Consider the following 71688-nt stretch of genomic DNA (forward strand, 5'->3'; position numbering starts at 1 on the left):
GCCTCTGTAAGTCAAGGAATGCTAAGGATTGGTAGACACCCCCCAAAACTAGGAGAGGGGCATGGAAAAGATTTTTCTGCAGAGCTTCCGGAAGGAATCAACTCTGCTGACACCCTGATTTTGGATTTCAGGTCTCCAGAACTGTGAGAGAACACATTTTTCTTTTAAGCTGCCCAGGTTGTAGTAATTTGTTACAGCAGCTCTAGGATAAGCTCCTCCCACGTACAACTTTCCTGCTCTTTCCCTGTCAGGCTGGCTGGCGTGAAGACAATTGCTCGGGTCATCTTGCTGAGGCCAAAGGAGCCTCAAGATGGAATGAGCCTAGATTCCTGAATCACTGCTAAGAAGGGGCAGGAACACCTGTGGGGCAGAGGTCACGTTAACTGTGGTAAACCTCTGTTTTCTGGATTTAACTGTTACAGCGGCTGGCCAAAGCGATCTTCAATACCCTCCGTCCATTGCCACCATCACCACCACGCATAAAGCAATAAATTGACATGCTAGTTTGCACGGTGGTCCTGCGGAATTTATCATTCTAGTCACTCACTGAACACGCTGATGAGTTCTGTTGTCAGAACTGGGAAGCTGAGAATCAGACCCTTTCCCTCCAGATAAACAAAACAAAACTGGGGGCCAGGGGCCCAGCCTGCACTCTGCCAGCACCTTGCGGGTACCCCCATCAGCGCTGTCTCTCCTGGTTGCACCAGTAGAGGCCTGAAGCAGGAAGGATACGTAAACCCAGGGCGAGTTCCCCATTTCTGCCCCTCCTGGGTGGAAGCACACAACATGTGGCTGAGAGGCGTCCTCCACTCCAAGAGGAAACCCCTTGCCCGCTGTGGGGCTGGGCAGGGAAAGTGGCAGCAGCCTGGTCCAGAGGACAGGAGAGGAAGCATGAAGCCAGGGAGGATGGGCCCGGAGCTGGAGTATCCGAGAGGCAGGCTGGGCTCCACTGCCCAGGACTCCAGCTGCCTCAGCTCTTGTCACCATGCACAGTATAAGTGGCCCTCTCCAGGGAGCCTGGCCAGGTAGACTTGATCTGTGGTGGTGTGACAAGGCCCCTGCCCATCCCAGCACTGAGCTCCTTGGAGGCAGGAATGCATTCTGTGGACACTCTGCCCCTGGCCTCTGTAGATCGTGGGAGCTGTGGTGATGGATGATTCTGGAACAGGAGGCTAAGGTCAGATTGTGAAATGCCCTGGATGCCGTGAGACGTTTGGGCCCCGCCCTGTGGACAGTGGGGTGACTCTCAGTAGTGGGTTTCAAGATCTGCGTTTTAGAATATCCCTGGGGACGGTGCCTGCACAGAGTAAGACCACAATAAACACTTGTGTGTAGCCAAAGGAAAGCAAAATTCAATATTAATGCTCATCACGTAACATGTTTCAGTCTCTCTCTCTTACACACACACGTGTCCCCGCCCCTGTCCGACCCTAAAAGCCAGGACATTATATGGATGTCTGGTTTCCAATGGGCTCCCTAGACAGCGGGCTGGATGCAGCGTTCTGCTGCCATAGAATTCGCCAGTGAAGACAGAGCTCACAGGTAAGGATTGAAGTGCCCCCTCTGCTGTCAGAAAAAGGTTACTGCAACCACAAGGCCACGTCATCCTCAGTTTGTGCTCCATGAATGTAGGCACCCACCTGCGGGCAGGGGTGCCAGCCAGGGGCACTGCCTACCAGCTAATGTGGAGGAGGTTTCAGCCCAGTGACGTTTCCCTGGAATCCAGGTGTGGGGCTCCCCCCACCCCAAGCCCACTATCCATTTTACTTCCTTTCCTTCCTTCTTTTTTCTGGCTCTGAGAATGTTCTTGGGAGCCTGTGGTCCAGAGAAGTCTTGGAGGGTCATTTGTGCCAGCAATAAATCCCTCCATTCCTGCAGGGAAGTCGAGGGAGAGTCCTGGGTAGTTCACTGGGTTGAGTCCATTCCTATTGGCCCAGCCCAAAGATCTGCCCAGGGAGTGAGACAAAAATAGCAGCAGATACTGTCCCTGCCCAGAGAGGTGACAGTTCCCAGAGAAGGTGACAATGGGTTATGGGTCAACGTGACAACAGGTCAGGACAGGATTTAGCTAGGGCCTGAGAAACTTAGGACAGTGGACCATGAGGAAATAGAGAGACTGGCCGGGAGGGCAGAGAAGCCTGAGAAAATGTAACGGAAAGGATGGGGCTCCAGGTAAGCATCTTAAGAACGGGTGGTGGGGCTTCCCTGGTGGGGCAGTGGTTGAGAATCTGCCTGCTAATGCAGGGGACACCGGTTCGAGCCCTGGGCTGGGAGGATCCCACATGCCGCGGAGCAACTAGGCCCGTGAGCCACAACTACTGAGCCTGCGCGTCTGGAGCCTGTGCTCCGCAACAAGAGAGGCTGCGATAGTGAGAGGCCCGCGCACCGCGATGAAGAGCGGCCCCCGCTTGCCACAACTAGAGAAAGCCCTCACACAGAAACGAAGACCCAACACAGCAAAAATAAATATATAAAGTAATAAACTCCTACCCCCAACATCTTAAAAAAAAAAAAGAACGGGTGACATCCAAGCTGCCCATGGTCCAACTAGAGGAGGGGTCAGAATGAACCAAATGGGGACAAAAATCCACCCAACAGAAACCCAGAATTCCTCAAATTCCAACTCCTTCCCCTTGCTGAGACTCAGACTCTGGCCCCATCAACCCTTCCCGACCTTCTGCCGCCCTCTCTGCAGGCCTTACAGGCCTCATTCCTACCTCTGCTCTGCCTCGGTTGCTCCGCTGGCTCCCCTCCATCCTCTGACACCCTCTGGGAGGAACCCTCTCCCACCGCCTGGCTGGGCCTTCAGACAGTGTGTGCCAGCAGCGTCCACACCTCAACTTCTGCTCCTAAGGCAGTCCATCCCCAGGGGAGCAGGTCTTCAGGGCCTTTTCTCCATGCAGATCAAAAGCAGAAGGGGACTTTGATGAGCCCGGTTCCTGGAAATAAACAAGGAGGACAGGGGTTCAAACGGCCCCCAGGGACTACCCTGGGAGTGGACACGGGGCTGGAGTCAGGAGCATGGGACAGGAAACCCAGTAACAGATCTCACTGGTAACTGCCACAAACCACTCCAGGATACTAAGCATGCCAGGAGGTCTTTTTTTTTTTTTTTTAAAGACTTTTTGATGTGCACCATTTTTAAAGTTTTTATTGAATTTGTTGCAATATTGCTTCTGTTTTATGTTTTGGTTTTTTGGCCACGAGGCATGTGGGATCTTAGCTCCCTGACCAGGGATCGAACTCACTCCCCCTGTACTGGAAGGCGAAGTCTTAACCACTGGACCACCAGGGAAGTCCCAGGAGGTCACGTTTTATCAATCAAATCCAATCTATCCAGCTTCTTACTGAGGTGGGGAAAAGCCTGAAGTCAATGCTTCTGGAGGCTCCCTTCACTCATTCTGTGCAAGAAACCTTGGCACGCACTTAGTTCAGACGAAAACAGATGAGCTGTCTATGTGATGCCTATGCTGAGTGCTGGTCAGTGAACTCGGCAGTTGCTCCTGGAGGGTCCCAGTTCCTCCAAGGGGACATCCCCCCAACACCCTAGAAACTTTGGCCCATTGGCCTCAAGCATCAAAACTCCAGTTTGGGGGCCTGTCTTTCCCAGCAATCCCACAACCTCGACCATCCCAAGACAAAATAGCACATCATCACTTAATGCGCTTAGAAGTTCCAAACTGGCAACCAGCCAACATAAAGGGTTTATGGTCCTGTGAATTAGATGCCAAAAGTTAAAAATCAGGACATTGGATACAGAAATCTAGATTTCCATGGAGAGTGATGATATTATATCACATTGTGAGTGTACTTAATGCCACTGAATTGTATACTTAAAATGGTTAAATGGTAAAATTTTATGTATATTTTACCACAATAAAAAAATGTATAAAAGGTCTAGATTTCCTGCTTCTTTGAAAAATTAGAATACTGGGCAAAGTACATGAGGAATCTCTTTGTATTATTTCCTATAATTGTATGTGAATCTATAATTATCTCAAGAAACATTTCAATTAAAAAATGTAAAAAAAAAAACCCAAAAACTATTCCACAAAATTGTCTTCCCACACAGCAACATTAGCACCTTGGCCATCTCTGCTCATTTCCTATACATGAGACTTGTTTCCTTTATAGGATCTGCCCAACTCTTCGTGTAGACATTTGGGTTTGAGACCCTGGACTCACTCTTCCAAAAGAATCTTAAGGTTAAAGAAAGTATGGTTTCCAGGGTGGCCGGCACACCCTCCCTATATGTTACCTCCTCCCCGGGGAAGAGAGCCTGGATGTCAGGAATGCAGGGATCCAGCAGCCTTCCTTGGATCCCTGACCTCTCCATGGGCTCAGGTCTTTCCTTATGTGGGCATCCATCTGCTGCTCACTAGTCAATTGCATGGAAAGCCTGTCCTTTGAGTCTGTCTCAGGAAACAGCAAAGACCAGGAGTCCCAGGCAGTGGTCAGACCAAAACGAGCAGGGAGAGAGGGGTGCGGGACGTGCAGGAGAGGAAAGAAGGTGGGGTCCCCAGCGCCCAGAGGCTGGCATGGGAATCCTGGGGAGGAAACCCAGGTTTAGTAATTGGACCCTGTTCTGGGTTGAATTGTAACCCTCTCCCACACAAACCCAGTTCACATGTCCTAACCCCTAGGACTTGTGAACGTGACCTTATTGGAAATAGGGTTGTCGGGGAGCTAATAGTTAAGATAGGTCATTCCGGTAGGCCCTATTCCACTATGACTGATGTACTTATAAAAGGGGGAAATTTGGACACAGAGACACACACACAGGGAGAATGCCATGTGATGATGAAGGCAGAAATGGGGAGATGCTTCTGTAACCCAAGGAATGGCAAAGATGGCCAGCAAACCACCAGAAGCGAGGGGAGAGGCCTGGAACGGATTCTCCTTCACAGCCTTCGTTAGGAACCAATCCTGCCAACACCTTGACCTCAGACATCTGGTCTCCAGAACTGTGAGACAATACATTTCTGTTGTTTCAGCCACCCAGTCTATGGTACTTTGTTACAGCAGCCCTGGCAAACAAATACAGACTAATCCCAAGTAGTTCTGGGATGGGCCCTTCCCCTTTCCTGCCCTGAAATGACCTTTAAAAGTGAACAAGATGGTCTATGTTCAGTGGAGAGGAAAGAGATATTTCTAGACAAGAGAAGTAATGAGAGCAGAAACAGGCATTGACAGGAGGCTATTGCGATGGGGAGGGAGGTGGGAGTTAAGATAATAATGCTAACTAACTTTTCTCCAGCACCTCCTGTGTCAAACATCCTTAAAACAAGTTGGTTTGAGGTAAGTATTAGTATCATGTTCATTTTACACGTGAGAAAATTGTGGCTCAGAGAAGTTAAACAGTATGCCCAAGATCTGGTAAGGGGGGAAAGCCATGATTTGAACCTAGAATCAGAATAGCTTGTTTGTAACTTTTCCAAGCAGAGGCAAAAGGAATTGATACCTTAAGGCTCACCCTGATCTTCTAGTTGGCCTGGGATCCCTCTGGTAGTTTAGCCGGGGTGGGGAGGGGCGGCGCTGGGCTGAGCCTCCTAGGACCAGTCTGACCTGAAGCAGTTCCTGCCTGTTAAACCTATCCCACACATGGCCACTGGGCAGATTCAGTGTTAAACCAGCCAAACCGGAAGAGAGGATCCAGGGCCAGGGCCAAGTTCTTACACCATGTCTCTCCTGCAGTGACTGGTGTTTGCTGCAGAGGCCACCCAGAGTGCCTACAACACTGGCCAAGAAAGGCAGGGTGGTTTGAGCATGGCCACACTGACACCCGTTGAAAAGGATTTACTTCACAGTTGCCAAAGAAAGCCTGAAAACAAACCCAAACAATCCAAAACATTCATGTTCAGAAAAAATGGTCAAAGACCTCTTTACCCAACCCACAGGCCTAGCGAGAAGAAGTCGGCTAGGTTTAGCTCATCGTATGCGATAGTCAGGGACTCAGCTGTCTTGTCAAACCTTGAAGTCTTTATGATCAAACAGCACAGGTGTCACTCCAAAAACTGCCTATGACATCCTTCATTAGAACCCCCTTTTTGGTCCCTTAAGGCAGAATTCCCAAATAGGTTAATCTTATACCCAGACAGGATCCTTGTGGCTGGGGCATTTGAAATGCAGATATCATCACTCTCATAAACACTTAAATGTCATGTTCACGATGTGCCAGGCATTCCTAGTGCTTCATATATGCCAGTTCATTTCATCCCCATACTTAATCCTAACTTTCTTTAAACCACATAGCCAGTAAATGGTGGAATTAGGATCTGAAAACTAACAGTCCAGAGCTTATGCTTTTAACCACCATACCACACTGCCTTCTGAAAATATTTAGGGAAGGAGATCAACATTTTACTCTTTGAGCATTTGTGATATCCTCACCATCAAAACCAGGCATAAGGCAGCTGTTGCCAGCCCCATGCTCTTTCTTTCCTAGTCCTTAGAGCCGTTAAGGACAAAATGCTGGGAGATACCTGCCCACCCTTCTCTGATTGCTTCAGCATCTCGCAGAGGATTCTAGCCTCAGCCTTCCTTCCTACACACATGATGCTTCAGGTGAAAGGAGTAGTTTACCCCCATTAAACACTTGTGAATCTCAAGATTAAGGAATTACTTCCAGAAGGTCTAGTGAGTTATCTAAAACAGCATCATCACAGTGGCTCATCACCTTTGCCTGTTTTCCACCAGTGCAACCAGGATGATGGTGGTATGTGAAGGGAGAGGGCTGAGGGGCTTGCTACTCTGTCCAGGTAGACAACGTAGACACCACCAAGCACCATGCAGCAATGCCTCCTTGTTCAGGATCCAGGACCTGGGACTTGGCTGCTCTTAGTTCTGCAAATATAAGACACTCATTGTTATGGGGGAAGAAGTGTCTCAGGTCTTTTGGTCCTTTAAGGTCATCCCCCTTAACATGATATATAGAAGTGGCCCCTGGAGGGAGGTGAATCAATTCACTTGGAGCAAAGCAGTCTCAGGAAACAAAAGTGATAGTATCAGCCAGTATACCTTTATAAGTCAAGGTTATGCCGCAGCAACAAACAATCCCCCAATTCACAATGTCTTAAAACTACAGAGGTTTAGTTCTTACTCATGCTCCTTGTCATACTCTTTCCAGAGCTAAGGTTGACTAGCTGAAATATTGCTGGTCCCCACAGTAGAGGGAAAGAGAGCTCTAGAGGGCTGAACACTGTCAGTTAAATACTCTGGACCAGAAGTGACACATGTCATTTCCATTCCAAGCCATTGAGCAGGCTGGACCCCACCCTGCCACAAGGGAGAAGTCCAATGCTACCGTGTGTCTGAAAAGCAGAGAGCCTGAACTATTGGATGAACTACAGGGATGGGGACCAGGTTCCCTTTCTGTTTGAAAACCATTGTGATTTGAACCACACTGACAACGAACAGAATGGAGGTGATGAATAGCATAGGAGGCCTCATGGCTAGGTTATATCCACAACCAGCAAGGCTGACTACAGCCTTGACTAAATTTTCCTGGTTGAACTAAATTTAAATTGGAGATGAGAATATATAATCCCTTAGAAAAAATCAAATTGAACAAATCTAAACATGGATAACAAAAGACCATCATGATGACTATTCTGTTCACATTATTGTTGGGATCAGAGAGAGGATTCTGAATCTGATCTATGTCCATTGTCACAAATAATGCTTACAGGTATGTAATGAAGGAAAACTTTCTTTAGGATAAAGGGTATTCCATGACTAAGAAATACCTGAGTGCACAATTGAAAAATATGTCTCCTGAATGGCCAGGAATCACACACTGCACTGGGCATGATGTCACTGCACTGTGTGACATGCGGTAGGCCTTAAAAGTATTTAGCTCTCATAGGAAATTTTCCAGATACTGGAAATAGAAACTTAAGACTAGTTTAGAAAATACTGCTATAAGTGTATTAAGATGGACCAATATAGACTGACATATGTTGACCAATATTATGGGCAATACTATTTGTATATATATGTAATACATAGGCAATATTATTGTGTCGCTTCAAAATTCATACATTGAAGTCCTAATTCCCAGTACCTCCTCAAAATGTGACTGTACTTGAAAACAGAAACTTTAAAGAGTTAATTAAGGTTAAATGAGGTCATTGGAGTGGGCCCTAATCTGACTGGTGTCTTTAAAAGGAGAGGAGATTAGGACACAGACAGACATAGAGGGAAGACCATGTGAAGACACAAGGAGAAGGGGGCCATCTACCAGCCAAGGAGCGGGACCTCAGAAGAAATCAACCCTGCCAACACGTTGATCTCGGACCTCTAGCCTCCAGAACTGTAAACAATTTTGTGAACGTTTGCAATTTGACCTTCGTCCCTAACAGGAAACACATTATGACCATTTCTAACTGACATCAGATTGCTAGCCCCACCTCTAGGGGCCTTTTCTGTCAATGACTGATCTGAGCGTGATAGTGCAATCCCCATCACTGGTATTGCAGTGGTCCACCTAGCATTTGTTTGCTTGTTTTTCTCAGTTTTCAGATCTAATTCTACCTTGGGAAGCAAGTCAGATAAGCATTATAATCCCCAATTTATAGATAATAAAACTGAACCATGAAATAGTCAAATTGTTTAGCTCATAATTAGTCAGTTCAGTGCACAAGCTCCTTGACCCCAGAAGTTTCCTTTCCCAAGGCCACACTGTTTTACTTTGTCCCTGGGTAATAAACACTCAATACTTTATTTTGTGTGTGTGTGGCCGCACTGCCAGGCATGCGGGATCTTAGTTGCCCGACCAGGGGTTGAACCCGGGCCCCCTGCAGTGGAAGCTCAGAATCCTAACCACTGAATCACCAGGGAATTCCCCAGTAAACAATACTGGGACTTTCCTGGTGGTCCAGTGGGTAAGACTCCACTCTCCCAATGCAGGGGGCCCGGGTTTGATCCCTGGTCGGGGAACTAGATCCCGCATGCACGCCACACCTAGGAGTCCACATGCAGCAACTAAGACCTGGCGCAGCATGCATGCATAAATAAATAAATAAATAAAATGTATATATATATATATATATATATACTTAAAACAGAACAAAACAAAAAACACTCAATACTTATCTGTTCAAACTAAAAGGATGCCTTTTGGAAACTGATATTCAAGGTCCAGATAATCTAATCATAGAAATAGAAAACTGCTTCTACCCCAGCCTACCCTACACTTCATGTTATTTCTTAGCTTTTCATTTTCTTCCTTGAATCTCATTCAGATTTTTCCCAACCCAAGCAGTGCCTCCACTGACTAGTGGCTAAACTTAGAATTAAAAATTAAATTATTTCAAGGAAATCAAAGAAAGATAAGGTGTCACTTTCTTATATTTGGGGGTACTCCCCCCCTTTAGCATCCCACTGCCAAGCTGGTCAATCAAGTTCAAACTGGGATAGCTGGCATCCATTGAGTAGAGCATCATGAATTTCTAAATCTCTGTCAAGATTAGGATGCCAACTGGCAAGGGAAGCTTAAAACAACCTCATTTATCTGGCCCTATTTAGTTTTATTCCTTCCACTGGGGGGGAAAAAGTCAGTTGGACATCTCCAGAAGATACAGCAGCGAGCAAGATCCACAGGGTGCTTATCCTTGGGGAGTTTTACAGACATTAAGCAATTTCAGTAAAGGGTAATGATTATTATGATAGCAGAAATGTCAAGGTAAAAGGGCAGGGAAACATTTCCAGCAGACAAAACAGCATATGTGACAGCTCAGAGCTTGGACAGGATGTAGAGAATAAGGTGGGGGTGGGTTGGGAGATTGGGAGCAGCTGAATGGTGCAGGGTCTTCTAGGTCTGCTTGGGACACTTCAGCAGCCACTGGCCACACCTGAAATGTGGTGAGTCCCAATTGAGAGGTGCTATAAGCATAGGATATATACTGGATTTCAAAGATTAGTACAAAAAAAAGATGTGATGTATCTCATTAACAGTTTTATATTGATTATATGCTGAAATGATAATATTATGGGTTAAATAAAAACATTTAAATTGCTTTTTTCTGTTTTTATTTTCTGACGTAGCTCCTAGAAAATTTCAAATTCCCCATGTGACTCACATTCTATTTCTCTCCGACAGCCTTGAGAGCATTGGGAAGGGTCTGAAGCATTTTAAACAGGGAAGTGACATTGTCAGATGTGCATTTTCAAAAGACTCTGTGGTAAGGAGAGAGGATGGTGGGGAGACAAGACCCGAGGCAGAGAGACTAGTTTAGGGGCTGCTGCAGTTGTCCAAGCAGGAGAGGGTGGATTAGACAGGGTAGTAGCAATGCAGGTAGAGACAACGTTTTAAAAGTCTGCTTACTAATACCAAACAGCTCTCATTCCAGGGAGAAATGATAGGTTGAACTGTATGAAATTTCCATCTTTGTCAATCAAAAATGGTTGAATATTGAAGGAGTTAATAAGGGCTAAAGTTGGAATAGTTGAGTCACGAAATAAGAATAGTATTGTATTATAACCCAAATAATGACATAAATGTCCATGAGTCCATACTGACATAAAAAACGGAATAAATAAATAAATGGGAGAGAAGTAACAACTCTTTCTTACAGAAAATTCCAATGAATAAATAATGGAGGAAATAGGAAATCACCATTAGTATATCACAGTAGTAACTGTCTCAGGCAAGATCCACTTAAGGATACTAAAATGAGTGGGAAAAAGTTGACATAGGTTATTTGTGTAGTCTTAAAGTACCTCCATCCAAATATTTAATAAAGCAAGAAAGAGTCAATTTACAGTGGAAAATTCCAGCAGATATCACCACCTTAGCCATGTGATGCAAGCTAACATCTCCCATAATACAGAATGACATCCCCTATTCCTTGATATCATGCACTGAGGACATTACCGCTCTGTGGTATCTTCCCAATTAATGCATAACCTCAATCTAATCATGAAAAAACATCAGACAAACCCAAACTGAGGGGCAGAAATAACTGACAAGTACTCTTCCAAAGAGATGAGAGAAGACTGACGCATAACCACAGATTGGAGGAGACTGCGGAGATTGACAACTAAATGCAATTTGAGACCCTGGATTAGGTCCCGTAATAGCAAGAAGACATGAGTAGAAAAACCAGTGAAACCCAAATAAGGTCTGTACTTCAGCTAGTAATATTGTACTGAAGTTAATTTCTTCATTTTCTTAAATGTTCTATGGCTATGGAAGATGTTATCTAAAGGGGAAGCTAGATGAAGGGTATATGGTAACTACTTTTGCAACTTTCTCTAAGTCTACAATTATCTAAGAAGAATTAACTGTTAAGAGAGCTGAATATCAGCAATTTCATATAGTTCAACTTAATATATAAATCAGACAAGAAACAACCAAAACTGACATGCTAAAGCTACACTAAAACCACATTATCATAACATGCTACAAATGTACTTGTTTGGGGGACAACTTGTGCATCAAGATCAGAGTCTGTATCAACATTCAACTCTTATATAATACTCTATTCAAATGATTTACAATATTTCTAAGGAAAAGCGTCAGGCGTCAACTAGGACTGGGAAGAACACAGCAATGGGTGGCACAGTTCCACTGGCTTTGTCATTACAAGGGACTGGGCTTTGGAACAGGCAGAGATTACTTCAGCCACCTTCCTTCATTCCCACTTCTGAAGACCTGCCACCATGAGGAACTCTAGCGGTTAGGATGGTCCAGGTCCCAACACAGAAACTACAGAACGGCAAGGTCCCCTCCAGCATCTGTGCTGTGCTTAGGTGGTGTAAGTTTCCAAGAAAAGGATCAGCAGGTACATGGATGGCTCAGGATGCCTGTCCTACAGCTGGTGCCAAGCAAGCACACTGTCCCTTACCATGGCACTCAACAGCTGGGCACCGTTGAAGATGTTCTCTCATGACAAGGTAATCTCAGAGCAAATTAAAATACTAATCTCCAAAATTATATGCCATACACTAAGTAGCATTTACAGCTCCTAGTTCCACTGGCAAGTGACTGGCAAGTATTTCTCTTCAGAGGTGGATTGGCTTTCAGGCAGCTGAAGTACTAGCATGTTTATTGCATTTAACGTATCACTGAATGGTCTGAGTTAATCTAACTTCTAGAAGTAATTTACTCTTTAATAGGTCAGGCTTCTTTTCATTTCACAGCAGTCATTACTGTAATTACTCATGTGGTGTTCCCTTTAACTCAGTGCTACTTAAGGTTTTGCTGAGAGACAGAATATATTTCAACCCCACATCATCAAAACATACAAAAATGTTTTAAAATGGTAGATATCTGGCCTTGCTTTGTGTGTGTATTTTAATTAGATTTTATTATTATTTTTTTTGGCTGTGCCACATGGCTTGCAGGATATTAGTTCCTGGACCAGGGATCAAACCTGGGCCCCTGGCAATGAGAGTGCCAAGTCCTAACCACTGGACCATCAAGGAATTCCCTGGCCTTGCTTTGCATACTGTCTAAATTGATTACTCATGTTAAATATATACTCCTACAGTTCTAAATTTGAATGAGGCCCTTAGAGAAATTCAGACCATAAGTCTTTGGAGAGCACCACAGTGATCAATGTCAAGGTCAGAGTGAGAATGGTTTTCAACAAATACAATCAACCAATTATATATATACCAAAGGAAATTCTTTATTGTAAACAAGATATAAAGTACAACAAAAGAAATATTGTGCAAATTGTAAATCACAAGGATTTTTTTTATTAAAAGAAAATTCTTTTTTTGTTTTCCAAGAGTCCAAAGTTTTGATGGCAGAAATCTACACCCAATATAGAGAAAAATGTTAAATGGAAAGACATAATGACATTTTTCACTATATATTTTAAACAATTGACTTTTGTTTTACCACTGTATATATCATCCACTATACAAAACAGAATATAACAGAAATACTGTTAACAAAAGTGAATGTCCTAATTATTTTTCTACCTATCTACTTCCACATTCCCCCCCCCAAAAAAACTTCTATAAATTAACAGGACATTTGTCCACTTGTGAATAATGTTCACTCACTTTCTAATTCAATAAAGCACATGTTATATCCTCATAACATAAGGGTACTTTACTGATGTCCTAAGCCATCTTTTTGAAGGAGTTATCTAAAATTCTTAATATCCCTTCTTTACAATATGTGTTTTCATCTTCAATTTTTTTTCGAAACAAAGTGCAGTGTATTTTAGAGTCTACGGAAAACACATTGGTATACAATTTTCAAATCTACACAGGGAACTGCAGCCAACTAAGGTTCAAAGCATAATAAAATGCCTAGTTATAGTCATTTGTTAAACTTTTAAAACAAAAACGCAAAAAAAACCCTGAAGCAACACTTCAAAGCAATTAAATTAATGAGGATTCCAATTCTTTGGGACCTCTTCAGCAATATACAGTTGCTCAATTCCAAACGTCAGCAACTAGTGTAAAAATGCTAGTTCTAGATATATTTAACAACTATGTCCACGAAGTTGAATGGAAAGACTAAGAATAGTAAACAAGATAACTCTAGGAAAGGATAATAATATTCGCGATAATACAGATCAATTTTACATCTCCATCTCTGTACCGTAATGTTTACTTCCAGTCTCTACACTCTTGAAACCAGTGCTTTTGAAGAATCACATTGAAAAGTTGGTCTCAAGTATAAATGGTGAAAGTAAAGTAACAAATTGTGCACACAAATTCAAAATCTGTGCTACCTGTGGTTGGGCTGACCTCACCTGAAACCTTCAAAAAATATTGAAAGGAATAAACTTTCTCATCTCTCTTACGTGGTAAGAAATGAGTCCTGCCACTCTTTGAGCTGCCTGTGGCCGTAGCACTTCTTACCATCTAACCCAGGCTGGGCCTTCTCCCCAGGCCGTGGGGCTTCTGCTTGCAGCCCGCACTGGAGGGCCACAGACTTGCAGTGGAAGCATTTTTATATCACCACTGGCTTCTGGCTGTGACCAAAGTTAGTCTGATTCTTTACCATCCGTCTGTCACTGTGTGGGAGCAGGGGTTGGAGGTAGGGTAATGTCATTTAACTTGCTCACTTCCATCTGCCAGTTTGGTAGCTTCTTGGCTGACAGATGGCGCCGGGCATGTTTGGTCAAATGGTCGCTCCTCATGAACCGCCGGTCACACATGGGACAGGCGAATTTCTTCTCACCTGTGTGGGTTCGTCGGTGTCTGGACAGTTCATCTGAACGAGCAAACCTCCTTTCACAACCTTTCCAGCTACAGCTAAAAGGTTTTTCTCCTGAAACAAAATAAGTCATATTATTATTATTATGCATTTATTAAGCCGCTGTTAAGTTACATATTAAATCATATTTAAGATACTTTATTAGACATTTAAAGAATCATCATTTGAGAAATTAAAACAAAAACACCTTGATGAAATCTTTTAGAAGACCTTGCACTGGTAAATACCATCCACTAGAGTGGCTAATAAGGCAAGTTCTTCCTTAACATGCCTGGTTTACATTTGCGATCATTGCCAAAAAACCTTCATCCAAATTTCTAAGACTTAAATATGAAATAAGAAATGGTTGGTACCTGTATGCGTTCTCATGTGGGCCTTCAGATGAGAACTTTTAAAGTACGTCTTGCCACATCCTGGATGGCTACAGATGTGACTTCTTATCCTTGATGAGTCAATCTGAGGAGTGACTTTTGCTGCTGAAGGAGAAAACCCTGGAGCAGGGGCAATGGGAGAGAGTCTGGTGCCATTTGGGCTCACCACTGGAGGCTTGGGGTTCTGAACAACGGGCTGGGGTACAACAAACATGACGGCGCCTTTGGGCACCTGAGTGCCCATGAATACAACAGGTGGGCAGACGGCTGGCGGCTGACTGGGTGGAGTGCTGGGGACGACTGTTGTCACAACTGGGTTGTTTGCAGGGAGGGGAACCATCTGGCAGATGACGGGCATAGGTGGCACTCCCCCTGTTGATACTGCAGGTGGAGAGACTAAGACCGACTTTTGTTGTGGGCACATGGGGACCGGCTGAGATCTACAGATTACTGTCTCTGAGGAAGGCACAGAAAAGTCATAAAGTGCAGCACTTACTTTCTCTTCAACACCTGCCACTGTGTCTCTCTCACGTTTGGATCTGTTTGGTGACACAGCTGCACAAGGTATGTTTTTTCTTGCAGTCTCAGCATTTAGGTGGGTTCTTCTTCGAAAAGAATTGTCCTGATAGTTAAGGATGCTGGCTGCTTTCACTGGGCAAGATCGGTGGTTACACAGCTGGGCATCAGCTGTATGACGAATCACACTTGTTGCCTGAGCCTTGGGGAGTTTGGGGGCAGGTACTGGGCTCTTCTCCTCTTTGAAAGGTGCAGCAGCAATGTGAGGCTTGGCAGTATCTGACAATGATTTGAAGTGTCCAGTAGATGGCGCTGGTGCCATCAGATTTGACACTTGAGAGGGTTCAAAGTCAGAGGGACTGTAAGGTGGAGTCAAACACTAGGGCAGAGAAATACAGGCAACAGCGTGAAGAACAGTAGAGTTCATTATATAAATTATAAGAAATTCTCATTTACACTCATCTTTAAAGCAACAATACTTACAAATGCTGGGACTGTATGAAAATCAGGTGTACCAGGAAGCAGATTCTCTTCCTCTGACATATCAGACACTGGAGTAACGGGTCTGCTTTCAATGTATTTCTTAAAATCAGACTTCCAACTGCAGCTCATTGACATAAGTGCTTCTACGGCTTCAAAGTCACTTTTCTCTGCAGTTTTGTTCCAGGAATACACACTCTCTTTTGATCTTTCAGAAATCATTTCCATTCTTTCCTCCTATAAATACAAAAAATTAAATGCTATAAGCATATTGTCATCCACATGACACGCACAGCAATGTGCAATTTTTTTTTACTATCTGTACAACTTTTCAAAATAAAACTTGAAATAATTTTTCTCATCCCCGCTCTGATAGTAATACTGATAAAAGTCTTCCTCATTCTTCCTCTCACACTTAGGCCTGAACACTGATACCCTTGCAAGGTAAAGAGGAACTTATTACCATTATGAGGACCAAGGCCAAAGGTACCAATGCACTTGTAATCCAAAAAAGAACTGCTTGGCTTAGAAAAAAAAAACATTTTATATTCTTTCCAGAGTAGTCAACTGCAACAGGAGTCAGACAAAATAACTGAGGGAAGGCTCTACAAAAAAGTCATCTTTTTTCAATACTACAGGTATGGGGACCTGGTGGTCCAGTGGCTAAGACAACAGGCTCCCAATGCAGGGGGCCCGGTTTGATCTCTGGTCAGGGAACTAGATCCCACATGCATGCCTCAACTAAAGATCCTGCGTGCGGCAACTAAGACCGGGGCAACCAAATAAATATTTTTTTTAAATCATTAAAAGAAACACTACAGGTATGGTATGAGATCTTTTCAGGTATGACTTCCTACTAGAAAAAAATAAACGGCCAAAATTTTCTTTTAAAAAGGCAAAGTATAGTGGACAGAGCTGTGGTCTGTTGATTTGGGTGTGACCTTTGGAAAGAATAATTTCAACTTCTTCATGTTTGTGTTCTCATTCACTGGATCTTACACTTAACACAATGGTTTGCTATGTGTAACTATGACCAGCTAATGCAATAGCACAAAAAAGAGATAATCAGAAAATTTAATATGCGACTTAAATTTGCAAGAACTCTGATTGTAAGAAATCTTCAATAGTCAAAATAGAATCTTATTTTAATTTTTTTAAAGAACTGCTCCTTGACAAAAATAACAGCACATGCCTTATATTTGAACAACTCCTTCTATTAGGTATTTAATGCTTCATATTAAAGTTCCTTAAACTGCACTAAAAGTTACTACCCTCCATCTCTCCAATTTTCCACCAATGTGATCCCATTCATTGGTCAAAGCAGAGATTGTGTAAAAACACAGAACAATTGTCTTTACGTGGCAAGGTATTAATCTCAACACTTGCTGGAAAAAACGCATAAACCCTTCGTACTGAAGCCTTAAGAAACCATCGCTCTTGAAACATCGCTAACAATGCAATTGCATAATCGCGGGCCCTTTATGTAAGCTGCAACGGACAACGCATGTTGTGTAAAATCCTCAAGACGCCAGTGCAAAGGAAAAAAGAGAAAAGGCAGGCCAGCAGGGAAGAACAGTGTGAGCTGGGAAGGGCAGGGAGAAGTCGGGAGGGGAGGAAAGGGAGTGGGCCGCGAGAGAGGCAGGAAAGGGAAGCGCGGGCGGAGGCGCGGGAGGGGAAGGCAGACGAGGGGCGGGGGCGGACGGCGGGGGAGATCCTCGCTGGCTGGGACAGACGGATGGGGCCGCCCTAGCCTCAATGAGGCTCGCGGGTGAGTCACTGGGAACATTCCTCGCCGCTCGCACGTCCCCGCGTCCCTGCCCCCGCCATTGGCCAGCAGGCCGGGCGGCCCGGGCTGGGATTGGCTGGGCCGCGAAGGGCGGGGTCGCGGAGGAGGAGAAGGAGGGGGCGAGGCATGTGAACAAAGCGTGATCAGCGGCTGCTCCGGGCGGCGCAGGAAACCTGAACTGGGAATTGCCGCGCCGTCACCTTTCACCTACTTCCTGAGCCCGCGGGCCCCCGCCCTCGCGACGGCCCGGGGGAGGGGCCGCGGGCGCCGCCGCCAACCGCCCGGCAGTGCGCGCCCGAGCCCGCGGGGAGGGGCGGAGCCGCGGGCGCCGGGCTCCAGGAGCGCCCGCCCCTTCCAGCTCCCCGCGAGCCGCCGTTCCCTTAGGAACCGACAGCGGGGCCGGGCCTCACTCCCGCCTCTGGCGGAGGCCGGGACTGGGTCACTCAGGGACGAGAAGCTCCCCGGGCGCATCCGCTCCCGGCCCACCCCCAGCCTCCGCCTCAGCTGCCGGAGGAGGAGCCGGGTCCCCGCGGAAACCCGGCCCCCGCCCTCCTCCGGCTGCAGCCCCCGGGGACCCGGCCGAGCCCTCGGCGCTTCCCGCCCACGCCTCCCGCGGGACCTCAGACCACCCTGACTGTCCCCGAAGATGCGCGTCCCCTCCCCGCGGTTTCCGGCAGCACCGGCCCCCGCCAGCCGCGTGTCTCCACGAGTTCCCAGACGTGCAGCCCCAACAGGCCCCGCTCCAGACGCTCGGCTCCACGGCCTGCGGCTCCCGCCCCGACACGCTGCCCCCGCGTCTCGCAGCCCGGTTCCCCCCGCCCACCTTCCCCGCCCCGCTGCTGGGTCCCGCTTCCCACCCTCCCATCTCCTGTCGCCGAGGCGGCTCCCTCCCCCCTCCAAGGCGTCCTCAGAAGGCGGCCACCTGCCCGCTCCCGAGATGGGGAGTCTCCTCCAGCCGTATCGGGGGGGCAACTCCCCGGTCCCCCTCGGCGGTCCCGGGCCCACGTGCCATCCCCCGCACCCACGCCGGGCGCCCCTCCCCCAGCCCCCGCTATCTGCTGAGCAGCCCCGTCCTGCAAGCCTCCTTTCAGAGCCCCGAGTTGGGGAGCCCCCTCTCCTCTCCAGCGGACACCCCGCCCCTCAAAAGCTTCTGGGCAGCCCCCTCCCACCCTGGGTCGCATTCCTTATCCAGACGGAGGCATCTCTCCCCGGCGCCAGGTGCAGGGTGGCCCCTTGTCCCCCTTCCCCTTCCACACCTCTTATTCTCACTGACAGGGCAGCAGCCCCCTCCTCACTCTTCCCGCCCCTCCAGTCATCCTCCCCCTCACCTGCTTCAAGTCTCGCAGCGGAGCTGCCCCTTCCCCTCATTACACCTTGAGCAAGACCCTCTCTCCTTTCGTCTCTAGCTACCCGCCTGCTTCTCCTGAGCCCCTCCGCGACGCACACGCCCTCACTAATGCCCAGTCTGCAGGCGGGAAGCCCCTTCCTCTCCCACGACTCCGCTGCAGCCTCAGTCCTCAGGCGAGGCTAATGTCAGGGGCTCGGGGTTCGCGCCCCCGGGGGCCCCTCAGACTCAGCGAGGCAGAGTAGGGCTGGGGCATCCCCAGGTCACTTACTGCAGGCTGCTGGAGAGAAGCGCCGAAGTTCAGCATGGTTGGCTGCCTGGCCGCCGGCGGCGAGCTGACTGGCTGCTTGGCTGCCTGGCCACAGACGGACGCTCGGAGACACTCGACGCCGCTCCCGCCACCGCCGCGCTCCGCGCCGTCTGCCCCCTCCCCATTCAGGTAGCCGCTCCGCCTGCCCCGCGCCGCGGGCGGGGGTGGGGGCGGAGCCTTCCGCCGGCCAATCAGTGACAAAGGTGTGTGAGGCGCCGGCCAATGGGCTCGCGGGGCCACGCGTGATCAGCGGCTGCCCGGCAGCGTGAAGCTTGTGTCAGTGGAGCGTGTACACAATCTCCGGCAGCGTGTTCCCTCGGCCCAGCCCGAGGGAACTCCCGCCGCCACCTGACTCAGTGACACCGCCCCTACCCCTCACCCACCCCCGCCTGCGGTCCCCTTCCCTGGCCTGGGGGGGCGGCGCGGAGGACCTAGACCGGAGGCGCGGCAGCGGCGGCGCGCCCAGGCACTGCGGAGGGCCGGCCCCACGTGGGAGGTGGGGTGGGATGCCCGCTCCGCCCAGTCCCCTCGGCGCGAGGTCCCATCTCGGGCCGCTGCGGGATAGGCGGGACGCGGGGTAGCCAAGCGGGGGAGGCGGCGGCTGCAAGCCAAGGGTCCGGAGCCAAGAGATTTGCATTTGGAAGCGCCGATCTCTTGCGCGTCTGGCGAGAAAGCGGAGCCCGGTGACCGACTGAGCTGCATTTCTGGAGCATATGCTGGGTTTTGCCTCGCTGAGCCGTGGGTAGCACGAGGGAGGGGCGGAGAGGGAAGGGTATCCTGTCATTGAGCGGACACCTGCTCCGGCGCCCCCCGCCCACGCCCGGGCCGCGGGAGCTGGCTCGCCCTCCTCAGCTGCACCGCCGGCAGCACTGCCCGCCCCCGTCCGCCCCGCCCATCCTTCCTCCCAGGCTGTGGAGAGAATGGTGTGGGGACTGCAGGAAGCCCCGAGAACTAGACCAATGGGATGATGGGGGGCCGTAGACCAGAGTTTTTATCTTTCCCAGGAGCCGAAGCTCGGCTGCAGAATCGAGTTTTGAGCTCGGTGTGAAGTTTAAAGTGCACTCTACAAGCTGTCTCAAAGGCAGACCCTACCCCTCCCCACGCCCCCACCCCGCGCCAGGGCCTCCGGAAACGCCCTGCCAGGAAACTGCTGGTGGGGATGGGGCGGGGCGGGGTCTCCCGGGGTCACCAGGCGCCAGCCGGGGCCCGCCTGCGAGTGGGTAGCAGTGGGAATGCCCACCACGCCCGACACGGAACGCCCCCCCCCCCGGCCCGCGAAAGCCCCCCCCCCCCCCCCCCCCCCCGCCGCGCTGCAACCCCGACCTCCGACCCCGCTCAGAAGCGGTCTGCGGCCTCCGGATTGCGAGCCTATGGGTCTGTTATGGCTCCCTATTGGCCCCCTTTTGGCCATTTGGTGCCCGTTCGCAGCTGCTGTTGTTGGAGAGGAGGGTGGTGATAACGCGGCTTAAAGCAAACTGGAGATTTTATCTCCTGTGGACAGGCTGAACACGGGGCAGAAACCACTGCCCCTCCCTCGAGCTTTCTCACTGCTCTGTGTAACTGAAAGGCTAATGGAAGTGTCCTTTCTTTCCCAATAATCACAAAATTGAGTATAGACAAGGAATTAGCTAGGGAATTCCCTGAAGGTCCAGTGGTTAGTACTGGGCGCTTTCACTGCCATGGCCAGGGTTCAACCCCTCCTTGGGGAACTAAGACCCCAAAAGCTGTGCGGCACAGCCAAAAAAAAAAAAAAAAAAAAACAAGAAACAAAGGAAAGAAAGAAAGAGAAAGAAAGGGAAAAAAGGCAATTAACTATTTTAGAAATAGGCCCAGGCTGGCCAACAACAGTAGTAGTAATAACAATACAATCAACCAGGGCCAGAGATGCTCATCACAGAGGGAAAGAGGACTCAGTGGCCCCCTGTCACTGCCGCTCCTGAATCTGCTGGCGGGGCGCCAGCCAACAGCTCAGGCAGCTCTTCCTGTCTCCTCTCCATCCCCTGCCCCGGCTTCTGTCTGCATCGGTGTCCCTCCCTGCAGGCTTCCTTCCGCCTGGGCTGTCCCATCCTGTTGATGTGAGCCTGAGGGTACTGGAGCAGCTGGCCCTGGGCACCTGCTGCAGCAAAGCAAGCTCCTGTCTGTGCCCAGCCGGCAAGCCAGCCTTCCTTCCTGTCAGGGAGCTGCCATCCTCAGAGGCCACAGTCGGCCCTCCAGGTCTGAACTGAATGTGGGCCCTGCTGGCATGGTGCCCCAGCACGCCGAGAAGCAGGGAGCATTTATGGCTTGTGGGAGTGATTCAAAACAGGAAAGAAAAGAGAAAAGGGGTAGGAGGAACAGTGTGGTGGTGGCACAATTCCTAGAGATTCAGAGAAAGATGTTACCCAGGCATCTCAGACTCAAAGTAACCAAAACTAAAGTCCTTGTTTTTACTTCTTCCCGTATGGGCTTCTCGTCTCCCATCCAGCCTTCACCATCTCCCCCAAAGCCCTGGATCCAGTTGGTCCCCAGGTCTGAGCAGTTTTGCGTCAGAAATGTCTCTCTTCCCTCACTTTCCATTTGTACCCCTCAACTGTCACTCTAGGTCAGTCTGTCATCAATTCTTGCTTGGGTTAAACAATTTACACTCTCCCCACCCAACCCCCCACCCCAGCCCAGCTGGCACCCCAGTGGCAAACTCTCCACACTGAAACCAGAGTGGGTTTTTTGAAAGTCATGATCCAATCCCTACTTAAGAAATGATCCTTTGCTCCTGTTGCCTAGGAGATAAACCTCATCTCCCACCCAGATATACCCTTGCCTATGGCTACATCCTCATTCAATAAACATTGTGTTGCTCGTTTATCCACTCCATTCAACAAACATTTGTTGAGCACCTACTATGTGTTGTAGGCACTGGGACAACAGCAATGAATAAGACAGGCCAGGTCCCTGCTCTCAAAAGGCTTGGACGGCAAGACAAAGACAAGTAGACTATATGTATAAATAAAAGCTCCTTCAAGATGGTAGCCATGTCATAATCATCTTTGTGGTCCAGTGCAGACATTTTAGGCAGTCAAGACTCTTTAATGGAGGAAATAAAATTGTAGGTTGTCTGTGAAGATTCACTGAGGTTATAGACAGAATGTGGACAAGTGCCTAGGCAGAAGTATGGATCCTTCTAAGCCTTTCCCTTAGCTTACATCATTACAGGACCAGGCACGGAAAACTGTCATCTTAAACATGAGTAAAAGAAAGTCCTAGGCAATAGTAAGCATTACTTCAATTAAGTGCTGACCCCTTCCTGCTAATGGTGTTGGTTTCTCCTTCAATCAGAACAGTGAAGGAAGGGGAAGTGGGGGGCGGGGGGTGACATGTAAAGATTCCTCAGTTCAGTTATATGGATATTAAAACACATTGTACCCACCAGCCATCTTCTCTTTGCTCCTTACAGCCAGTGGGTATTATCACCATTCATTCATTCATTCATTGCCCCACCATATGCCAGGCACTAGCTGAACACTGAGGAACAACCGTAAAAAAAGACACAGCTCTTGTGTTTCAGGAGCTTCCAGTACAGTGGAAGAAGTAAATAAGTGAGCCAGCCATTACTGTGGTGTGGTAAATGCTAAGAAAAGAGTATGCACAGTGTCCTAGGTAGGCGAGGAAGGAAGGGGTAAGGGAAGGTTCCTCTGGTTGACTTCTAAGCTGGAGGAGAGGAGAGGTGGAGGTGAAGAGTAGAGAGAGTGGTGGGGATTCAGGATGCTCTGAATTGTCTGGATCACAAATTTGAGAGTTAGGATGAGGCACTTAGGATATTAAGGGAAGCAGCCCCAAACATAAAGGGCCTTTGTGTGCCCTGCTAAGAAATATAGATGTGGGACTTTTATCTTGGGGACAGGGGGTACCTACTGACAGGTTTTAGCAATGATAGTATAGAAAATTCATTCTGGCCCAGTTTGATAATGGACCACAGAGGCTGGGGCCTAACACCAGTGAGAAGGTTTCGTAGCAATGTAAGCAACAAAGATGATGGTAGCTTAAACTATGGAAATGGTGGCAGGCATGGAAAAGCTGGAATAGAGACACCAAGAATCAGGAGGATTTGGTAATTGATTGGATGTGGGGGTGAGGAAGAGGGAGGTGTGGAGGAGGACTGCTGAGTTTTTGGCTTGATTCACTGGATGAAACAGGACAAAAACAGGACACTATTGCCCAAGAAAGGGACTGTAGGGAGGTAGTAAGTTAGGGTGGAGAGGAAGAAAATGCCAAATTTGATTTAGGACATATAAACGTGAGGTTACCTGTGGGACATCCAAATAGAGATGTCCAGGAGGCAGCTGGAAATTCAGGTCTGGAGCCCAGAAGAGAAGGATCTGGGCTGGAGATTAAAATTTGTTGTCATCAGGGTGTTGGTGGCATTGGAAACCAGGGGGTGAATGAAATCCTCTAGGAAGAGTAAGGAATGAGAGGTAAGAGAACTGAGGGTGGTCTTCTGGTGAACTACAAGCACAGGACGGAGACTAAGAGGAAACAGCCACATGGTGAAATACTGGCGAAGAGTGACACAGTGAGGACTTCTTTCATACATGCAGCACTTAGGATTTCTTGGCCTAATGTGACACAAAGTGGAGATGAAAGGCAAACGGGATGATTCAGAAATTGAAAGGGTCAAACAAATTAGAAAAAATAATTATCCCCTCTGATTGGTGAATATCATTCGTTATTTTCATTATACTAGTTACCATAGTTATTAAGCTCTTTAAAATTTTTTTTTAAATATTGATATGTTGAGTAGATTGTTTCTAAAGATGGTCACAAAACCCCTCCCATTCTGCATAATCTTTTCCAATGTGACTTTGCCATTCCTGCATCAAGAGGTGAAGTTTAATTCCCCCAACCCTTGATTCTGGGCTGGCTTTGACCAGTAGGGACCTGGGTGGTACTATGGGACTTCATGCCTAGGTTTTAAGAAGGGTTTGAATTTACTATTTTTACCCTCTTGGAAATCAGCCACTAGGCAGAGGAGCTTATTAGGCTAGGCTAACTTACTGAATAAAGAGAGAACATTTGAAGGGAGAATGGCCACGTGGAGACCAAGGCATCCCAACCACCAGCCAGGAACAAGACTCCAGATGCCTGACAGGGCGACTGGATGTCCTCCAGCCCCAGTCAAGCAGGCCTAGCTGACACAGCCTAGAGAAGAGATAAGCTCTACTTGAATTTCTGACCCACAGAATCATGAACAATAAATGGAAGAGTAACCCAGGCAGCATTTCCTGCCTCCTCTCCACCCAGTAGCCCCTTACCCCCACTTCTGTCTGCAGGGATGTCCCTAGGTTTTGGGGTGGTTTGATATGCCGCAAGGGATAACTGAAATAGTGGCTGTGTGTTTGTTTCAGCTCTGGAGAGACAGCCACCGTTTTCAAAATACTCATTTTATAAGAATACTTTTTTTTTTTTTCAAAGAATCTAAAATGGCTGGAAGAAGGTTCCAGGAAGGAGAACTAAAAAAACTGATGAATTAGAAAAGGAAGAAAAATTGGAGCAAGAAATAATTTTTTTTTTAACTTGGAGAAGGGGGAAGTATGTAGATCTGGAAGAACCCTACCCCCAGCAGCCCCACTCCCGCTCCCCCCATCCCAGCACTCTACTGAGGCTCAGAAATGGAAATAAACGTGTAATAGGAAGGAAGGGAGTTCACCTTGATCCAGCGCCTGCTATGCACCAGTTGCTGCCTGGTTCACTAGGAATATGGGGGACCTAATTTGACCCATTATATAAAGTCCATGGTTTATTATAACACTTTAGGATTTTTTTGGTAAAGAATTCAATTTTTCCACTCTCCATTCCACTCTTTTTTATCTACCCAGGAAGTGTGAAGCTAGTTTAACTGGTTAAGTGGTACTGCAAGGTTACAAAATGAAAACAGCCTTATTGCCTTGGGGTTTTGTTTTTTTAAACAAAATAATATATGCTGATCATAAAAAAATACAAAAAGGAATAAAAAGATGAAAATCTCCTGTAATCCTGCTACCCAGAATTAACCACTATTAACATTTTGATATACATTTTTCACTCTTTTTCTCTGCCCTGCCTTCTCACTACCCCCCACCCCACCCTATAATAAGGTATGCTACTTTGTAACCTGCTTTTTGTTTATTAACTTAATCTATCACTCTGCACATCAATAATTATAGAGTTCTTACAGCCTATTTAAAAGTATGAGTTTCCATTTTCTCTGGAGAGTCTTAGTTACTACCTTTTTCCTGTTGAGACTTCAGAATCCTGGAAATCTTGTCTAGTATCATGGGTATGAAAGGAGGGATGTTCCTTCACAGAGTCATCGCAGCATCTAAGCTGAGGCACTGGCACAGTCATTTAGCACTAGAAACTCTCGTCTGAAGTGCCCGGTGCAGAACCTCCAACATGTGGTACCCTACGACCAAGTGAAACTAGACTAAGCACAAAGGAAGAAAAAAGTCTGGTTTCTGGTTTGGATGCGCTCAGATGACCGCGGTCTCCTGGCTCACTGACAACTCACAGGAGCCATGTGGCTGACAGGGTCTTGGTGCTCCAGCTGGGTGTCAGGCCAGTGCCTCTGAGGTGGGAGAGCTGAGTTCAGGACATTCGTCCACCAAAGACCTCCCGGCTCCACGTGATATCAAATAGCGAAAGCTCTCCCATAGATCTCCATCTCAACGCTAAGACCCAGCTCCACTTAACGACCAGCAAGCTACAGTGCTGGACACCCTATGCCAAACAACTAGCAAGACAGGAACACAATGCCACCCATTAGCAGCAAGACTGCCTAAAATCATAATAAGGTCACAGACACCCCAAACCACACTACCGGACATGGTACTGCCCACCAGAAAGACAAGATCCAGCCTCATCCTCCAGAATACAGGCACCAGTCCCCCTCCACCAGGAAGCCTACACAACCCACTGAACCAAACTTAGCCACGGGGGGCAGACACCAAAAACAACAGGAACTATAAACCTGTAGCCTACAAAAAGGAGACCCCAAACACAGTAAGTTAAGGAAAATGAGAAGAAATAGAAACACACAGCAGATGAAGGAGCAAGGTAAAAACCTACCAGACCAAACAAATGAAGAGGAAATAGGCAGTCTACCTGAAAAAGAATTCACAGTAATGATAGTAAAGATGATCCAAAATCTTGGAAATAGAATGGAGAAAATACAAGAAGTGTTTAACAAGGACTTAGAAGAAATAAAGAGCAAACAGTGATGTACAACACAATAAATGAAATTAAAAATTCTCTAGAAGTAATCAATAGCAGAATAACTGAGGCAGAAGAATGGATATGTGACCTGGAAGATAAAATAGTGGAAATAACTACTGCAGAGCAGAATAAAGAAAAAAGAATGAAAAGAATTGAGGGCAGTCTCAGAGACCTCTGGGACAACATTAAACAAACCAACTCTCGAATTATAGGGGTCCCAGAAGAAGAAGAGAAAAATAAAGGGACTGAGAAAATATTTGAAGAGATTATAGTTGAAAACTTCCCTAATATGGGAAAGGAAATAGTCAAGTCCAGGAAGCACAGAGAGTCCCATACCGGATAAATCCAAGGAGAAACACTCCAAGACACATATTAATCAAACTATCAAAAATTAAATACAAAGAAAACATATTAAAAGCAGCAAGGGAAAAACAAAAAATAACATACAAGGGAATCCCCATATGGTTAACAGCTGATTTTTCAGCAGAAACTCTGCAAGCCAGAAGGGAGTGGCAGGACATATTTAAAGTGATGAAAGGGAAAAACCTACAACCAAGATTACTCTACCCAGCTAGGATCTCATTCAGATTCGATGGAGAAATTAAAACCTTTACGGACAAGCAAAAGCTAAGAGAATTCAGCACCACCAAACCAGCTTTACAACAAATGCTAAAGGAACTTCTCTAGGCAGAAAACACAGAGAAGGAAAAGACCTACAACAACGAACCCAAAACAATTAAGAAAATGGTAATAGGAACATACATATTGATAACCACCTTAAATGGAAATAGATTAAATGCTTCAACCAAAAGACATAGACTGGCTGAATGGATACAAAAACAAGACTCATATATATGCTGTCCACAATAGACCCACTTCAGACCTAGGGACACATACAGACTGAAAGTGAGGGGATGGAAAAAGATATTCCATGCAAATGGAAATCTGAAGAAAGCTGGAGTAGCAATCTTCATATCAGACAAAATAGACTTTAAAACAAAGACTATTACAAGAAACAAAGAAGGATACTACATAATGCTCAAGGGATCAATCCAAGAAGAAGATATAACAATTGTAAATATTTATGCACCCAACATAGGAGCACCTCAATACATAAGGCAAATACTAACAGCCATAAGAGGGGAAATCGACAGTAACACAACCATAGTATAGGGGACTTTAACACCCTACTTTCACCAACGGACAGATCATCCAAAATGAAAATAAATAAGGAAACACAAGCTTTAAATGATACATTAAACAAGATGGACTTAATTGATATTTATAGGACATTCCATCCAAAAACAACAGAATACACTTTCTTCTCAAGTGCTCATGGAACATTCTCCAGGATAGATCATATCTTGGGTCACAAATCAAGCCTTGGTAAATTTAAGAAAATTGAAATCGTATCAAGTATCTTTTCTGACCACAATGCTATGAAACTAGATACCAATTACAGGAAAAAATCTGTAAAAAATACAAACACATGGAGGCTAAACAATATACTACTTAATAACCAAGAGATGACTGAAGAAATCAAAGAGGAAATCAAAAAATACCTAGAAATAAATGACAGTGAAAACAGGACAACCCAAAACCTATGGGACACAGCAAAAGCAGTTCTAAGAGGGAAGTTTATAGCAATACAATCCTACCTCAAGAAACAAGAAACAACTCAAATAAACAACCTAACCTTACACCTAAATCAATTAGAGAAAGAAGAACAAAAAAAACCCCAAAGTTAGCAGCAGGGAAGAAATCATAAAGATCAGAACAGAAATAAATGAAAAAGAAATGAAGGAAACAATAGCAAAGATCAATAAAACTAAAAGCTGGTTCTTTGAGAAGATAAACAAAATTGATAAACCATTACCCAGACTCATCAAGAAAAAAAGGGGGAAGACTTGAATCAATAGAATTAGAAATGAAAAAGGAGAAGTAACAACAGACACTGCAGAAATACAAAGGATATTGAGAGATTACTACAAGCAACTATATGCCAATAAAATGGACAACCTGGAAGAAATGGACAATTTTTAGAAAAGCACAGCTTTCTGAGAGTGAACCAGGAAGAAACAGAAAATATAAACAGACCAATCACAAGCACTGAAATTGAAACTGTGATTAAAAATCTTCCAACAAACAAAAGCCCAGGACCAGATGGCTTCACAGGTGAATTCTATCAAACATTTAGAGAAGAGCTAACACCTATCCTTCTCAAACTCTTCCAAAATATAGCAGAGGGAGGAACACTCCCAAACTCATTCTACAAGGCCACCATCACCCTGATACCAAAACCAGACAAAGATGTCACAAAGACAGAAAACTACAGGCCAATATCACTGATGAACATAGATGCAAAAATCCTCAACAAAATACTAGCAAACAGAATCCAACAGCACATTAAAAGGATCATACACCATGATCAAGTGGGGTTTATCCCAGGAATGCAAGGATTCTTCAATATATGCCAATCAATCAATGTGATACACCATATTAACAGATTGAAGGATAAAAGCCATATGGTCATCTCAATAGATGCAGAAAAAGCTTTCGACAAAATTCAACACCCATTTATGATAACTGCCCCCCACAGAAAGTAGGCAAAGAGGTAACTTACTTCAACATAATAAAGGCCATATATGACAAACCGACAGCCAACATCGTTCTCAATGGTGAAAAACTGAAACCATTACCACTAAGATCAGGAACAATACAAGGTTGCCCACTCTCACCACTATTATTCAACATACTTTTGGAACTTTTAGCCACAGCAATTAGAGAAGAAAAAGAAAATAAAAGGAATCCAAATTGGAAAAGAAGAAGTAAAGCTGTCACTGTTTGCAGATGACATGATACTATACATAGAGAAACCTAAAGACTTTACCAGAAAACTACTAGAGCTAATCAATGAATTTGGTAAAGTAGCAGGATACAAAATTAATGCACAGAAATCTCTTGCATTCCTATACACTAATGATGAAAAATCTGAAAGAGAAATTAAGGAAACACTCCCATTTACCACTGCAACAAAAAGAATAAAATACCTAGGAATAAACCTACCTAAGGAGACAAAAGACCTGTATGCAGAAAACTATAAGACACTGATGAAAAAAATTAAAGATGATACAAATAGATGGAGAGATATATCATGTTCTTGGATTGGAAGAATCAACATTGTGAAAATGACTCTACTACCCAAAGCAATCTACAGATTCAGTGCAATGCCTATCAAACTACCACTGGCATTTTTCATAGAACTAGAACAAAAAATTTCACAATTTATATGCAAACATAAATGACCCCGAATAGCCAAAGCAATCTTGAGAAAGAAAAACGGAACTGGAGGAATCAGGCTCCCTGACTTCAGACTATACTACAAAGCTAGAGTAATCAAGACAGTATGGTACTGGCACAAAGACAGAAATATAGATCAATGGAACAGGATAGAAAGCCCAGAGATAAACCCACACACATATGGTCACCTTATCTTTGATAAAGGAGGCAAGAATATACAGTGGGGAAAAAACAGCCTCTTCAAGAAGTGATGCTGGGAAAACTGGACAGGTACATGTAAAAGTATGAGATCAGAACACTCCCTAACACCATACACAAAAATAAGCTCAAAATGGATTAAAGACCTAAATGTAAGGCCAGAAACTATCAAACTCTTAGAGCTAAATATCGGCAGAACACTCTATGACATAAATCACAGCAAGATCCTTTTTGACCCACCTCTTAGAGAAATGGAAATAAAAACAAAAATAAACAAATGGGACCTAATGAAACTTCAAAGCTTTTGCAAAGCAAAGGAAACCATAAACAAGACGAAAAGACAACCCTCAGAATGGGAGAAAATATTTGCAAATGAAGCAACTGACAAAGGATTAATCTCCAAACTTTACAAGCAGCTTATGCAGCTCAATATTAAACAAACAACCCAGTCCAAAAATGGGCAGAAGACCTAAACAGACATTTCTCCAAAGAAGATACACAGATTGCCAAGAACACAGGAAAGAATGCTCAACATCATTAATCATTAGAGAAATGCAAATCAAAACTACAATGAGATATCATCTCACACCGGTCAGAATGGCCATTATCAAAAAATCTAGAAACAATAAATGCTGGAGAGGGTGTGGAGAAAAGGGAACAATTTGCACTGCTGGTGGGAATGTAAATTGATACAGCCACTATGGAGAACAGTATGGAGGTTCCTTAAAAAACTACAAATAGAACTACCATACAACCCAGCAATCCCACTACTGGGCATATACCCTAAGAAAACCATAATTCAAAAAGAGTCATGTACCAAAATGTTCATTGCAGCTCTATTTACAATAGCCAGGAGATGGAAGCAACCTAAGTGTCCATCATCGGATTAATGGATAAAGAAGATGTGGCACATATATACAATGAAATATTACTCAGCCATAAAAAGAAACGAAATTGAGTTATTTGTAGTGAGGTGGATGGACCTAGAGTCTGTCATACAGAGTGAAGTAAGTCAGAAAGAGAAAAACAAATACCGTATGCTAACAGATATATATGGAATCTAAGAAAGAAAAAAAAAAAGGTCATGAAGAACCTCGGGGTAAGACCGGAATAAAGACACAGATCTACTAGAAAATGGACTTGAGGATGTGGGGAGGGGGAAGGGTAAGCTGTGACAAAGTGAGAGAGTGGCATGGACATATATACACTACCAAATGTAAAATAGATACCTAGTGGGAAGCAGCCGCGTAGCACAGAGAAATCAGCTTGGTGCTTTGTGACCACCTAGAGGGGTGGGATAGGGAGGGTGGGAGGCAGGGAGACGCAAGAGGGAAGAGATATGGGAACATGTGTATATGTATAACTGATTCACTTTGTTATAAAGCAGAAACTAACACACCATTGTAAGCAATTATACTCCAATAAAGATGTTAAAAAAAAACCAAACAGTATGGTACTGGCACAAAAACAGAAATATAGATCAATGGAATAGGATAGAAAGCCCAGAGATAAACCCACGCACATATGGTCACCTTTTTTTTGACAAAGGAGGCAAGAATATACAATGGAGAAAAGACAGCCTTTTCAATAAGTGGTGCTGGGAAAACTGAACAGCTACATGTAAAAGAATGAAATTAGAACACTCCCTAACACCATACACAAAAATAAACTCAAAATGGATTAGAGACCTAAATGTAAGACAGGACACTATAAAAGTCTTAGAGGAAAACATAGCAGAACACTATGACATAAATCACAGCAAGATCCTTTGTGACCCACCTCCTAGAGAAATGGAAATAAAAACAAAAATAAACAAATGGGACCTAATGAATCTTAAAAGCTTTTGCAAAGCAAAGGAAACCATAAACAAGACGAAAAGACAACCCTCAGAATGGGAGAAAATATTTGCAAATGAAGCAACTGACAAAGGATTAATCTCCAAAATTTACAAGTAGCTCATGTAGCTCAATAGCAAAAAGCAAACAACCCAATCCAAAAACGGTCAGAAGACCTAAATAGACATTTCTCCAAAGAAGATATACAGATTCCCAACAAGCACATGAAAAAATGCTCAACATCATTAATCATTAGAGAAATGCAAATCAAAACTTCAGTGAGGTATCACCTCACACCAGTCAGAATGGCCATCATCAAAAAATCTACAAACAATAAATGCTGGAGGACTTCCCTGGTGGCGCACTGGTTAAGAATCCACCTGCCAATGCAGGGCACACGGGTTCAAGCCCTAGTCCGGGAAGATCCCACATGCCGTGGAGCAACTAAGCCCGTGCACCACAACTATTGAGCCTGAGCTCTAGAGCCCATGAGCCACAACTACTGAGACCACGCTCCACAACCACTGAAGCCCACGTGCCCAGAACCTGTGCTCTGCAACGAGAAGCCACTGCAACGAGAAGCCCGCACACCGCAAAGAAGAGTAGCCCCTACTCCCCACAACTAGAGAAAGCCTGTGCACAGCAACGAAGGCTCAACACTGCCAAAAACAAACAAACAAATAAATATAAAAATTAAAAAGAATAATAAATAAATTCTGGAGAGGGTGTGGAGAAAAGGGAACCCTCTTGTACTGTTGGTGGGAATGTAAATTGATACTATGGAGAACAGTACGCAGGCTCCTTAAAAAACTAAAAATAGAACTACCATATGACCCAACAATCCCACTACTGGGCATATAACCTGAGAAAACCATAATTCAAAAAGAGTCATATACCACAATGTTCACTGCAGCTCTATTTACAATAGCCAGGACATGGAAGCAACCTAAATGTCCATTCACAGATGAATGGATAAAGAAGATGTGGCACATATATACAATGGAATATTACTCAGCCATAAAAAGAAATGGAATAGAGTTATTTGTAGTGAGGTGGATGGACCTAGAGTCTGTCATACAGAGTGAAGTAATTCAGAAAGAGAAAAACAAGTACCGTATGCTAACACATATATATGGAATCTAAGAAAAAAAAAAAGGTCATGAAGAACATAGGGGTAAGATGGGAATAAAGACACAGACCTACTAGAGAATGGACTTGAGGATATGGGGAGGGGGAAGGGTAAGCCGTGACAAAGTGAGAGAGTGGCATGGACATATATACACTACCAAACGTAAAACAGATAGCTAGTAGGAAGCAGGGAGATCAGCTTGGTGCTTTGTGACCACCTAGAGGGGTGGGATAGGGAGGGTGGGAGTCAGGGAGACGCAAGAGGGAAGAGATATGGGAACATGTGTATATGTATAACTGATTCACTTTGTTATAAAGCAGAAACTAACACACCATTGTAAAGCAATTATACTCCAATAAAGATGTTTTAAAAAATTAAAAAATTTAAAAAATTAAAAAATAAATGGTTCTGAAGAACCTAGGGGCAGGACAGGAATAAAGACGCAGACATAGAGAATGGACTTGAGGACACGGGGAGGGGGAAGGGTAAACTGGGACGAAGTGAGAGAGTGGCATGGACATATACACACTACCAAATGTAAAATAGATAGCTAGTGGGAAGCAGCCACATAGCACAGGGAGATCAGCTCAGTGATTTGTGACCACCTAGAGGGGTGGGATAGGGAGGGTGTGAGGCAGACACAAGAGGGAGGGGATTTGGAGATATATGTATACGTATAGCTGATTCACTTTGTCATAAGCAGAAACTAACACACCATTGTAAAGCAATTATACTCCAATAAAGATGCAAAAAATAAAAAGAAGGGATGTTCTTTTTCAAAGGCCGAACATCTTCCAGCTTCTTTGTGGATTATAATCGAGATTATAACACACACCTGCAGCAGGGTAAATAATAGAAAAAGCTATGGTTAATGGTCTCTGTCCAGCATGTGGCACCAGCAATTTTTTCTTTCTTTTTTTTTTTTTTTTTTTTTTTTGCGGTACGCGGGCCTCTCACCGCTGTGGCCTCTCCCGTTGCCGAGCACAGGCTCCGGACGCGCAGGCTCAGCGGCCATGGCTCATGGGCCCAGCCGCTCCGCGGCATGTGGGATCTTCCCGGACCGGGGCACGAACCCGCGTCTCCTGCATCGGCAGGCGGACTCTCAACCACTGCGCCACCAGGGAAGCCCCATGCACCAGCAATTTTAATTGAAATCTTCTGACTGTTGAGAAGATCTTCTAGAAGAAGGGCAAGGGTCATAAATGTTCTCCCTTGGGGTTCTTCAACCTCCAATCCCACCAAGCCTGACTGCAATGGTGTGCAGTCTTCTCAGAAAATCCTTCATTTCACCCCTGAAGACAAGCACATAAGCCCTTTTGGTTTTAAGTGCTATGTTGCTACCGGTAACAGATATAAAACAAATATAGGGATGACCTAACTGACCAAAAACAGACTGGAAGATGTGATAAAGCTTCCAGAATCTGACATGGTCTTTCTACAGTTTAATGAAGCCTATGAGCTCCTTCTCAGAATAATGTTTTGAAGCTCATAAAATGCAATTTGTCAGATTACAAAGGAAACCATTATACTGATATAGTTATCAAAATATTTAAAAAATTGTAATTTAGAAATATAGTGCACGTTCATGAACACATTCAAAAACAAGATCTAGTGTGGGTCTAATAACTGAAGTAATATTGAAGTTGTGATGAACATAAACATGATTTTGAAATGTGCAATAGTTGCAACTCGGTATAGAAATACCTGTGATTTCTATTAGTGACAAAGTCACAGGTCCTGCTGATGCTACTGTGGTTTGTTTTCTATATGTAGTTATGTTTAAGAAAATGCTAAGGTTGAAGACTCCTGAACTCTATTCACAAATGTCTTGGGGGCCTGAGGAACCCCAGATTAAGCACCCCTGCTTAACCTGCTTTTAAGAAGGAAAAATGGACCCTGGTACTCTTCAATCAAGGGAGGGACCCACTAGTATCTCCACCCACCTCACATTCAGTGAAGATCTGACTGCCCCTCTTAACTAAGTTGCACTGAAGCAGGAGGATTGAGTCTGAGTAGCAGTGAATGCAATTTGCATCCCAGAGGACCACCAGACTGGGCAGCCTCACCACCAATCCATTTTTGTTTGGCTCTGAAATGAGCTCTTCCTGGGTGTCTTTCTTTTGGAATGAAGAAACGTGGGGCATGGGGAGAAGGGGATGTAAGTAAAGCACGACCTTGAGAGGCAGTTGCAGAGTCTGAAAATCTGGCTGCACTGGCTCTTCTGGGTATTCTTGGAATAGTCACTTTAACCTGCCCAGCCTTGGTTTTCTCACCTGTAACATGGGAGTTAAATAACTGATACCCAAGGATATCAGGGTGTTGGGAAGAGTGGAAATATGACAGTCTATGTAAAAAATGTTTGGCAAAGACTGAAGCAGTGCTTGTCAAACTCTAATGTGCATAGAATCCCTTGGCGACCTTGCTAAAGGCAGATTCTGATTCTGCAGGTCTGGGGTGGGCACCAAGATTCTGCATTTCTAACAAGCAGCATCCCAGGTGTTACCTAAGCTGTTGGTCTGAGGACCACACTTTGAGTAGCAAGTACTCCACGAATGTTCCTTGTTATCACTTAGTGTCACTTTAATATTCCATCTAATTCTCTCACACAAGGAGGATGACAGCTGAAGATAGGGAAGGAGGCACAGCCCATCAAGTGAGGCCGGGCTTCTGCTCAGCAAGATACTCTGGTCTTGCAGCCCCACCTCCCCTCCCTGCCTTCCACTACCAGCCATAGTGAACAATGGCCATAACCAAGTCAAATCATGTTTCAGGCCAGATCAGCACAAACTAACCAATCATGGGAGTGGGAACAAACACCGAATGGGATATTTGTGCAAAGAAGTATATGTAGAAAACGTTTTGCACTTGTAATGCTAAACATCTCCCAAACTTCCCAGAGAATACATGTTGCATCTTTTGGTTTTGCAAGTCAGATTATTCATCCCTGCACAATGCTTCTAAAGCATCCCCTTTCTCGTGGTACTCACAGGTGAAGAGCTTTAGATAGCTCCCTATGACCTGTTGTATCTACTCTAAGCTTCTGTCTTAGAATGCCTAAGAATGACCAATATCAGAAGGGTGATAACGGTGCAGCTGAGAATGTGGAAGATGGAACACTAGGGCACTGTTGGAGGGAGTGTCAACTGGTACCATCATTCAGAAGAGCAATCTGGCAGCTGTTGAGATTAAGCATGCACATGCCCTATGACCTGTGGAAAAAATCTGGAATATATACTCCAAGGAAATTCCCCCACGGGTCCATAAGGATGTTCATCGTGGGATTTCTTGGGGTAGCTGGATGTTGGAGACAGCCTAGGTGCTTATCATTAGAGAAAGGGATTATTAGTAAATCTGGCAGATGTACACTTAAAAACTAAATAGCAGTTAAGAACTGTCAACCAGATGTACATAGCAACACTGATGGATCTTAGAAACCTAGTGTTGAGGGGAAAACATAGGAAACAGAACAGGATTTATAGCACATTATCATTTCTGTAAAGACACATTCACATAAAAGTAATATGCCTTTTGAAGAAGGTATGCATGCACATCTAAAGATATAGTAAACATGAGAGTAGGTACTATGGGGGCAAAGGGAATATAATTAGGGTTTGGAGGTAAAAAGTAAAAGTAAAGTAAGAGAACCTTACATGGATTAATGATGAAGTGCTTAAAAAACTGAGTTTTTAATTCAAATTTCTTCACCTGGGGTGAAAAAAAGATAAAAGCAAAACAAGCCCCCTAAAACTTTCCTCTATAACAGCCTTCACAATCCAGTCCCACGTGACCTATCCCACATGTAACTCCCCATTTCGGGTGCCATCTTCCTCGCTGTTGCCTCACCACAGATCATGGACTTTCTCTCTTTGACGTCTTTTTGGCTGCAGTCAGAGTTTTCTCATCTTGGTTTCTTGCTACACTCACTTTCAATAGGTCCCTAGCAGACAGAACCTGGGCTCCAAGGTAATGTGGACATCATTGTCCAAAGATGCATCAGAATATGTTAGATCAGGGGTTTGCTTCCCCAGCTTTGGTGACACTACTGATTTGATAGAGAATCTAAGGAAGTCACTTAATTGTGCATCTCTCTCCTGTAGGACATACAACCCAGGATGGTCATCTTTAATTCAAGTATTTCTGTTCTTCATTAGACTGTGAGGTCGTAGAGTGTGGGAACCTTATTTGCCTGTGTCCACTGCCCAGAATTAATCACATAAGAAGCCCTTCTCTAATAATGTTTTAGAAATGGATTCCCCAGCCCCCTAAGCCAAACGGTGGAGCAACCTGGCCTCTAACTATTTTATAACTAATTCAGAACTTTAACTGGTAGTAGTTTCAAAGTGCCTTGTGTTATGGTCCTAGAATATGCCACAAAATTAATACATGATAACAAGGAGAGAGGTGCTCCAGTTCTTGTGTCCAAAGGTATAAAGTACCATCTCTATTTTCCTTCCCTTCAAGAAACGGTGTAATGTATGTCCCAGAAATGACTGGATAAAACTAAAAAGAGAGTTTGGACATAGTTAAAGTGAACTCTTGGGTTCCCATGGTTTGAAAAGGAAAGCAGAATCGTATGAAACACTGGGGTGAAAGCCTTTACGAGAAAGGAGTGGGTATTCATCACTGCAGCCTCGTATCCTTCAGAAAGATGGAAGCTACCTTCTGTGCAGCCAGATCTGGCATGCACATGACCAGAAGGGTCAGGTATTTGCCGGGTTGGTTGTTTATGGGAAAGCCAGCACTTCCGTTTCCCACCTGGTGAGAACACGAAGCTCCCCTCTGAGGAAGTCTGCAGCATAACACAGCATCAGGGGAATCCTCCAGCCTAGCGGGGACTACAGCCGCCAGTCCTGATTGGTGCATTCTCCAGGAGGCGGGGGCAGAACTTCTTGCGAGATCTGAGGGCCTGAAGTTGGTGGCCCTGAAGGTGGGGCGGAGAACTTCTGTGTCATTTTGATCACTGTGGCCACAAGCCCAGCACAAGGGCACGGGCTTCTGGAACAGGTTTTTCTCCTTGTACTGATCACTTTTCTCAAAAGGAAAGAGTAATTTCTAAATTTAAATTTTCACCACTGCCCATCTAGGACAGCGTCCAACACTCATTGTTACACACCCAACTAAATGCAATGAAAAGACCCTCTCACAGCTGAGGGACAAGCAAGCAGGTGGTGAAATGGATTGGTCCAGGGCCTGGCTTCATGCTCCCATCACCAGAGCAGTTGGCAGTTTTCAGCTCCAAGAGACATTTGCTGTCTGCTAGGACTCGGGGTGGTTAGCTTCTGCTGCCTGCTGCTCCAGGAGAGAATTCAAAACCCGAACATATGGAGAATATTTAAACTTAAATTTGGGTGTATGGCATTGGTTCCCTCGTACATTCGGCTTTGAAATTCACCATCTGTTTAGTATAAGAAGGCCGGACGGACTAGGTGCCCGCTGTTCTGTGGTTTCGTACACCTTCTGAATCACCCCCGCACTGTCCCCAGCCCTCCCACCCTCTTCCGCCCATTGGAGGTCACACAGCCTCACCTTTTCAGGCAGTGGGCTTTAATAATTGCTGGGATATGGCAACACTAGGATTAACTGTGAGGAAAAAGTGGAAGGATAGGAAGAAGGACTGTAGTGGAAAGTGATATAGGTTCCTTCATAAGAGCAAAAATTAGGAAAGATCAGTGAATCTCTTGCATGCTAGAATCACCTGGGGAGCTCTTCAAAATGCCCAGTTCAGCTGCACCCAGGACCAATTAAGTCAGCAACTCTGGAGGTGGGACCAAGACATCAGTAGGATCAGGGAGTATCAGTTTTTGTAGATCCTCAGGTGATTCCGGGAGACTTGGGTCATGGTTCCAATCAAGCCACTAATCTCCTGTTGTCTAGGGAAAATCACTTACCCACTTTCTCTTCAGTTTTCTTACCTATTAAATGAGAGGATTGCCTCCAAATGTATTTGACCAAAAGCAACACAAGTTTGACCCCCAGGGACCATTTTCTAGAATGGTTTTCTAGCTCTGAAATTCTAAGAATGCATTCAAATGGCAATCAAAAGTCATGGTGAGGGCTCCCCTGGTGGCGCAGTGGTTGAGAGTCCGCCTGCCGATGCAGGGGACACGGGTTCGTGTCCCGGTCCGGGAAGATCCCACATGCCGCGGAGCGGCTGGGCCCGTGAGCCATGGCCGCTGAGCCTGCGCGTCCGGAGCCTGTGCTCCGCAACGGGAGAGGCCACAATAGTGAGAGGCCCGTGTACCGAAAAAAAAAAAAAGTCACGGTGAGGTTTGAACTCTGAAGTGTCTTGAAGTATCTGATCTGAATGTTGCTGTCTACTTAAAACTAATCGCACAAACTCTTCCAGCAAAATTCTGGTAAAAGAACCCGGGTAACTTTTTAGGGCCTCCTCTAGTAAAGGAAATGTCATTCTGCTTCTATTTCACAAGACTTTGAAGAAAGGACAGTGGATCTGTTTGTCTCGCATTGCTACTTAGCTAGAGAATTAGGCAACAGTTGAGAAAGGTCGCTGGTGCTTGCTCACACTCCCTCTCTTTCTCTTCCCACATCTGAGGATAATTGCTACCAGGCAAGAGCATTTAATATGAATTCACTTAGAGAATCACAGTTTTGTAATCAGTGGGGGAAAAAGTTTGATTGGAACTTCATATTGAAAAATGAAACTAAATGATATTAAAATATGTTTTCTTAGGTTTAATAAGTCTAGGTTATCACTGCAAATGTGCACTAATTCTCTTGTTTTACAAGCATCATTCTTTTTTTTAATTAATTAATTAATTCGGTTACGCCGGGTCTTAGTTGCGGCAGGCAGGCTCCTTAGTTGTGGCATGCATGTGGGATCTAGTTCCCTGACCAGGGATTGAACCCGGGCCCCCTGCATTGGGAGTGCGGAGTCTTAACCACTGCGCCACCAGGGAAGTCCCAAACATGCACTAATTCTTAGAGAATGAATTATATGTTATTTTTCTCAGCATACATTTTCTGACAAAATTATAAATCATAACATTTTTCACTTTACTTGGACTTTTAAAGCCCTATCACAGAAGAAGTAGGGGGTAGTAGTATTACCTGAGAAGTGATGTTTTAGTAAGGACCAATTTTATAACTTTATAAGAATATTTTCACTGCTTAACTTCCTAACTTCAAGGAATTAGAGTAATTATAAATATGCATGTAAATACTTATGTCATATGTCCCCATCTATATGCAAAAGAGGTAAATGTACACTGTAAACTGTATGCTAGGTAACACAAGTTACTGTATTCTGTATTTGAATATGGCATTACAGATAGTTACTATCTCCTGTGATTGGAGAAGTGGGTATATTAACCAAGTTTTAGTTTCTAAACCCCAAAACCTATCTCCTCCTACTCTACCATGGGCAATATACCACAGTCAATTTTTATAGATTCCTAGTTACTTCAGTAGCCATCTAATGACTATGTCCTCAGAAAGAAATTGACCAGCTAACTTTTACGCATTGTAAATAATCTATTAATAATCTCGAACACTTACTGAGCTAAGGCTCTGTTCCAAGCACATCCCCATATTGTCTCAGTATTTACAGCAGCCCTGTGACCAACGTGAATAACACCATCTCCATTCTGTAAATAAGTTCACATGCATGCTCTATTTTGTTAACTACCCATTGAAATAATGTTTTCTGTAACAAGTCTTCCCATGTGGAAATCCTTTCTCCTTAGTCCTGTCTGAAAAGCATTTCCCTGGCCCTGGACAGGGAGTAACTCTGTGTATATAACTTTCTAGCCCCAACATTCATCACAGAATCCTAGACCTGAGTTGGATCTCCTTTGACATCAGCTCAAACCCTTCCCAGCATCCTGACAGGTGACCCCTCCACCCCCTGATTCAATGGTTCCAGTGCTCAGCTGCTCACCACCTCCTGGGGCACTTCATTTTTATTTTAAAATAATTATAACTGTTCAAAAGTTTTTTCCTCATACCAAGTGGATACTTCTTCCTATAGCTTCCATCCCACTAATCCCAGTTCTGCCATTGTGGAGTTCCACCCCAACCAAATCTAATTCCTTTTCTGTGTGGATGCCATTCATGTATTTGAAGCCCCTTATCACCTGAACAGTGAAGAGAATCTTCCTGCTGTGTGTTTACACATCTTAATCACTTTTTCGGCAGGCTGTAAACCTTGAACCAGAGCTTTTCCCGGAATTGAGCATCAATTAGTAAAGTAAATCAGGACCAACTAAATAAAGGTTAAACACAGGCCAGTAAATCACTTATAAAATGTTTGCATAATCCTCCAAAACAAAGGGTATTTTTTCCCCCAGACAACTGTGTAAAGGAGGCCTAAACCCACTAACAAGAATGTGATAAAGAAAGGTCACAAGGGGGAATTCCCTGGCGGTCCAGCAGGTTCGAGGGCGCAGGTTCAATCCTTGGTCGGGGAACTAAGATCCCGCAAACCACAAGGCCGAGGGGGGAAAAAAAAAAGGTCACAAGGTTGTTAATCCACTTCCTGGGCCTGACCCAGGCATCCTTCCTACCACTGCTTACAGCTTGAGATCCTCCAGGGGCTATGCTTCTGAATTGGTTCATTTTGACAACTGACCTCTTTTTAAAGCAGAGGTTCTCTATGAGATGGCCCTTGCGTTTCAGTAGCCACCTTCTGGCCAACTCCTGCCTTTTAGGAGTATAAGAAGCTGGATGCAGTTGAAGAAGCAGCCTCATTGCATCTCCTTGGGCAAAGATGAGGGAGGCAGGTGGACAGTGTTAGAAGGGAGGAGGTAATCTTTCAGTTACCTTGTTTTTTTGTTGTTGTTTTTTTGGCCACACCACATGGCTTGCAGGATCCTAGTTCCCCGACCAGGATTGAATGCGCACACTCCGCAGTAAAACTGCGGAGTCCTAACCACTGGACCACCAGGGAATTCCCATCAATTCCCTTGTTTTTTAAGTTGAAGGATGCTTCTGAGTTTGGGAGTTCCAGGGTTTTCTTTGCCCAGCTGATTCCTCATCATTATCTGGGGGAAGGAATCGGCCTGAAAGAGCAACATGAAGCACGGTGCCCTCTTCTAGTGAAGGGAATCAAGGCCTGCTGAGGTTGCCCCCGTGGGCCCACACCTTCAGACCTTCCCACAGTCACATGTCCCATCCCCCTGTGGGACACATCTAAACTTCCCAGGTACGCCAGCTGTGGAAGCAGAGTGGGAATTTCAGTTCTGCAAGCTGAAAAGAGTTCTGGAGTCGGATGGTGATGATGGTTGTACAATGTTATGAATGTACTAATACCACTGACATGGTCAAGATGGTAAATTTTATGTCATGTGTATGTTACCACAGTACAGACTTGGGGGTATGCGGGAGGGCTGTGGCCACTCCTGGAGGCTGAGCCCACCAAGTGCACTCGAGAAGCTGGGGTCTGGTCTCCTGATTAGAGTGATGGTCCCCAGGCCGGGTGCTCATGAACTGCACTGGGGAGTTTCAGATACAGATTCCTGAGCCCCGCCATAAAGACCCTGATTTGGCGCCTCTAGGGTAGGGCCTGGGAGTCAGTATTTTCCAAACACGCCTCAGATGGTTTTGATAATCAGCCAAGTGTGGGATCTGCTGGGCTGGGTCGTCAGGGAGCCTTTGTTATTAACCTCAGCGAATTCCAGGCGCTTGCTTCTTTTGGACTTAGACTCAACTACAGAGGTGCACAGCACAGTGGGGCATGTCTCTGGACCTTTCAGGCTGTTGCTTGCCATTCAGTCATTTGACGAATGTATATTAAGTGCCCACCCTGTGCCGGGAACGGGGCTATGTCAGAAGAGGCAGGGTCTCAGCTCTCACAGAGCACGTCATCCAGCAGAGATGGATTAGACCCCCTCACCCCTGCCCCTGACCCTTCCCTTTCCAGCAGCCTTCACTCCCTTGCATTTTTTATTTCCCAGCCTGCTCACCTTACTAGATCAAGTTTTAAAAATTCTTTCAGAGCTCAATCTGTGTCCAATTCATTTCTAGGCTGTCATTTTCTCCTGGACCCACCCCTTCCCCCATTGCCCACACCTAGTGTTATGGTTTGCACCCAGTAAATGTTTGTTAAAGAGATTCATTCATTCACCCAACCAATATTTACAGAGTGCCTACTATGCGCTAGGCATAATTTTAGGTTTCAGGGCTATGAGGAGGGCGAGATATCTAGGATGCAGAATTTAAGCAGCAGCTCCCTCTAGCAGCAGCAAGAGCAGGGCTGTCACCTGAGAGTGAGCGCCTCCTTAAATTTTGTGCCCTAGGTGCCTCGCTTGTCTCACCCTAGTCCCAGCCCTGCTGGGGACACAGCCATGAACAAAACAGACAGAGATCAATGCACCTAAGTAAATTCTCCCTTCTCCCAGCGTCTTTGTGGGGCTCTGCATGTTGCCTGTCCTTAAGTCTCTTTCATTTGTGTGCCATCTGCCTTCCCACCTAGACTGTGAAGTCTTATTCTGGTCTGCCCCTTCCTCTTCCCACCCCACCTCCACAAGCATCCTGCCTAGACAATGTTTTCCAGAATCTTGTCCTTGACCATCTGCATGGGACTTCCTCGTGGCACCGTTTAAAATGCAGCGTCCTGGTCTCACCTTTTGAGTCAGGTCCTTTGAGGGTGAAACTCAGGATTCCCCATCAAGGTCCCTGGGTTGTCAAGGCAGGTTTAACGTGTGAGGGTCCCCAGCCCGCCGATTTGTTCAGTCAGTACTGCTGACTAATACTAGGAGAAGACAGGGGAAAGGGGCATCTTGAATGTGCTTCAGTTTCTTTGTGATTCTGGTCACAAAGTCAGAAGACACAGGTGTGGGAAAGGGATGGTCTGGAGAGCTACATGCTGGCCTTGACTCTGACCCTATGGGGCTCTGCAGGGAGATCTCTCAGCTCAGCCTTGCACCTTAGCTGGGCCACTCCAGGCCCTGCCCCATCACCCCTGGAGATTTATCGGGTTGCCTGCCTTACCTCCCCAGGCAGCTAGAGGCTGGCATTTCCCATAGCTTTGGGTCAAAAGTTTCCATGGAGCCAGCGGAAGTGGTGTGTACGTAGGTGGCTGAGGGGAGAGTCTGAGAGCCCCAGGGCAAATAAGGAACGTGGGAGGGTCTGTGAATCTGGTCCTCCCTGACCTCTAAGGCAGGTACCCACCATTTTCACTTGCTTCACATAGTGCCCTGCACAGATGCCCACACACTTTGGACTGTCAGGTGCATACTGTTTAATGGTAATCATCTGAATGAAATAAATCCATTGTGTGAGTTACCAGTAAACCCAGTTTGCAGGGTGGAGCATACGTCAGCTTTCCCAATCCATCGACACCTTGGCAGTATCAGGTGAGATTCCTCTGCCGATCCACCACACCGAGCTCCCTCAGAGAAGAGCTCAGGAGAGTAGGTCTCATCTGCTTTTGAAAGGGTGCAGGCATGCAGATGGAGGACCAATCAAAGTCCAGCTGAGGAGGGAATTTGGGGTAGTGTCAACATCTGGACACGGTCCCAGGGTCCCTAAATGGCAGGTTATTGAGGGCTTTCAACAGCAGGCCATGAGGGTTGAATTGATTAATAACCTATTTATTTGCTTGTAAGGTTGGTGACAGTGGTTTTCAAGGTTTATGTGCATCAGTATCACCTATAGAGCTTGTTAAAACAGGTGCCCAGATGCGACCTCGGAATCTTGAGAGTTGGAGCTTGGGAATTTGTCTTTCAACATCTCCCCAAGCAATTCTGCTACACACACATCTCAGAACCTCAGGTGCTTTGAACTAAGGACTCTGCAGTGTTTGTGTCTTTATTCTGCACACCCCTCCCCCGCTTTCCTTCAAGTGTGGTGGTTTGTACCCTGAACTTGGCTAAAATGAAACTACCTCTCCCAGCTCCCCTTCCCCGTAACGCTGAGTTAGAGATGGACAAAGGAGGAACTCGTAAAAGATCTGGAAGATGAATGTGGGGTGGCGGCCATTACTCTCAGAAGGTGGTCAGGGTTAAGTTCGGTGACAGGCAGACACAGAGGCGCCAGGTCCCACTTGTCCTCACTCTCCTCCACTCCACATCCAGCTCCTCCTAACAGCAGCCCCAGACCCTCCCTCAGATGCTTGGTGGCAGAGCCCTGGAGGAGGGACCCACACAGGGCAGAGTCCCCCTGCAAAACCTCCCTGAAGGCTTTTTTGCGGTCCCTCCGCAGTGGTGGGACCTACTTAACTTATCCGACTGGATGTTTGGTGGCTCCTTCTCTGACCCTCCAGTCCCTTCCAGGTCTTCACCTCCCCAGCTCCTCCCACAGGGAAGTCAGGTCTCCCTCCTATAACAAATCCCTTACCTCAGAACTCACAGGGGCTTCTGCTTCCCCTAGGTGAACCCTGACTGACCAGTCAAGAAACACTTCCCATGTCCAAAATAAAGCAAGACTTGGGAATTGGCCTTCCATTTAGATCCAAGAAATGTTCGTGGGCTATTAAGATGTGTTGACATCAGTTACAAGGTAACTCAGTTAGTCCTACCATCCATGATCACAGGGTAATTGAAAAAGATGATTCCCCAGATTCTCTGCTGGCAAATAACAGCACCTTGGGCAAATTAGAAAAAGGTGCCTCCTTTGGGAAGCATTAGTAAAAATCACCCCTTCCTTCCTCCCGCTTTCCCTTTTAATCTGGGTGCCCTTGTGCAGGCCACAACCTGCATAACCGGATATATATAGCTGCCCTGGGTACCTATTCTGTCCATTAATGCCAAGGGGCCCTGAGTCCAGCCTCTAATTGCTTTCCTAGTATCATCAAGCATAGACAGGTCACAAAACAGTCTCACCAAAATGTTTCAGGGGAGAATAGAACTTCCTTGGTCCTTGTACAATTTTTCTGTCCCCAGTGCCATGGGCAGCCATCCTTCCCTGATCCTTCATGTCAACAAGCTCTAGCAAGATTACCGCAGCCCGCACTACACTGTAGTGTTACTATTTGTTTGATATCTGTCTCACCCACTAGACAGTGAGCTCCTTGAGGACAGGGGCTCTGATGTGGTTGCCTTTGGATCCCCAGTGACCAGTATAGTACCTGGCACAGAAAAGCATGCAATAAATGTTTGTGGAATGAGTGAATGGATCAAGCAGAACTACAGGAAAACCCCTGTTTTCCTCAACTCCTCAGACTTCTGATATCAGACAGGTAGGTTTTTCTATACCCGACAACTCTCCAATCATCAGTGCACACCAACTGGGTACCTTATAGTTTAACTCAATTCTAATACTAACTGCCTGGAGCTAGCACAGACCCCACAGGTGAAGGGCTCAGTCCCATAAGACTGTCCCCCACTTCAGATGCCAGCCCCAAGTCCCAAGTTGTCACCTGTACTGCTGACCAACCAGCTATGAATCAGGGGTTCCCACGACCCTCTCCTCAGCTTCAAATATTCGTTAGAATGGCTCATAGGACTTCCTTATATTTATTGTTTTACTGTAAAGGATATAATAAAGGATACAGGTGAACAGCCAGATGAAGTGGTACGTAGGTTGAGGTCTGGACGGTCCCAAGTGCAGGAGCTTTTGCCCCCATGGAGTTGGAGTGCAACACCCTCCCAGCACATGGATGTGTTCACCAACCCGGAAGATCTTTTATGGAGACTACATCATGTAGGCGTGATCCATTATTAACTCATCTCCAGTCCCTCTCCCCTCCCCAGAGGAATGGTGGGGATGGGACTGAAAACTCCAAGCTTCTAATCGTGACTTGGTCTTTCTAGTGACCAGCCCCCATCCTGAGCCATCCAGAAGCCCACCAAGAGTCACCTCATTAGAACAAACGATGCTCCTGTCACCCAAGAAATTCCTAGGGATTTAGGAGCTCTGTGTCAGGAACTGGGGGCAGAGACCAAATATATAGTTCTTTTTAGATCACTAGAGGTCACATCTGGTTCTGGAGCTGAGTCTTTCCTATCAGGCTATGTCCTTGATTGAAAGGGTCAGGAACCAGGGACCAGATCTTTGCCTCCCTTATAGAGTATGTGATTCACACACCAAGAGGCCAGATACTGGGCACCATGGACCCTTCTGGTCTGAGGTCTTCACTGGTGCTTGGTCAATCTTGGCTGATCACAAGCTATATCCAGGTTAGTAAATATGTGACATGAGGGCCCCCAATCCATTCTCCAGTGCCCATGATCACTACTCTATTTTGGCCCTCAAGTCTTCTCAAGACAACACCCTGGATAGTTACTACCAACTGCTCAGAGTTGCTACACTAGATGGAAGCCATGTCTTGCCTTGAGCAGCCTCTGAGAGCTGTCTTACTGCCATCTGGGCCATCAGAGGCATCCATATTTTTGTTTGCAGGAAGGCCTTTGCCAAAGAATACCAACAAGTAAAGTAGAAATTGAGTCCTAAATAAATGGCCCCAACTTTATCCAACATAAGTAACCATTAAACCAACCACAAATAACCTTTTTTGTTCAATCAAATGTAAAAGGCAAAAAGATGGCTTTGTTTGTCTGATATGGTGCAACTTTAAAATGGAGGTTAGAAACTAAAAATAAAGTTACTGTATGATCCAGCGATCCCACTCCTGGGCATATATCTGGAGAAAACTCTAATTTGAAAAGATACATGCATCACAATGTTCATAGCAGCACTATTTACAATAGCTAAGACTTGGAAGCAACCTAAATGTCCATCAACAAAGGAATGGATACAGAAGATGTGGTATATATATACACAATGGAATGTTACTCAGCCATAAAAAAGAATGAAATAATGCCATTTGCAGCAACATGGATGGACCTAGAGATTATCATACTAAGTGAAGTAATTCAGAGAAAGGCAAATATCATATGATGTCACTTATGTGTGGAATCATTAAAAGTGATACAAATGAACATATTTACAGAACAGAAATAGACTCACAGACATAGAAAACAAACTTATGGTTGGTTACGAAAGGGGAAAGGGTGGGGAGGGAAAAATTAGTAGTATGGGATTAAAATATACACACTACGGGACTTCCCTGGTGGTCCCGTGGTAAAGAGTCTGCCTTACAATGCAGGGGACGCGGGTTCGATCCCTGATCAGGGAACTAAGATCCCACATGCCATGGGGCAACTAAGCCCGCGCACCACAGCTAAAGAGAGAAGCCCACGCGCCGCAACGAAAGATCCTGCGTGCCTCAACAAAGATCCCGCGTGCCGCAACTAAGACCCGATGCAGCCAAAAATAAATAAATTAAATAAATAGTAAAATAAATCTTATAAAAAATATATACACACTACTATATATAAGAAAGATAAACAAGGACCTACTGTATAGTACAGGACACTATACTCGATATTTTGTAATAACCTATAATGGAAAAGAACCACTTTGCTGTATACCTGAAATTCACAACATTGTAAACCAACTATATTCCAATTAAAATTTAAGAAAAATTAAAAAACAAAATGGGGGTTTGATATGGACCCAAATGCCTGGGGACAAGTCTGCCCCCACTGGGATCTGTCTCACTGCAGAGACTTCTCTCCCTGCCCCAACACACAGTCTGGTTCATCTTGAATCCAGCAGGGCCATTAGGGGTCTCTGAATCCTGCGCATCTCCTGGCTCTGCAGGAGCCTCGCTTTAGTTGCAGAGCTTGGCATTTGGTAGGAGTGAATCTGCTGTCAGGCGTGCAGGGGAGGGGAGGGGAGGGGAGGGGCAGGCTCTGTGGAGTAATGGAAGGAGGATGGGAAGGAGACAACCATGTGGCTTCCTGCTCCAGTTCTGCCACTTAGTAACCATGTGACCTGGGACAAGTCAACAGTCTGAGCCTCTATTTCCTCATGTGTGAAGGACGTGGCGGAAAGAGTAATTATTCATTACTTATAGGTATCTCATTGGGATATTGAGAACATCAAATTAAATTGAATGGTTGATGTGAAAGTGCTTTAAGTAAGGGAGGAGAAGGTTTTGTTCTGTTCACTGCTCTATAGCACAGAGCCTGGCCCATAGCCTAGTGAGGTATTCAGTAAAATGTCTGTTGAATAAATAACTGTAAACACAAAAATCTTTCCCCTCTGTGGGGTAGAGAGGGGAATGATATCAGAAGCACACAGTGAGCTTCAGAGATGGTTGTGATAGTCTATGTCTATGGCTGCATGGAGGTTACATGCTGCATTGGTACTCTGTGTGCTTGCATGTTAAATATTCTTCTGTATGTGTTCAACATCTCATTAAAGCACTTAAAAAATATAATGCAAAAAAGAAAAAAGTAGAGAGGAAAACATGCGGTAAAGTACCTTTGCCAGAAGAAGACAGTATTGTAACTCCTGACGTTGCTTCCACACAAGCAGTGAAACTTCTGAGTGACCTCACTTAATTCATCAAGGTCCTATGTTTGGGCCAAGCATTCCTGAAAGCAGACGAATTTATAGAAAGAAAGTTATATCAGAAACCAAGACTTGATGGGATCTACTTTTTAATGAGAGAGTACGTAGGCTGCTTTTTTTTGTTTGAAGTCACTGCCTTTCACTTACACGCGGGTCATACTTGAGCCTAGTCAAGGTAAAGTACGGGTAAGCTGTCGTGTCTTGGCTTGTACAGTGGCCTCTGCCTTGCTTCACCTTGCTGGTTCATACTTGTCATTCAAGACTTACCCCAGGTACTTCCTCTGAGCTGCTACACTGGCATCCTGCCACCTTAGCTCATCTGTGGCAGTGGTTCTCCATAGGGCTGATTTTGTTCCTCAGGGGACATTTGGCCCTGTTTAGAGATATGTTATTGTCAAGGCTGGATGGGGGCGGGGTGGAGGGTATACCACTGGCATATCGTGGGTAGAGGCTAAGGATGCTGCCGTGCATCCTACAACACACAGAACAGTCACCCTCACGACAAAGGTTTCCCTGATCCCAAATGTCCATAATGCCGCTGTTGAGAAACCCTGCTTGATGGAGTGAAATTTTCCTTCTGTCTCACTGAGACCTGAGCTCATCCTGGGCAGGGCCCTTGCTGATTCAGCCTTTTATCCCCAACACCAGCACACTGCTTAGAAACACACACACACACACACACACACACACACATTTACTTTCCTATTCATTTGTTCCCCTACTCTGTGTAAGGTGCAGTGCTAGCTGGAGATGCTCTCAAGGAGTTTTGTAGCCAAGTGGAGGACAAGGTCATGTAAATACCTAATCATTCCCAAGACAGATCGAAAACAGGGTCATAATAGAGGAACACGTAAAGTGCTTTGGGAGAACTGATTATTAGGTTGAACCAAATGAAGTTGCTGACATTCTACCTTTTTGACTAGAAAAACAGCAATGTTATACGGCTCACTCACAAGTGTGGTTTACCGTAAATACTTTTGACAGAGTTGGGGACGATGAGCAGACTTCACAGGGAAGGAGAGACGCAGGAAGCACGTGTTTCACAGCCTGCCTCCTCTGCTGCATGAGAAAGGAACCGTATTTTTTTTTTTTTTTTTTTTTTTTTGGCGGTACGCGGGCCTCTCCCAACAGCCATGGCTCACGGGCCCAGCCGCTCCGCAGTATGTGGGATCTTCCCGGACCAGGGCACGAACCCGTGTCCCCTGCATCGGCAGGCGGACTCTCAACCACTGCGCCACCAGGGAAGCTCAGGACCGTATTTTTTACTTCGTATTTGTACCCACTTTTACTTCTTTGTATCACCCCCCCCGCCCCCTGCCACATCACACTTCCTGGAAGAATGCCTTACAATTAGAAGGCACTGGTAATTTTTTTGTTGACTAGAGTTCAGGAAAACTATTTGTACTTCAAGTTTGTTTTATCATTGTCCTTGCACTTTAGTCCCAGGGAACTGAAGAAGAGTGTTTTAGAGGCACGAAATATGTAGTGCTTTCCTGGTGGCAACAGGTACAAGAAGACACAGTCCCCCAGTACCAACCGAAGTCACAGCCTGTCAGAAGAGCCATAAAGGAAACTGCCCGGAGCTAAAAGCCCAGAAGCATGGCTGGTGGCCATCTGTGCTATCATGTGACCCTGTGTGTCAGGCAGCCCCACACGCACCTGGCCCACGAGCCTAGGCCACTTACCTCGTGTTCTGGAGCAGGTAGCGGAGGATAAACATTTCAACGTTGGACTCAGAACTTGGCAGGGTGCAGCTGTCAACCACACGCAAGCCAGAGAACTCTGGAAAACTGAACTGTTTATAAGGTCAAACTTTGGTAAGTCTGATAAAGTCTGGCTGCAGGTATCCATCTAGTCTCTTGAAAGAATTGCCCGGAAGCTCATTGCTGAATGGTTGGATGTTACCAGTGGTGAGCAGTCTCTGCTTGTGGATGGAATCTGGCAACTCAGACAACACCCCACAGCTCCTGATGCGAGTCTGGGCAGGAGCTCGGAGGCTTGCAGCCAAGAAGATAAACCCAGGACAGCCCTGTAGGCTATCCAACCATCTGGCAGGTGGACTTACTCAGGGCCACTGGTGACCCCTACCACGACCAGACACCAGTAGCAAGACAGCCTGGGATTCTGTGCTTGTCCTTTCCTTTCCATGGGGCTCCTACAGAGAGAAGTGGCTCCTACCCTTCTAGATGCAACAGTGACCCTGAGTTCATTTGTCCATGTGGATCTCAGTCGATGCTTGAATTCTGTCCTAACTAGACCTTGTTGTCAGAGCCGTGGATTAAATACTGATTCAGGCCCAAATAAAGCAACCTCTAGGGACTTCCCTGGTGGCACAGTGGCTAAGAATCCGCCTGCCAAAGCAAGGGACATGGGTTCAAGCCCTGGTCCGGGAAGATCTCACATGCCATGGAGCAACTAAGCCCGTGCACCACAACTACTGAGCCTACGCTCTAGAGCCTGTGAGCCACAACTACTGAGCCCACGTGCCACAACTACTGAAGCCCGTGCGCCTAGAGCCTGTGCTCTGCAACAAGAGAAGCCACCGCAGTGAAAAACCCGCCTGCCGCCATGAAGAGTAGCCCCCGCTCACTGCAACTAGAGAAAGCCTGTGCGCAGCAACGAAGACCCAACACAGCCAAAAATAAATAAATAAAAACAAATAAATAAATAAAGCAACCTCTAGGTGTGGAGGATTGTTTTAAGTAAAAGAAGAATTCCGGGGCAGGGGAGGGATAAATTGGGAGATTGGTATTGACATATACACACTACTATATATAAAATAGACAACTAAAAAGGACCTACTGTATAGCACAGGGAACTCTACTCAATACTCTGTAATGACCTATATGGGAAAAGAATCTAAAAAGGAGTGAATATATGTATATGTGTAACTGATTCACTTTGCTGTACAGTAGAAACTAACACAACATTGTAAATCAACTATACTCCAATAAAAATTAGTGTTAAACAAAGAGAAGAATTCAGACCATGGATATAGCACTTCTTTTTCTTTTTTCTTTTTTTTGCAATACACCGGCCTCTCACTGTTGTGGCCTCTCCCGATGCGGAGCCCAGGCTCCGGACGCACAGGCTCAGCAGCCATGGCCCACGGGCCTAGCCGCTCCACGGCATGTGGGATCTTCCCTCTGTCCTACAGTTTCTCCATGTATAATATGGAGATAATAATAGTACCTACCTCTCTGGGTTCTTGTGAGAACCAAACATGATCATATAGTTGGTGCTTTGATCAGTTCTTGGCACAGAGTATGAACTAAGATACAGCTGTTGCTATAATTCTATTTGTATCAATTTAATAACATGGAATGTTTATTTATTTTAAAATAACAGCATTGATTTTGTTCCTCTCAATATTATGGTCTCCTTGGCACTTTTGCTCAATAGAGAAGATTGGATGGGATCTGGAGTTAGAAGACCTGCATTTGAACCCCAGATCTATTGGGTCTGATTAGTATTTGAATTAATCATTTAAACTCTCCAAGCCTGAATTTTCTAATTTTTAAAATAGGAAAAATAATATGTACCTCCCGGGGTTGCTATGAGGATCAAATACGACCCTGTATGTGGAAGCGGGTCATAACTATTAAACACTGCATAGGTGTCACTGTTGTTCCATATCAGGTGTGAGAATCATCCAGTTGGGAAGGGTTCAGAGGTCATTTGGTCCGTTAGCTGTATGGTCAAGATGGTAGGACGGTCCTCTCAGAGCACCTGCTCAGCTCACCCACAGAGGCAGGTTGCCAGCACTATTTGCACAGATGCCTCAACAATACCTATTGAATTGGTTCTTTTCTGTGTCCCTCCACTGCCACCTCCCCAGGCCAGACCAAGTGGACACTGCTTCTCACCAGGACCACTGCGATGGCCTCTCAAATGGTCTCCTGTCTCTAGATTCCGCCCCTTAATTAGACCATTCTACAGACAACTGTCAGGGCCATCCTTTAAAAAACAAATCAAAAGGTCTGATAGTGAGCGACTCCTCTGCTTGAGAACATTGAATGGACTTCCATTTTCATAATATGGTGGGAGAGGCTCTGGAATTACCCTCCGTGTACAAGACATACTCTAAAAATCTTAAAGACCCGGCAGGATACTAAATTGTCAGAAAAGCCCAAATCCAAGTAAAACTGGAAACCCAGAGAGATAAATGGAGCATGGGAGCCACTTTTTTCTGAGGAGGTGTTCCATAACTGGTAAAATCTGTAACACACATTATTATCTAGGAATGATATTCAAAACGACATCCACAAAATCAAGCCTAGGCCAGATCTGGCCTGCAGACTGCTGGGAGGTTGGGGGGAAGATGTGATGTGGTTGGCGTTCCCTAAAGGCCCTAAGTTTGTGTGTTGATAGTGACTCTCAGAGACAGGCCCAAACCCCTGGCCCTATGCCTACTTCTTAAGGAGGCTTCTGCTGAACAGGTGAGAGAATTACAGAGTTATTTGCCTTCTAAGTGTTTTTGAACTCTCAGGCTTCCTTTTCCCTTCCACAGTTTCTGAGTCACTTCTCTGTTTTTAGGTCAGGTGCCCAATACCTAACACTCATAATTCCTCTTCACTTTTCAGAAAGTGCAAATCTAGTAGAGCACATTTTTCGGCACCCTGGGCTCACCTGGGGCTGGATGGTAGCAGAGACTCAGGATATCCAGGTAGGCAGCACTCAGGTTGACTGAAAGGCTCTGGGCTCTTAAAGTGGAAGTATCAGTGTTTCAGTCTCTCTGTATCTCAGCTTAATAGAGGTGTTCCTGGATGAAATGGAAGGACAAAAATCCAAGAAGGAAACAGGGAAGGTCTCGGAGGCACATGGTACATTTTAGACATTGAGAGCATGGACTTCAGGATAAGAACGGTCTGAGACTGAATCCTGGCTCTGCCACTTTATAACTGTGTGACCTTTGCCAAATTATTTAAGCTCCAATTCCTACATCTGTAAAGTAAGGATTATACCAGGTTGAACAATATGAAATTGCTTTCGTGTGAGTCAAGCAGTCAAATATTGTCAGTTTCAACCTAATGTGGTACCTACCTCCTAGGGTTGCTGAGGATAAAATGAGATCATTTGTGAAAAGGGCACAGCACAATTTTTAAGGAATATTCGACCGAAGGAAGTGGGTAAGCAAGCTAGGAATGATAAGTGCAAAGTCTCTGAAGGAGGAACGTGCTTGAGAGTATTCTTGGAAGAACAGAGCAACCAGTAGGGCTAGAGCCCGTGAGGGAGAGGAAAGGGGTTGGAGGTGGTCCAGGGATATGGCCTGGGGTTGGCTCACACAGGGCCCTGGGAGCCATCATGAGGGGTTTTGTGTGTGTGTGTGTGAAACTTTTTTTTTTTTTTAACATCTTTATTGGAGTATAATTGCTTTACAATAGTGTGTTAGTTTCTGCTTAGTGTGTGTGTGAATCTTAATGATGGAATCAAGAGCTAATACTTATTGTGAATTAGGTTCTGGACATTTTTGTGGTATAAAGTAAGTGCTCAATAAACAGAAGTCAAAGAAGCTGAAGGTGTAGATGGCATGTAGGTGAATGAGACGAGGAAAAGAAGGAGCAGTAACTCTTAGGTTGGCAGCACAAATGGGGTCTTTCTGGGGGAAAGAGCAGCATATTGTGCCCCCAGGAGCTGTAAGTTAGGACCCTCGGGCCCATAGATACAGAGATCTTTGCTATGGACCCAGGATGAAGAGGTGCATCCTGATGCTTGGCTCATCACACACTGAGAACAGGCCAGGAAGTTTACCGTAGGTGATGTAAAGGCAGTAAATTAGCAGAGTAATTTAGCATAGTTAACAGTTAAGCAGGGCTCTGAACTCAGCTCTACCAGTTACTAGTTATGTGACACTGGCAGGTTACTTAACTACTCTCAGCCTTAGTTTCCTCTTCTGTAAAATGGGGGTGATGGTATTACCTACCTCACAGAGTTGCATGAAGATTAAATGAGATAATGCAAGCAAAGCACAGAGTAAGCCCTCAGTAAATTATTATTATTCCTGGGCCAAATGTACGGGATAATGGTAAAGCATTTCCAAAGATGTTTCAAGCCCATTAACCACTACGTATTGTTAGGGACTTGTGTGAGGACACTAATTCTATGTCAGAAGAAACCTGACAAGCATGTCTAAGGCTCAGGAAATCCTGGTTAGGAAACAGAAAGCCTTGAGGACATGCTTCAAATCAAGTGTTGGCATTTGGGGAGAGAAAAGCGATGTGAGAAGTGCGCGTATAGAGATATAGACTGTTTTACAAAATAGGATTTAGTTTTTTGGACCATGAGTTAATAAAGAAGAACCAATATCTTCTGGCTTGAGACAGAACATAAGGAGCAGGGCGTGTGGTGTGTACAGAAACATCCTGTGTGCCATGCCCTGTGCATGCCCTCATTTAAACCCCAAAGTAGCCCTGCAGCTGAGTGTTAAGTGTCCACTTACCCCATAAGGAAACTCAGGCTCAAAGAGGCAGAGGTGAGACTTGAAATAAGTCTGACTGAAGCCAACATTCCCGCTTTTAAGATGCAACCACGGCAGACGGTACGTGAGATTTTCAGGACATTATCACTGGGAAGAGAATCAGAATAATACTTATGGCTTAATATTTATATGAATAATAAAGAGATCTCAAATATAATCTCTAGGAGTTAAGATTCTTTTAGTTATAAGAAAGAAAAATCGGGGCTTCCCTGGTGGCGCAGTGGTTGAGAGTCCGCCTGCCGATGCAGGGGACATGGGTTTGTGCCCTGGTCCGGGAAGATCCCACGTGCCGCGGAGCGGCTGGGCCCGTGAGCCATGGCTCCTAAGCCTGCACGCATCCGGAGCCTGTGCTCCACAACGGGAGAGGCCACGACAGTGAGAGGCCCGTGTACCACAAAAAAAAAAAAAAAAAAGAAAGAAAAATCAATTAGAGCCAGCTTATAAATAAATAGATAAATAGATAGATAAAATAATATTATTATTTTTGGAGGGGGAGGATCCCAGGGAAAGTTGACCAACCAAATCTCAGAAGGAACAGAAATTGGGGATCCAAGTAGCAGGAGTTTATTATGGACTTTCTAGAGAACTGCCCCCTACATAACTCAGCTACAGCAACCCCTAGGACCTGGGTCTCTTCATTCAAAATTCTGAATTTCTAAGAAAGAGAACCTGACTTGCCCAGCTCAGGCCAGGTTCCCATGCCCCCAGCTGGGTCTAGGGGCAGGACCTAAAATACAAACATGGCTGCTGAGGGCCCACCCCATGCATCAGGGCTGCCTCAGAAGAATGGGGTTCAAGGGGTGGGGGGTGGAGCAGGGACCCACACCTCCCCCAGAGGGATCCAAGGTACTGTAGGTTTCAGCAAGATTCAAAAATGGGATCAGGCAATGGAAGAATAAATCTTAATTTTTTATCAAAAATAACTTAGTTATTTTTGAGTTATAATAAATTTCATTATATGAACTCAGTAATTCAGATATAGAACAGGTCATCCAGGTGATGTCATCTAAGATCAAACTGTGGATCTAGGTGGTAATTCAGGGAGTCCAGGTAGTAGTTGTGTGGTGTGGGGTTAACTGTTCTGGTGACCCTACCTGTAGTTGGTGGGAGGAAACCCATGTCTGGGGACACCACCTGAAATTTCACTTTCTAATTTTGAAAGGTATTATGGAAGTTACATTACAGGAAACTTAGAAAGAGGAGGAAAATACTGCCCATAATCCCAGTACCTTAGTTCCATCATTCTCTTGTCACTTTAGTTGCCATCACAATGTTCATACAACCTTTTAATCTGCTTTTTTCATTGTCACGAGCATTTTTAAGTGCTCAGAGTCTTCACAAGCATGATCTTTAATAGCAACATAACAAGACAGTACTTTGTATAAGATAAACAGACTTGGCGTGAAGGGAGGTAAAGTAGACATTTTTGCAAGAAAATACTGACCTATATGAAAAAATTCCTAAATCTGATGCCAGCTGCCAACCAACCTGCCAAGGATCACCTATTCCTGAATTCTTTATGGCCATGATCTTGCTGTCTGTCCTACTGTGGAATTTCAGATCTGTTGCTTCCAGGCAGGAGTCTGCAAAGCAGAGAATGCAAAGTTAGTGGGGCAGGTACGAGATGTTTAGTGCGTGCTGATGGTCTGGACATCTAGAGGGGTGGTCCTCAACTGAGGGCAGTTTCCTCCACCCACCTGCCCACCCAGCGGAAATTTGGCAATGTTTGGCGACATTTTTGTTGCCACAACTGGGGACAGAGGAGAAACGTTGCTAGCATCTAGTAGGTAGAGGCCAGAGACGCTACTAAGCATCCTACAATGCACAGGACAGTTCCCACAACAAAGAATTATCCCAGCCAAATACGAGTAGTTATCAAGGTTGAGAAACTCTGATCTAGACTGCACTGCAATTTCTTTTAAAATGTTAATGAACTCCATATTTACATTATCTGCCCTTGTTTGATTTGGGAAGGATTCTGGGATTTTTGCTGAAGGTGATGGGAATGAATGGATTGAATGGGTTTGCGAGATACTTGAAATAAAGCATGGGGCAGGAGAATGCAGAGGCTAAGCGTAAAGACTGGAGTTTGGAAGAATCAAGTTGAAATCCTGGCTCACCAAGTAAGCCCTCTAGGGAGGGCCTGCAAATGGGGTGATAATACTTGCCTCCTGGTGCTGAAATAGGGAGGAAATTAATGTGTCTGAAGCACTTAGCACAGGGCCTCGCATGCAGTGAGTACACGAGAAATGGGGGGAGGGGCGGTGGTGAGGATTACTGTGCTGAAGCTCAGGTTCACGGTGTTTACCACTTCTCCAGCATCGACATTGCAGCTGCATTTCGTACATTCTTATTGTAGGAAAAATAGATTTTAAACACATTTTTATGATCTCGTCTGTGGAGACCCAGGCAATGTATACAAGATACATGATCTACACGCATTTTACAGGAAGAACAGCTTAGGTGAGGGTTGTCCAATTGAAATCTCTAATATATTTCCCCTGGTGTTTTGGTTTTTTTCTTTCGAATAATTTACTAATTTTCTTGTTAATTTGGAAAATACTTGTTTTCTGACATTCTTTATTAAGCTCTTTTGATCTACTGAGAATTTAAGAGTGGGCCAAGCTGAGATAAAGTTATTGGGTAGCTAAACAAAATTATTGTCCACAGGCTTCCCTGGTGGCACAGTGGTTGAGAGTCCACCTGTCAATGCAAGGGACGCAGGTTCGTGCCCCGGTCCAGGAAGATCCCACGTGCCACGGAGCGGCTAGGCCCGTGAGCCATGGCCGCTGAGCCTGCACGTCCAGAGCCTGTGCTCCGCAACGGGAGAGGCCACAGCAGCCAGAGGCCCGTGTACCGCAAAAAAAAAAAAAAAAATTATTGTCCACAGAGGCAATTCAAGTCCCCCGTGCAGTGTAAGAATCTCTCTCATCTCCATCCTGAGCTAAGTGTCTGGTTATCAGAAAGCAGCCACAGGAGACCCCAGTGTGCACTAGGAATCTGTGACCACTCTATTATCTACAGCTTGTTTTTGTGTGTCTGAGAATATCGGAGGGGCATTAAACACCGTGAGGAGCATGAAAGGCATCCTGGGCTTCCTGGGGTGGCCACAGAGTGAGTCCCAGTACAGGCAGCAGTGAGGAGGAGAAGGAAGGAAGAGCGGGGAGGGCCTGCCGGGGACAGCCCAGGACAGGGGCCGGTGCTGGAGGCTGAAATGGGCCCAGTGAATAGGCAGGGGTGGAGCCTCAGGAGAAGAAAAAGGAGAAGGGATCCACAGTGTGAGAAATGCTCCAGACGAAGAACGGCCCCCCGGTTCTGATCAGCAGGGCGATTGTGGGGAAGCCACGTGTGGGCAGATGGTCCTGGGTGGGCCTGGATTGAGATGGCTTCTGATAAACAAATATGAGGCCTGAGAGAAAGAGGATCCAGAAAGAGCCATTAAGGTGGGGAATAAAACCAGAAAGAGTGTTTGATAGTAACCAAGAGGAATAGGAGTTTCATGAAGAGGGAGTGAAGAACAGATCCAGTCACATTAAGACAGAGCCTAGGGCTTCCCTGGTGGCGCAGTGGTTGAGAATCTGCCTGCTAATGCAGGGGACACGGGTTCGAGCCCTGGGCTAGGAGGATCCCACATGCCGCGGAGCAACTAGGCCCGTGAGCCACAACTACTGAGCCTGCGCGTCTGGAGCCTGTGCTCCGCAACAAGAGAGGCCGCGATAGTGAGAGGCCTGCGCACCGCGATGAAGAGTGGCCCCCGCTTGCCACAACTAGAGAAAGCCCTCGCACAGAAATGAAGACTCAACACAGCAAAAAATAAAAATAAAATAAATTAATAAACTCCCCCCCAACATCTTTAAAAAAAAAAAAAAAAGACAGAGCCTAACCGTGTCCTGGGGATGTTGGAAACGGCGGTAATGTCCGTGGTAGGAGCCGTTCCCGCGCTGGTGTGGTTGGGAACCAGGTGGAGTGGGCTGAGGCCAGACGCAGGGAGTAGTCAGGAGAGCATGTCAACTGCTCTTTCAGACGTTTGGCTCTGAAAGGGGGTCAAGGCCACCTGCGGGGAGCTGGATGTGGGATCAAGTGGGTTACGTTTCCTGTGTTGTTGAGTGTGGTGATGCACTGGTGGAAAGAAGCCAGGACATGACCGGGAATAAAGATTCAAAAAAGAGAGTGGAGAGAGATGGAACAGTTCTAGGTGCCCAGTTCTGGAGATGAGGAGGGAGGGAGTGAAGATGCTGCAGCCTGTTCATCACACAGAGGCTGACGGCCCAGTGACCTCTGCTTCCGCCAGGAAGTAGCTAGAGTGGTCATCTGCTAAGAGAGATGGGGCCGGGATAGGCTGCATTGTGGAGGGAAGTGGGGCAGGACCGACAGGGGTGACGAAGCAGTGGGGAGGCCCACACATGTGCAGCAGCACCAGTTGCCCCATTTGGGGGGGGTCTCTCCAGCAGTGAGACTGCTGTGGATACCCCACTTGACTCGACGAGTCAGATGTCTCCTTCCCAGCATCACCAGGTCCCGGCCCTTCCTATCTACCTGCTGCCCTTCAGGAACCGGCACCAGACTGAGCAGGGTGTGTGTGTGTGTGTCTCTTATAAAAGCCCTGTCAACACTTCATTGCCTGAAATGAGTTCAGTCTCATGTGAAAGTTCTCATCATGTTGATTTAAACCCTGCTTCGCAGATAGCCTATGTCTTGGGGTCTCAGTAACTTCTACAAACTCTTCTATGTTCCAAAGTCAGACCAATCTAGGTTTGAATCCTGTTTCTGCCCTCACTAATTATATCCTTGAGCAGAGTTTTACCTAACTGTTCTCTACCTCAATTTTTTCAACTATACAATCAGAATAATAATACCGTCTTAGGGGGTTGTTGAAGGATTGAATGAGAAGGCGTGTAAAGCATTTGGCACAGTGTCTGGTATATGGTGTGAGCTGAATAAATGATCACCATAATAAAAAAATATTAGTGACAGTGCTTAATGTTAATCTTATCAATGTTAATAATAATTATAATTACGGTTCATCAAATGTATAAGGCAGCTATGTTTCCACTAAACTTTTTCTCCAGCTTAAAGATCCTCAGTTCTTTTAACATTTTCTCCTGGGGCAAGGTTCAAACAGCAGCTCTGTCGGGGGTAGTGAGTCCCGTGTCCCTGGAGGAATTCAAGCAGAACGTGAAGCGTCACTCCGTGGTGATGTTGTAGAGGGCCTTGAACTTCTGACCGAGGCTTAAGCTGAAAAACCCTAGGGGTCCATTCCACCCTATGTCCTTCCAACCTTCTGACTTAAAAAACAAGATCAGAAAGTGTACAATAAATGCTTCTCTGTGTCATAATCATTGTCATGTATGTTTGTCATTGCTATCGTATTTTAAAATTTATCACTTTTAATAGTTGTCATTGTTATCATTGTCAAGGCCAGGGTTTTAATAAAAATGCCCATCTTCTAAAGTCTAAAATTATTGGAGAGGGTCTGATTAATTCAGAAAACATCAACAGCATCGTGCTAGATTCCTAAGGCTGTGAAAATGTGTAAAGTGTTACCTTTCTCGATAAAAATAATAGCAACACTTACATGGTGCTTATTCTTTAAGTTCTGCCCATTTCACATGCATTCATTACCTTGATCCTCATAAAACGTTATGAGGAAGGTATTGCTGTTATCCTCATTTGACAGAGGGGAAACTGACACTCAAGAGGTTAAGTGACATGCCCAAGGCCACAGGCTGGTGAGGGTGGGAGCTGCACTAGAGCCAGGGTGAACTGGTTTCAGATCCTTTCTTGACCACTAAGCCATACAGCCTCCCTGCTGAGGACGGAAACCACAAACATTTCACCTTGAGTTTTTGCACCATTTCCCAGAAGAACTCCAGCCCCTTAAACTCATTTCTTAGTTGAAAAGGAGTCTTTGAAATCACTTTGGCCCCCATTTTACAGATGAGGACCCTGAGACCCCAGCAAATCTGGGGACTTCGCCTGAGTCCAGGTCTTTATTCCCAGCACAGGAGCTTTTCTGCCCAACATGCTTTTTGTCTCCGTCACTTCTCTTCAAGGGGGTGAGGCCCGGGCCCCGAGTGGTACTCAGGGCCCTTCTCTGGCCTTGATGGATGCTGGCAGAGAAGATCAAGGGCACAGTTGCCTCGTCACAGAGACTGGCGTTTCCGGGCCACAGTCAACAGGCCTTGCCTGCGCCTTTAAAGAGGAATCGACCCAGTCAGTCCCTGTTAGTCCAATAGAAGCCCCACTAACTGGACACCTTAACTCAAAAACTAGGCCTTTCCAGGTCAGACCCACGGGGTTTCCTCCTGGTCTGCCCCACCTCCATCTGTTTGTGCCGAGATCAAATAAATAACTTCACCACCAGGGAGGTGTTAGGAGCCAATTGGGAATTCTTTATCTGAGATAGGACTTGATTGGGAATAACTCGGGATGACTAATTATGGCTTTGAGGGGAATTCGCTTAGTGGCTGCCGCATTGCGTGAAGGATTCTTCCCACGTAAACTGGGCCATCTCACAGCTCTGAGGCTGATCATTTAATTAGCTCCATAGATAGTCAGATGTTATGGAAGCCAGTGCAGCACGTCAAATAGACAGTTTTACAATGGTCGTGCAGGGAGGCTTCACAGTCCGTGTTCATGGGTAGCTGACGTCTTGTGCTGTTGAGACGCTGGCTCCCCAGGGCTGCCACCAGAAAATCCTCTTAGAATCTCACCAGGTACCTGTTTTCCCTTTGATTGAAATTTGGAAAACTCTTTGTTAAGCTCTCAAGATTTTAAAAATTAAAATTTTATTCATTTGATACTTTTTCTGGAATTTTAAAAACAGACACAAATGTAGAAAGAAGGGTATGAACCCCATTGACTCAACATTCAGCTTGAACAATTGTCCCACTGTCTTTTCATTGAGCCTTCCCCAATCAAACAGTTCTATTTATTTGTTTGTTCATTTTTGCTGGAATATTTGAAAGTGAATTCTAGACGACATATCATTTCACTTGTAAATACTTCAGGATTTATGTCTAAGCAATAAGTACTTTAATAAAAACATTATTTGATGCTGTTATCACACCTATCATTACCAAGAACTCCTTAATATCATTTAATATCCTGCTGATAAGATATAACAACATATTTGGATTCAATTGTTGTCTAATTGGTTCAATTTTCCCCAACTGTCTTTAAAAATGCCTTTTTACAGTTGGTTTATTTGAAGAGAATCCAAACAAGTTCCACACTCCGCATTTTTTAAATCTCTATAAATCTCTAACAATTCCCCTCCCAACCCCACTCCCTTTTTCATGCCATTTATTTGTTCAAAACCCGAGCCATTTGTCCTATAGAGTTTCCCTTGCTCTGAGTTTGGATGATTGCATCTTTTTTTTAAAAAAAATATTTATTTATTTATTTACTTGGCTGTGCCGGGTCTTAGTTGCGGCAGGCTCTTAGTTGTGGCATGTGGGATCTAGTTCCCTGACCAGGGATCGAACCCAGGCCCCCTGCAATGGTAGTGAGGAGTCTTAACCACTGGACCACCAGGGAAATCCCTGGATGATTGCATCTTTATGCTGTCATCTAACATCTTCTGTTTCCTTATGAAATGAAATCTAGAGATGTGATTGGAGTCAGGTTCAATTTTTTATTTTCATTTTTTTGCAAGAATTCTTCATAGGTAGTTCTGGGCTCTCCCTATTGTGTCACCCCTGGAGGCACCTAGGGACTGGTAGACTCAGTCTTAGTGAAATTCACATTGATCAGGGGCTTCTGGTGATATTGGCCTGATCCATCCATTATAAAGTTTCCATCATCGCCTAAGTCTGTTCTTGTATTAGGTGTGGCTCAGTCAACCAGACTTACTAACCTTTAAAGAATAAACTCAGTTTCCGTTAGTTGTGATTTTCCAACTGTAGCACCAGATTTCTTTTCTTTATAATTCTGTGTATCATTCTGAATGCTCTGTGATCCTGTCCAGAACAGTTTTCCCTCAGGAGAGCAGCTCTGACCTCCCGAGTTCTCTGGCCCTGGTGAGCTGGGATCGCCATGTGGGGAGTCTCACTCTACATCGAAAGAAACTCCAGGACCCCACCACGAACCCTAAAGTAATTCAACTAGAAAATCAGCAGTTTGATTGTTTGATTTCCTTTTCCCTTCCCTTCTTCCCCCTCTTGGTGGTTTTAGATAGATGAGGCAAAGTATTCTCACGGAAATCCGAATACTTCAGTTTCTCACGTCTTGACCCCATAGGTCGTGTTGACATTTGTTAAGCACGTCCAATGCCTGCTTCGTGCAAAACATGTTCTATGATCTTGCTCGATCCCCATGACATCCTTGTGATGTCGGGTATTCTCTCTAGCCCCACTTTTCAGATGGAAAGCTGAGATTCTGAGAGATTCAGACAGAGCCCCTGCTCCTAGCCACCATGTCACAATGTCTCCTAAAGATATGCAGGGAGCTCTGTCAGGTTTTGTTCACCTGTTTTCCAAGAATATCCACTCTTGGTCATAGGTCCAATCTGGAGGTCAGCAGGGCCGTGGAGCCAATGAGTCAGGCAGAGTGGCCAGTACTTAGCATGCTCTTAATAATGAAAATTTGTTGAATGAATTACTTAGTCGTTCTGATGGACATATATACACTACCAAACGTAAAATAGATAGCTAGTGGGAAGCAGCCGCATAGCACTGGGAGATCAGCTCGGTGCTTTATGACCACCTAGAGGGGTGGGATAGGGAGGGTGGGAGGGAGGGAGACGCAAGGGGGAAGGGATATGGGAACATATGTGTATGTGTGACTGATTCACCTTGTTATGAAGCAGAAAGTAGCACACCACTGTAAAGCAATTATACTCCAATAAAGATGTAAAAAAAAATGGAGATTAAAAAAAGACTTCTGCAGGGCCGTTATAACAGTCAATAAGATGGTAGTACAGTAGCTGGTGCAAAGTAGGTACTTGGTAAGTAAAAACTGTCATCATACGAATAATCAAAAAAACCAGATAATCCCAAATATCCTTATATTTAGCTTTGGGAGTGCCTTATCTGACTTAGGCAAAGTAGGCAAAGTTTTACTTTCCTAATTATATTTTGTCTAGGCTAGTGACACTGAAAGCCAAGTCAGTCCATGGAACACTAGTCCCTTGAGATGGTTAATCATGGTTCTGGCCAAAGAGCCTCATAAATAAATCATGGAGCCCCTTTTCCAAGTAATACTCTTTGAAGTCCAACAAAATTATTTTCTGTAGACCACCTTTGGGGAATGCTGGTGTAGGCAAGTTTTAAAGCTAGTTTGTATCACCTCATTTCTCCTCTGAGGAATGTGATATGCTCAGTCACAAACAGGGAAGGCCCTAGGAAATAGCCCTGATGAAAGTTTGCCATCCGCAACCTATAAAGTAGGTAAGAGAGACAGCCAAGTGTTTATAGCAAAGGGTGAAAAAAGATGAGTATGTTTATAGCACATGGATCAAGGCTAGACCTCCTAATGTTCTAGGGCTGTCTGGTTTTAATTATTTCAATTTATCTATTTGGAATTCACTTTTTCTCTGTTGGGTGCCTGAGTTTCTGGCTTCCATCCATGAGATATGAGCTAAAAACATTCGAGAATAGCATAAAGGCAAACAATGATCTGCTCCTGAAGAAGGCTGCTTCGGCAGAGTTGCTGCTTTGCCACTTTTTTCCCTCTCTCTTAAGGATCTTCTTGCTGACATGATTCTTTGTTATGTAAAAAAACATCAACAAGGGCTTCCCTGGTGGCGCAGTGGTTGAGAGTCCACCTGCCGATGTAGGGGACACGGGTTCGTGCCCCGGTCCGGGAAGATCCCAAATGCCACGGAGCGGTTGGGCCCGTGAGCCATGGCCACTGAGCCTGCGCATCCGGAGCCTGTGCTCCGCAGCGGGAGAGGCCACAGCAGTGAGAGGCCCGCGTACCGCAAAAAAAAAAAAAGATTACTGATCACAGATCACCATAACAAATATAAGAAGAAGAAGAAGTTTGAAATATCATGAGAATTACCAAAATGTGACACAGAGACTTGAAATGAGCAAATACTGTTGAAAAAATGGTGCCAAGAGGCTTGCTCAACCCAGGGTTACCACAAACCTTCAATTTGTAAAAAATGCAATATCTGCAAAGCACATAAAGGGAAATACAATAATGCAAGGCGTTCCTATATAGCATAATGGTTGAAAGTTTGGCCTTGTGTGCCAGAATTGTCTGGACTTTAATCCTGGCTTTCCTAGCTGTGGAAACTTTGGACAAGATGCTTAACCTTTTGTGCCTAAGCTGCATCATTTATAAAATAAAGACGATAACATTTACTTCTTTGTGGGGTAATACCTACCTCATAGCATCAATGAGAGGATGAAATGAGTTAATATGTGCACTTCCAATAGTGCCTTACACAAAGAAAGTGCTAGTAACTGTTCACTCCTGCTGTGATTAACTGTCTTCTCTGATTGGGTCAGATGCTGAGAAATAATTCCCACTTAAAATGATGTAAGTGGAACAAAATGATGTGAATTGTATTCAAAACAAAAAATCAAACAAACAAATAAAAACTTGTATTTTAAGAAACCGTCTGAAGGTTATCTCCAGAATCTGTTCTTCTTAAGAAGGTCTAAAGTTATTAGGTGATGCCCTAAAGTGGTGGAGTAAAGGTTTCCTTGTCTGCTAAGCCACTTGCAGTGTGGGGAAAATAAATAAATAAAGCCTTCTTATTAAGTCTTTTAAGTGTCTCTTCCTAAAATATTTTCAGATGAGTTAATACTAAGTCTTTTAGGCAATAGAAAAAATTAGAGTCTTGGCCCTGTGGTACCAGATTTGCCTTCACTGCAACTCCTTGGTCTGGATTGTGGAACTCACACATCTGCCTCGTAACAGTATATATAGGTGTTTAGATGAGCACATAGATTAATTTATAAAGTCAGGCCCATCCAGGTATAATATCTCACAAAGGGAAAGTGAAAAACTGAAGTTCCTCTTATAACTTAAATGAACAAGCAAAAACTTTTCTAATCAAAAGACAACGAGCTTTCATTTAAAACAGTAGCTCTTTGTAGTAATTGCCCATTTCTTCACAAGCCAAGAAAAAAGGTCGGGTATTCAATTGCCTGCTTGTGACATGATTGACAATTTTATCGGCTTTATTAAGTACTTGTCTTAAATTTTCATACATATTCTGGAAGGTAATGGTATCCTTGTATCAGTGAGGAGCTATTGCTTTGGTGCATCTGCTTGACTACGTAGACAGGTCTTCTGATACTACCAGCCAGAGCTCCAGCCCATTCCCCATCCATCCCAAATCCTCTCTTCTGGTCTATGCCATGAGGGTCAGTGAGTTGTCCATACCAGTTGGCCAAGGTTAGCAGCATAAAATATCTTCATAGACTTCTTTACTCAGCTCATAGGTTGTCATACTGACAACCCTAAAATAACACCAGCATTCAGAATCTCACTGGGTTCACCAATTTGCATTGACTCATTTCACTTCATTGTGCTAACAAAAATGGCTGCTTTATATCAGCTGCCATTTCTGTCATTTATGTTACTGGACAGAGGTACCCTGTCAATCACTATGCTTACTTTGCTCTGATCATTATTTGTTACTTTTTTTTTTTTTTTTGGCATCAGGACTGACAATTTGTCAATAAACTTAGCAGTTCCAGGTTTTGTAATTAAATACAATTATATACATTTGGTTTCCACAGATTTCACATTTTAATCCCCTGATACACTGTGTTCTGCTCCTAACGTTAGACTATTTTGATAGCTTTTATATAGTGTTCTGTGTACATTTCAAAATGATGCTTGATGTTGGATAAATTTATGCCAGAATTTAGGAGCATCTCTAAAATATGTGACATGTGATAGCATCGATTCATTTCCATTGCCAGTCCGGTGGCAGTCCATATTGCAAATTATTGCCTCTGTGTATGTGTTTGTGTTTTATTCTGTTTTGTCGTCATTTGCCTGGTTTGCATCTGATACCTTTGCAACACTAACAGGCAGTTCATGAGATTTATTCATGTGGTTATTACACTTGTCCAAGGACAAATACCTTTTAAAATCACAATCCCCAGGAAAGCTCCCATTTCCAAGACAATTTTCACCTCTTTGCAACCACTGATCCACAATGGGTTCAAATGAACTTTTTAAAAAATCAGATCAGAATCTCAACTCCAGCACACAATTATACATTCTTATACAATGCAAACTAAAAGACTGTCAACTTCCAAAAGAGATGTTTTGATTTATTACTGAAAAGAACACATTACAATACATACAGGGATTCAGTGTTTGAGAATCCACTGTAACAAATGGCTCTACTTTTTTCCATAGCACTTATAACTTTCTAACATATTATTTTCTTGTTTATTATAGATTTTTTGTGTGGTCTGTCACTCATCTCTTCCCCCACAGGAATAAAAGCTCCATGAGGTAGGGATTTTTGTCTGTTTAGATTTACAGCTATATCCCCAGCCTGCAAAACACTGTCTGGCACATAGCAGGAGCTTAATCAGTACTTGTAGAATGAGGGCATGAATGAACCAGCAGTGCAAGCATAAGGTGGGTTCCTGAAGGAACCCTGTGACCAGCAGCACAGAGACAGCATCAAGGACCCAGACTCTTTTTACCTCTCAGCTCTGCCATCCTCAGTGAGAGCTTTCTCCTGGGTTGGTTCCTTTGGGGTCACAGAGACAGCTGGAATTATCTTGTTCACAGCTATGAGGAGAGAGAAAGCATTTGATTGGGTCAACTTGGGTCTGTGCCCTTAGTCAGGGCTGGGAGGGTGTTGACATATATATGGAGAATGGCTAAAACTCATCTGGACCCACTCTTTCTCTGACAGCCAAGTTGAAGGGTTAGAGTCAGCATCTCCTGAACATGTAGTGGGCCAGGCAGAGGCTGCTGAACACCTGAAGTGAAGAAGCCAGGGTGGAGAATGGGAGATAGATAGGAAACCAATGCTGTCTATTACAGCACTATTGATTTTTACAATATTTAATAGTTCAGAGGGTTAAAAGGAAATAGGAATTTTTGTCTTTTTCCTCCATCCCAAGGTAGCCAGAAGCAACCTTGCAATGGTGTTTTACTGAGCACCTATTAAGGGCAGGGTATCAGTGAGAGACAAAACCCAAGAACTGCCAAGCCTTGAGAACTTGGTGGCTGAGACCCAAGAAACGGGGAGGAAAGATGATGCTGATTTTTTTAAACCTGGTATTGGCGTAAAGAGGTGTCAGAATTGTTTCTAGACAGGGTGAGTCTAAGGTGGGAGCCAAGGGTAGGTATCCAATAAGCCAATCATTCACCATTCAATAAATAATTAGTAAAGACCTACTCTGTGCCAGGCAATGCTCTAGGCACTGCGATGCAGCGATGAGCAAACCTTGACCTTTTACTGGCGAGAGATAGATAATTAACAGAACATTAATAAAATATGAGTATAGCAGACAGTGATATGTGCTATGGAGAAAAATAAAGCAGGGAAGAGGTTGGATGTATTGACTGGGGAGGAGAGGGCTGCAAGTTTCAATAGCGTGACTAAGAAAGGCCTCCCTGAAGAGGTAACATGTGGACAAAATTTGGAGATGAGGGAGCAAGCCCACAGATACTGGGGAAGGGGCTCAGTTTAAAAAATGTTAAATGTCAGATACTTGCAGAACATCTAAGAGCTTATTCCTATAATGAAGTAGAAATTATAATACATATATAAAATAGACTTGGGACTTCCCTGGTGGCGCAGTGGTTAAGAATCCGCCTGCCAGTGCAGGAGACATGGGTTCAAGCTCTGGTCTGGGAAGATCCCACATGCCGCGGAGCAACTAAGCCCATGCGCCACAACTACTGAAGCCCACACGCCACAACTACTGAAGCCCACACGCCTAGAGCCCGTGCCCTACAACAAGAGAAGCCACCGCGATGAGAAGCCCACACACCATGACGAAGAGTAGCCCCTGCTCACCACAACTAGAGAAAGCCCGCACACAGCAACAAAGACTCAACGCAGCCAAAAATAAATTTAATTAATTAATTAATTAAAAAAATAAAATAGACTCACATTCAATCCAGAGTAGGAAACAGTGGATTACCCTTCTAAAACCTGGATCCAACCAGAGGAGCTGACCCCTGAAGGGCGGGAGAAAGAAAAAAAAAAAAAAACTAACAAGGATTGGAGAATTCTTGAACAAAATCTTCCCTCATTACTCCATTAAATTTGAGTTTTGAAATAAACTTCTGTAAGAGAGTGTTACTATGTTCTACAAATTTGGGGCCCTGAAAGTACACTTTTCCTACCAGCCCAGTTTTGGTGGGGGAGAGGAGACGGTGAAGATATAAAATGAAAAATATTGGGACTTCCCCGGTGGTCCAGTGGTTAAGACTCCGCACTTCCAATGCAAGGGGCCCGGGCTCCATCCCTGGTCAGGGAACTAGATCTCACATACCACAACTAAAAGATCCTGCATGCCCCAACAAAGATCCGCATGCCGTAACTAAGACCTGGCGCCGTCAAATAAATAAATAAATGTTAAAAAAAAAAAAAAAAAAAAAAGGAGTGAAAAAATTTTTGGAAAGCACTGCCACCCAAGTGACTGCTTCATTAGTATCAGTCTTGTTTTACTGTTTTCAAACTTTACAGGGACTTGATCTTTGATTTCTAAAACTCAGTGCAATATTGGCATCCTAATAACGTTTATTAATCAGGGCTCAACATATCTATAGCATTTCATTTCTTAACGAAAAAGTGTACAAGAAAATGCACACATTGAGCATGGCCGTGTCTTGGTCTACTCTGCTGCTTCTTGAAAACCACCCCCGCCCCCCATCTACCCAGGAAAGAGGAGCCCCTGCCCCCTTCACCCCCCTGGAGTTTGCAGGGGTCAAAGCTATTCAGTCCACGCCTTCTCCCTAGATGCCAGCACTCCCTGCCCAGATGGCCCCAAACCAACTCCAGGGCCCGTGCAGGGCCTCTTCTCTGGGCCGGTCCTCTGGAAGCCCTTGGTGGAGCTCAGGCCCCAGGCAGGCTGAGCAGCGCTGTTTGCGGGGGTGTGCATGCAGCTGGGGCTGGGCCCCGGGCCCTGGGCGTCTGTCTGCATCCGGAGAGCCTCTCTGGGTGTGCTGCGGAGCAGGTGGTGGGGGCCAGGTGTGAGGAGGGAGCCCCGCTCACACCCCACGTTCCAGGGCAGAACTCCAAGAAGTCTGAGAGTTCTGAATTTGATCCTGACCTCCCAGGGCATTAGGCAGTCGTTTGTCAAGGTAGGTAGACAAACCCTATTCTATTTAACATGTTGTGGGTTTAATCACTTGTAAAGCCTTGACATGCAGAACAAGGGCCTCTACTTGTACTCTTGCCCTGGACCCTGCAAACGTTCGAGGCCCACCTGACGCTAAGAGAGGAAAGTCACTTTTGCGATACCAGTGAGTAGACACCTTAGAGAGAAGAGATAAAAAGGAGGAGGTACAAACACAGTTTGTGTAATGGCAGCGCTTCCACAGCCCATCAGAAGCATCGCGAGGAATTTTTGCGAGGCGACACCATCAACTAGGAAATACCGTTTCCGGCACTTCCTCCACTGCAGCCTTTCTCTCCTATGTTCTCAGTGGTGTCCGATGTAAAACGGGCTGGCCTCACATCAGATTCCAAGAAGTTCAAGGAAGTACAAGCCTTCTTGACTTAAGAAAATAATCTGACAAAACGGTTCTTTATTAGAAGATATTAAAATGTTTATAAACATATTCTTTGAATGAACATTATATTTCATTGATATATAGTGTGGGTGTTTGGTTACAACAGTGAGTGAAATCTGTTCCAAAAAATCTGGAAGCTTTTTGTTTTGTACTTCCGCGAAAGAGCTTCTGGGACCGTGTTCCAGGTTCTGTGTTGACATGGGTTTAAACCGTCATCTGTAAGCTCAACCGGCTTTCAAAGCTTTACCTCCAGCCCTGGCCTCTCTCCTGAGGGGAGCTCCATGTACCCACCCGCCCAGTCAACTTCTCCATCTCCCTCCCCACACTCAACATGGAGAGGCCCGTGTTCATTTCCTGTGGCTGACATAACAAATTACCGCATACCTGGTGGCTTAGAACAGCAGAAATTTTGTCTCTCACAGCTGTGGAGGCCAGAAATCTGAAGTCAGTGTGTCAGCAAGGCCACGCTCCCTCTGAAGGCTCTAGGGGAGAATCCTTCCTCGCCTCTTCCAGCTTCTGGTAGCCCCAGGTGTTCCTTG

The 71688-nt window shown here is 45.2% G+C and overlaps 1 protein-coding gene, 2 long non-coding RNA genes and 1 other non-coding gene across 7 annotated transcripts in view; 1 reads left to right on the forward strand and 3 right to left on the reverse strand.

Moving 5' to 3' along the window:
• Positions 1-5546, reverse strand: part of LOC113633278 (uncharacterized) — a 14037-nt gene extending 8491 nt beyond the window's left edge. Inside the window, exons 1-2 of the long non-coding RNA XR_003438127.1 lie at positions 5462-5546; positions 2718-2939 (exon numbers count right to left, since the gene is read on the reverse strand). This is a non-coding gene — a long non-coding RNA (uncharacterized LOC113633278). The remainder of the gene's footprint in view (positions 1-2717; positions 2940-5461) is intronic.
• Positions 5547-12353: 6807 nt separating this feature from the next.
• TRNAE-CUC (transfer RNA glutamic acid (anticodon CUC)) lies at positions 12354-12426 on the reverse strand. The gene has a single exon. It is a non-coding gene; the product is annotated as a tRNA-Glu (tRNA).
• A 186-nt stretch (positions 12427-12612) lies between these two features.
• Positions 12613-51309, reverse strand: KLF10 (KLF transcription factor 10). Of its 4 annotated transcripts, none has more exons than XM_027131559.1 (5): positions 50679-51309; positions 48904-49016; positions 15553-15786; positions 14536-15448; positions 12613-14236 (listed from the first exon to the last, which is right to left on the reverse strand). In XM_027131559.1, exons 3-5 carry the CDS (start codon positions 15775-15777, stop codon positions 13977-13979), a joined length of 1398 nt encoding a protein of 465 aa, XP_026987360.1. In that variant the 5' UTR covers positions 15778-15786; positions 48904-49016; positions 50679-51309; the 3' UTR covers positions 12613-13976. The 4 variants fall into 4 exon arrangements, with proteins under 4 accessions (XP_026987360.1, XP_026987359.1, XP_026987356.1 ...); XM_027131558.1 differs by lacking the exon at positions 50679-51309 and adding an exon at positions 49261-50084; XM_027131555.1 differs by lacking the exons at positions 48904-49016; positions 50679-51309 and adding an exon at positions 18952-19276.
• A 19034-nt stretch (positions 51310-70343) lies between these two features.
• Positions 70344-71688, forward strand: part of LOC113633400 (uncharacterized) — a 15549-nt gene continuing 14204 nt past the window's right edge. The window contains exon 1 of the long non-coding RNA XR_003438181.1: positions 70344-70717. This is a non-coding gene — a long non-coding RNA (uncharacterized LOC113633400). The remainder of the gene's footprint in view (positions 70718-71688) is intronic.

Source organism: Aethalodelphis obliquidens, unplaced genomic scaffold, assembly GCF_003676395.1.
Source record: "Aethalodelphis obliquidens isolate GAN/ISIS:26980383/991018 unplaced genomic scaffold, ASM367639v1 scaffold39, whole genome shotgun sequence".
In the NCBI taxonomy this organism is placed as follows: domain Eukaryota; kingdom Metazoa; phylum Chordata; class Mammalia; order Artiodactyla; family Delphinidae; genus Aethalodelphis; species Aethalodelphis obliquidens.

Coding starts and splice junctions, on each gene's coding strand:
- KLF10 (XM_027131555.1), bottom strand. CDS start 18,987: ATGCTGAACTTCGGCGCTTCTCTCCAGCAGCCTGCA. Junction 15,787..18,951: donor CTTCTCTCCAGCAGCCTGCA/GTAAGTGACCTG, acceptor TTGTATTTATAG/GAGGAAAGAATGGAAATGAT. Junction 14,237..14,535: donor CCACATGAGAACGCATACAG/GTACCAACCATT, acceptor ATTTTGTTTCAG/GAGAAAAACCTTTTAGCTGT.